We start from the raw sequence: 71,005 nt of genomic DNA on the forward strand, positions 1-71,005 counted from the left end.
GGCATGCTGATTTAATTGGGCAATTAAAACTATAATTGAGTATAATTGTTAATCATTATTATTTAGTTGTCAATTAAAAAAATTATCAATAACTATCAACAGTAATTAATAATTTAATATGGTAAATTGCCAACTCTAACAAATGACGTGGACTTCAAAATGATTATGTAATTTTATAATTTTTTATATTTAAATTATTTATGTTAGATCTGAGAACAATTGTTTCTTGAACAATGGGCATACGGTGAAAAGTCTTTTCTAGATTTTATTTCCAACGGATAATATCCTCCAGAGCCATTTTTGGCAAATCTCTTTTGCACTCCAGACCAGCTAAACACCATTGATATTCTTAATGATCTTCCTTGTCTACATCTTCCCCAGGTTACAATCCATCAGGCTGATAAGCTTCCTGTCCTTCCCTCTTTGGAGTTTGGATAAAATTAAAAAGGCAGTTTTCGATCTCCCAAAAAATAGTGCCCCTGATATTGAGGGTTTTCATGCAAATTTCTTTTAGAAATACTAGTCTCTTGTTTCTGAGGATCTCGTTGCTATGGTTCATCACTTTTGGAGTTCTGAGTTTCTTCTCAAGCAGCTAATTAACACTCATCATTCTCATTAAGGGTGTTCAAAACAGATCCAAACCGAAAGGACCGATCCAAACCAATCCAAACCGACAAAAACCGATCAAAACCGAACAACAATCAGGTCTGCTTCAATTTTTATGATATAAAAATCAATTGGTTCGGTTCAAGTTCGGTTTTGAGTACTAGAAACCGAACCAAACCGAACCAAACTTGATTAAAAAAATTCTATTTATTTATTTGTAAAATATATAACCATTTATCTACAAGAAGCATTTTGTTTTGAATTTTTTATAGTAACAAATAAACATTTTTAAAATACTTGAATGAAAATGCATAATATTAAGTAATTATAATAATCATGCTATGATCATCATTTAATTATTTACAACCTAAAAGCCTCAGCATTTAATTTATCTACAAGAAACATTTTGTTTTGAATTTTGTATAATAAGTTTTTCATTATTTATTAAAATATAGATACATAGATAAACATTTTCAAAGGATTTTAATGAAAATACATAATATTAAATAATTTTAATCTTAAAAACTTATATTAATTTTTATGATTAATTATTGTTATCACATTGAAATTTTATTATATTTTTATACCTCTATTTATGAAAAAAAGGAGTCAAAAAGAATTAAATTTAATTTTAGTACATAGCACTATTATGAAGATGGAGAAAAGGAAAAAAAATTAAACAAGTGCATTAAAACTTGATCAATACTTTAGCCAAATCGAACCAAAACGAAAATAAAACTGAACCAAATCGAACTTCATAAAAACCGATAAGGTCTCAATTATCAGTAAACGGAATGGTTCGGTTCGGTTTGGTTTTTGCCTAAAATCAAACCAAACCGAACCTATGAACATTCCTAATTCTCATCCTAGAAGGCCTCGCTGTTCAAACCATGAAGAATTTGAGACCCATAAGCCTTTGCAATGTGTCTCATAAAATCGTTTCCAAAATCAATTGCAATAGGTTTAAAGAGGTTCTTCAAGAGATTATTTCGCCAAACCGAAGTGCTTTTCTCCCTAACAGACTCGTGTCTGATGACATTCTTCTTGTTGCAGATTTAATGAATCATATTCATAGCTCTCGTGCCAAACGGCAAAAAAATTAGTTGCTCTCAAGTCTCAAGATTGAGTTTTCAAAGGCTTACGATCGTCTATCTTGGAATTTTATTGAGACTATTATGCTTAACATGCAATTCCCTAGGAATGAATTCAGCTTAAAATGCGATGAATTTCCACTGTTCAATATCAACTCAGATTCAATGGTAATCTCCTAGTGCCTATTTTTCCTTGCAAATGGATTATTATTTAATAGACAAGGAGGAGATCCTTTATCTCCCTATCTATACATTTTAGCGGCTATTGTTTTGTCTTGCCTCATCTACAAATCTGAGGCGAATGGTGTATAGAAGGGAATCAAAATTTGGCAAGCTGCATCACCCATATTACATCTCTAATTTAGGAGTTAGCCTAGCCGATAAGCTTGGCCGATATCTTGTACTTGGGTGGATGTTCGAAGAAACAAATCAATTATTTATTCCCAAGTTCTTAACTCTGTCAAAAGCAAGATCAATTCTTGGAGAGGTAAACTACTTTCTCAATCTTCTAGACTAACTTTGATCAAATCGGTTCTATCCACCTCAAACAAATATGTTATGTTTTGTGTGAAATTGCCAATTTCTACTTATAATGCCATCGATTCTTCTTGTACAATTTTTTTTGGGGTGACGATAAAAAGTGATGATTACATTTCGAACAAAAATGACTTTTTCTTCCTTACTAGTCAAGGAGGTTTGGGTTTAAGACCTATTGCCTTGGTTAATAAATCTTTTATTGCCAAGCAACTTTGGAGAATCATTAATGCTAAGCCCTATTCCTTGTTCGCTAGCACTCTTAAGTTCAAATATATTAATATGAATTTCTCTCCTTTACTAAAAAAAAAAAAGAAAAAGAAAAAAATACTCTTTATTTTGGAGAGGAATTTTTCTTCTGCTGACCTTATTATTTCCAAGTTAAAAAGGAAAGTTAGAAATGGTTCTAATATCCCTCTTAGTCATCCAGTCTAGCTTTCTATGAATCAGACCACTAATCACATTAATATTTCTTCCCGCTGTGTGAGTGATCTCCTTCAGCCACACCCTTCTAGTTTGTCTGCTTTGTAGTGGAATAGACAGTTGGTTCATTCCCTTTACAACACTCAAGCTACCAATATGATATTGAACATTCCTGTTCCTCTAACACCGCAAGAGGATAAAATTATTTGGAATGGAGCATGCAATGGGGAATATACAGCCAAAAAGGGCTTTGAATTGCTATCTACTCATAACAGTACTCACTTACCTCTGTCACAACAATCCTTATGGAGCTTTATTTGGGAATTAAGGTTTCCTTTGAAATTTATTCTATTTATTTGGAAGCTTGTTATTTGAGCCATACCTGTTAGTGACATTTTGAATGAGTATCGCCTTTCAAATATCGTTGTGTCCTTTTGGGTGTCTGAATGAAGAAACATTGGATTATCTCTTAGCCCAATGTTGCTTTACTAAATCTCTTTGGTTTGCTTGTCTATCAATTAGACCTTCTGTCGTTTCTGATTATGGAATCATTGACTGGATTTTGAATATTTCAAGCATATTTACTAAGATGCCATGGTTGATCAGATTAGGTATATCATCATCTTGTTAAATCTGATCCGTTTTTCCAAGAATTAATTGATACATCAGGGCAAATCTTCTGGTCAAATTAAATTTGATTAGAACCTTCAAGAGTGAATGCTTCTTGCTTGACAATGTCTGTTGCTGGGATGATTCCTCTCATCAAAATTCTAGTACTTCTTCCATTCCTTCTACTCCCATAATTGCTTCATTAGTCGGTTGGATCATTTGGATGAAAAATGTTAAAAATGATAGCAAATTCAAAGCTAGATCACTGTACAATAGAACTCACATTGCTTGAGTAGTTTTACTCTTCAAAATTAAAGCTCACTCAAGACAGTGAGTCTTTTGACCTCCTTTGTTTCAAATCAACCCTTTAGTGGATTTATAATGCTATAAGGAATTCTAAGCCAACCGCTACATCCTTGAGAGTCAACTGCTTTTAAAAGAACTTTTTCAGGATTGGCTCTATAATATAGTGTCACAGCGAAGCTGTTGTCATGGATGTTTTAACTCTTCTCTCTAATTTCCAGTACTATGATATTATTATCTCGCAGGATAACTACTTTTTTCTTTCTAGTTTTAGCTTTTCTCCTTGGTTCTTAAACCGTATAACTGTGCCTCAATCTTTTTATTCTGTGTGTGTATTAATTTTCTTTTTTCTTAAAAAAAAAAAATCCACGTTTCATAGTCCAAGCGGGATAGAAATGGTAATATTTGACCATTATAAGTGCAGCCACTTCAGCTTCTTCTCACTCTCATTCTATTTAAGCCCTGAAGCTGAAACAGAACTAATCGATTTGGAAGGGGCGAAGGGCGACCTCCTAGAAGGGCACAATGGAGAATCGCAGGCAGCGGACCAGAGATATTCTCTCCCTTATGTCTCTGCTGTGGTTTGCTTCTTGAAAAATTATAATCAGGTCCCATACAAAAAAATTAATTACTGTAAGTTTTATTAACAACTGAATTAAATTATATTTATAATTATTAATTTTTTTGTATGGAATTTCAATGTAATTTTCCCTTTTTTCTTTTATTGTGATTTAATTGTTGATGTTGTTCGAAATCAATTCTTTCGTTACTTTGTTCTTGGCGTCATCATATTATTGCTAGCCGGCATAAGTTCTAAGCGAAACTAGGTTAATCTCATTTTGCACTTTAAATGGTGAGCAATTATAAGTTTCAAGTGATATTTTTATGCAACGTCTGGACAAAACTAAACTTTGATATCACCTGTTGAGAGAGTACAAAACATATTGAAAAGTAAAGCCCAAAGTAATAATGCTTTTAGAAGTATCATTAACAAACTGGTGATAGTTTCTTTTTTATGGGGGGGGACTTTGGATAGAGCATCCAACACTCAGGCAAGATTTATTTGTTCCTTTTTATGATTTTTTACGTATTTAATGTGTGTTCCTCTTTTTCCCCCCGTTTCGTTGGGTCTATGCACTCATAAATACTACTTTAGAAGTACCATTAACAAAGTTGTTGATATGTATTTTTTTTTTTTTTTGGGGCGTGGAACATAATATGGAGCATGCAACACTCAGGCAAGGTTTATTTGGTTTTTTTTTTTTATGATTCTATTAATTTGTGTTCTTAATGTGCTCATATAAATAAAAAGGAACATATACATGAGATTGACACTTTTTCCGTAAAATTCAAAGAGCAAATATGCATGAGGATAACTATGATACTTGCCCATAAAATGACCTTTTTTTCGGCAAACAACAAGGAGCATACATTGAATAAATTTAAATGCAACACGCTGCCAAGATTAATTTTTTTTAATGATTTTTTGCATGTTTAATTTATGTTCTTAATGTACTCGTATAAATAAAGGGTAAAACTTATGTAATTAATATATTTATGTCTAATCAAATCATAACAAGTTAATCTTAATATGTTAATTAAATTAATAACAATAATTTATTATAAAATAAGTAATTTATAAAAGATCCATATGTCTTAATTTAATTAAAAATATGTACATTAAATATACAAGTTTTTACCTAAATAAGGAAAAATGAACATATACATGAGATTGACACTTTTTCTCATAAATGTCAGAAGCAGATATACATAAAATTTATGTTGGCTAATTAGAATACTTTGTTTTTTTTAAAATATTTTTCACATATTTAACGTGTGTATAAGTAAAAAAGAACATGTATATATGAGATCGACACTTTTTCCCATAAAATTCAAACACAAAAAAAAAAAAAAACAGAGAGCATGAATTTGATTGCGACATAAAATATACTTTGCTCCGAGTCACATCTACCTACAAATTGATGCTATTTTCTATCTTTAATATAATTTACACTTTAAAAGGTCTACATGGTTAAATTTTAACTAGATGGTAGTTTTAAAAAGCAGTGATAAGGGACTATTATTAAGGATGTAGTAAAAGTTGGCAAAATACATACATACATACATACACACATATATATATATATTAAGGATGTAGTGAAAATTCATTGATAGAGATCGAATTACTTAAAATTGTAAGATATCAATTTTTATAACTAAAACAATTAAATTAAAAACTAAAGAAAACTTCAAGAACCGAAGAATTAGTTAACCTTGACAACACATGGTCTGCAACATTTATTTCAGAGTAAATATAATTTCTTCTTCTTCTTCTTCTTTTGACCAGTAAATAGAATTCCAATCGCACAAGACAACAACAACGGCATATACTATAATACTACATCTCTATAACTTTTCTCACAAAGGATCTTACGGAAGCCACCATCTTTCACAGATATCATTTATTCTTCTTCTCCTTCTTCCCTATTCCTTGGGACAGCCCCAAAATGGTTGACCAATAAGTCAGCCACAAGGGCCACCAAGTCCTTACAAGGAACACCCTTCTTATACACTTCTCCTAAATGTGAGTCACTCCCAATTCTGCCTCCCAAGAAGACATCCACACCTTCACAAGCCTTACCATTCTCATCCCTTGTCATGCATCCCATGAACCCTATATCAGCCACCTGAACCTGGCCACACGTGTTAGGGCACCCTGTCCAATGCATTCTCACTGGTCTTGTCACAGCCACTTGTCTTTCTACTTCTTCAGTCACCTTCAAGGCCCTTGCTTTTGTCTCTATTATGGCTTGCCCACAGAACTGATTCCCAGTGCAAGCAACCAGTGATCTCATCAGAAGAGATGGTTCAGGTGAGAATCTGTCTTTCAGAAGTGGCTCGTTGAGTAAGGCTTCAAGTTTTGAGTTTTCTACATTGGGGAAGATGATGTTTTGTTCCACTGTTAACCTGAGTTCACCAGTGCCATACTGTTCTGCTAAACGAGCTAGCTCTTCCATTTCATCTGCCTGCACTCTACCTACTGGTATGTGAAGCCCCACATAGCTTAAGCCCTCTTGCTTCTGAGGATGAACACCTAGACAATCTCTTCTTTCCCATTTTTTCTGAATCAAGTCTTTCTGAGCTGCTCTTTCCAGATACTTTCCTGGCATTCTCTTCTCCACTTCTCCCCTGAATACTTCTATTCCCTACAGTTTCCAAGCATGCAATTCTGAGTGAGACTTGACAGTTGACACTTCAAAACACCCAAGGATATCTCAGATGTTTTACTGCAAGATTTTCTTGATGCACATACTTTTGAGTTCCAGGAGGATTTAGATCCTCTTAAATTAAAAGTTTGTGAACTTCTGAAGTAAGAAGGATAAATCCTCTCCAGCAAATGCATGCAGTCTAAGTTTTTATTCTGAACTTAGTAACTTGTCGGTCATACCAACTTGACATGGGAAGGTCATGAAATAGACACCTCCAAAAAAACACCAAGGTTGTGACTGACTGTATCGAATATAGTCGTCTAACAAAGCAAATAACTTTCTTCCTTTTTATTGGGTTGGTGTCCAGTGTACTAAGGTTAAGGTACAAGTACAAGATCGAAAAAGCATGAACACTGAGATGCCAAAGAGAAAAAGGAAGGAGGGGAAGAATCAACAAGAAAGAACATCAAATCGTAAGTTTATGAAAATTAAAAATAATGTGACATGACGAGAATTTTGAATTCAAGATGAATCAACTAGTTTCTTCTTTCATTTCTTGCATGGGTTTACAAAAAGGTTGTGACTAACTGTGGTGGACACCTATCAGCCTTTGTTTTGGACATTATGTGACTGTTTGAACAAAACATGAACATAACAAAAATGAACAGGAACGATTGAATTACCAGTTCATCAATCAACCACATCATTCTGGTCTTCTGTCTGTTCCCTCTAGTGCCGAGATCCCTGTAGGTCTCAAGAACAGCTTTGCACACAGGGATCACATCATCAGCTGAGACCCATGCATCAAGTGGAACAGCCTCTGCACATCGCTTGGGACTAAAGAAACCACCCACTAACAAGTTGAACCCAAATCGACCATCTTTTTCGGCAGGCATGTAAGCCAGATCATTAATGTGGGGATGCTCATAAAGATCATGGGACCCCACTACACAAACATTCCACTTCCTTGGCCTGTTCCAATTACAACATTAAAAAGTGGCCCTAGAACTTGCAAGTTTGCAATAGGTCATCACAAGTTTACACATAGGACAATCTAAAATTGGCGCTAGAACTTACAAGTTTGTAATGTTTGGGTTGCCAAGCGAGTTGGCAGTGATGAATTGGGACAACAAGTTGGTGTAAGGTCTGGTATCAACAATCTCATCTGGGTCAATGCCGGCAAGAGGGTTACCCACAGGGTTTCTTACGTTGTCCATGCCACTTTGGAGACTTGTCAAGCCAACATCTGCGAGGCCTTTGAAGATTTCTGGGACATCAGGAAGCACCACACCTCGTATCTGCCAATTCTGCCTTGTTGTCACATCAGCACACCCTTCTTTCCCATACTTCCTTATCACACTTGCCAAGTACCTTGTCTGGGCGCTTGTTGTTACCCCATTCGGAAGTTTCAGCCTCATCATGAATCTACCATCTGATTTTGAAATGGAAATATTTGACTCAGTCAGAAAGATAAACTATTACTTGTTTTAGAGGAAAATTTCTATTTTAATCCCTGACATATGGTACATACATTTTCAATTTTAATTCCCACTCATGAAAATGATTTCAACTTTGTTAGTATACCTAAAAAAATCTAGAATATAACAGAAGCTGACTCACATTTTTTGATTCATACCTGGCACATACTTGAATCCACAATAGATAAGGACTAATTTAAGAACCACTATCCTTATAAAATCCATACCACGCCCCCTAAAAGGCAAAAGGAAAACACAGGCCTAATCTCATAACCATAGATTGATATCATGCATGGACAGCGTGGAATGAGTTAACTGGTGCCACGTAATTCAACTCAGCAATCAATCTTGTTACGTTAACTTGTGAGCCTAAATGAGATTCAAGGATAACATTGAGAGAATTTTAAAGAATGACGCACTAACTTGAAAGAAAAGAGGTGGAAGAAATTAGATTTTTAAATACAGATGGGAAAAAAAGTTGTGTCCTTGCTACCCCATTTGGAAAATTTAGTCTCGTTAATCTAACATTGGTCATTGGCCATGTATGGATAAAAATTTACCTCGGGAACTTAAGCTCGAACACGTAACAATCAACTATAATATAGTATTTCCTCAAAGGTTGAGAATCAATTAGTGAAACTTACACTGATGCTTTCTCCTGTGGAAGAGGCCAAGCCATTTGAGCCTGACATCAATATCGTCCTTCGTGATCTTAGAGCTCTCAATCTCCTCAAGAGACAACTTGGCCAACTCTTCGATTCCACCTTCCATGAAGAGCTTCATGGGTTCTTTCTCGAGCTTGACCTTCTCTTGAGGATTGAGGCCCTGCCTGAACTTCTCCTTCAAAACCCAGTACCCATCTTGTTCCTGCACTCGAGGCTCCAACCTCGACGCGTCCACTTCCGGCGAAGAAGCAACCTGGGCCGTTGCCGGAGTTGCAGAGACCACCCATGTCGGCTTGGGGCGAGAAGAAAGGGAAGGAGAGAGAAAACGAACAGAGAGAGAAGAAGCCATCTGAAAGCAGAGTGTGTGTGGAACAGAAGCTGGTGAGAGAGAGAAGAGAGGCCATCTTTGTAGGGATGAGAGGTTGGAAGAGAGGAGGGACCTTAGGAGTGAGCAAGAGTTTCCTTGAGAGATCAAAGGACCTTTCGTTGAGGCTAAGGGTCGTCCTTGTTTTGTGGTTCGACCACAGATTTGCCGCCTTACTTCATCGTTATCTTGCCATTATTTTTCGCTTTTTAGAATCATTTCCGTCAATTCTTCGTGTTTTGAGTTTTGCACAATTGGACAAGTCATGGTAATAAATCACTTTGAAAATTATTTATTATAATTATATAATATCGTGTTAGGATACTGGTTTATATATATATATATATATATATATGTTGGCAGTTTAAAATAAAAGAGACATTGAATATAATTAGTTTTAATTTTATTGAATAATTAATTAATATTTTAACTAAATCACTTTATGCCGCCTAAAACTAGTTCAGCCGTAAAAACCTGGCATAGCAAGCGGCAAGCGAGGCTGGAATTCTATTTATTTATCATCAAAACAGATTCCTTGCCTTATGGCACTCTTTTTAATCCATTATGTCGTGGGATAAAATCCTGTATGTCAATGTAATGATTTTGTTGATAAATAATTTACAATTATTTTTATAAATATTTTTTGAATATAAAAGTATACTTTAATTCTGATAAATTCTCGAAATCAATCTCATCTAAATTTTGTGTTTATAAAAAAAGAAAAAAGAAAAATATTTAAATACTTGCTTTTATATAATTAATATACTCCTTTTAATTCAAAATATAAATATTTTTCTTTAGTTAATTTTAATTTAAAATATAAACAATTTAGTACATGCAATTTTTTTTTCATTTTACCCCTTTATTTATTAATTTAAATTTTTGTATAAATTTAACTCTTATTCATCATCAAGTGCATTGGTAATTAGAATTAAGATTAAAAAAATGATATATATTGTTATGAAAATAAAAAAATTATTAGTATGAGTATTTAAAAAAACTACTTATATTTTAGATCAAAAGGAGTATTTTGCCTTTCATTCAAATTAATATGAAAATTTTTCAAAATTTTTAAAAAATCACATTATTATTATTATTAAAAATAAAGTTAGCTAGTTGATAAATCATGGAATAAAAAAAAACTTGTGACATGTTGTGATTTGGTTGTAAATGAATATCTTGTACTCCCTCCGTCTGAATTATAAGACACTTTTAAAAAAAATTTAACGTCTCATAATATAAGACACTTTGATAAAAATAAGATTTCATTAATAATAATTTTTTAATATTACCCTTCCCATATATTCTCTCTCTTCAATATTATTTCATCAAATGAAGTATTAAATGAATGGCATTTTTAAACGTTTATATTTTTGTCTTAAAAAAGTAAATTATAAGATGTATTTAATGAGTTTTATTGATATGTAAAATTTTGTCTAAAAATGTTTTATAATTTAAGACGAAAAGAGTACTATATTTTTATCAAAAAATATATCTTATAATATAAACTTCAATATATAAGACTTTTCCAGATGAAAACTCTACCTCAACACCACTACACACGATGTAATTTCTATATAATAATTAGAGCAACTCCCATCTTATGTAACGTTTTAATTTGAAACCTCTGGAGTTTGGATAAATGAATAAAAAATAAAAAATATCAAATTTCAAGGTTCACAGTCAAGCAATAGAACCAAAAATTTGACTTTTAATTACTATGTGTGTGTACAAATAAGGGTTAGGTATAATTGAAGGAGTTAGTTTTTTTTGATATATTGAAGTTTAAATTCTTATTAAAAAAGATTCTCATATTTATTATACGATTATACTTTAAATAAAATTGTTTCTGAGTATATCTGTAAGCAATAAAAAAATATATTTTATAATATTTAAAAAGTGTAAGTACTTTGTATTACAGCATATAAGCATGCTTAAATTACACAACTTTATAATGTGAATTCTTCACATAGTTGTAATCAAATATACAAAACGTTACTTGCGTATCTATTTATTTACTTATCCTAGTTAGATGACAATATTATGCCAAGAGTACAGTGAAAAAAATAAAAATTGTATATTATATATCTTACCAAAACAAAACATTACATCTAGTTTACTTTCTATGAGCCAAAAAGAAATTGTATAATTTTAACAAAATTTATTAGACACTATCTGTTTGGTTGATAAGCTAAAGAGAGAGAGTGGAGGGCAAAGCCTTTTGAGATGAAATTGGATCTAGCGGCTGGCACGCATGATTTGGTTCAGATTCCTTTAATTCTGAACATAAAAAGTACTTTGTAATCAGTAACATCAAAAATAGAAGTCAGATACAATAAAATACGAAGCAAAGAGGATCACATTTACTTATGTGACATCTTCAGTTCTTCACCAAATACGGACGCGGCAAAAGTTTTATTTCATTTCTTTATTCTTTATTTGTCTTTGACTTTTTGTGGTTACTTGTTGCCCCTTAGCCTCTAAGGGCACTGGCAAGGACGTGAACAACTTGACTTCTCTGATCTGTAAATTATAAATAATAACAACAACAACAACAATGAGAACAATTATTATATTTGACCTTTTTTTGGGTGTAGACAAAAACGCTGCTTTCTTTGTCATATTACATTTTGGGCGTCCCTCCTGTAAAGGGCATTCGATTCATGTGCCACTTGACACCTATTAATAAACTCTCAAGCCTTGTCTTCATTTGTCCTTTATTATCATCATTATTATTTTAATTTTTAAATAAATATTAGCATAATCATATGGTTCAGTTCAGGTTGTCTGATTTATAAATCTCCTCAAGTAGTCATATATCTAATTATTCGAGTCTTAACCTCAAATCTCAAATATTATTGTATAACAATATAAGCACTTTCTATGTTCCACACCTCTTGTAGTATTTCAGCCTGTTTGGATTGCAAAATAACTTGATTTTTTTTGGGGGGAAATCTTGATTTGGGTGAAAAATACCAAACACTACCATTGATTCTTAATTGATTATTCTAGCTTGAACCACGTTTTGGGATAAGCTCTGTGAGACCGCTTTTTTGATTCAATTATTCTCCCTCCCTTGACAGGTACAGTGGGAGAAAATGATAGAACAAAATGCAGAGAAAGAAAAAGAGAGAGAATGAGGGCGGCCAATGGAGATTATATAGCATGAAGTTCTAAAAAATTAAAACAGGAAACAATTTATTGGGACTAAAATAAGAAATTAATTGTTAGTATTAATATAATTTAAATTTTTATAATTAATCAAATATATTGGTTTAAATAATATACTTTACTTCTTTAATAAAGTTTAACAAATTTAATAATATTATATACAACTTTATTAATAATTTAATTTTGAAAATTAATATCTTTTATGATAATACATACAGTTAAATTGATTCTCATTAAATCATTCAAACTTTAATTGTCTTCAAATCAATTTAAAAAAACAACATCCAAACAGACTGTGCCATAACATTTATTAATTATTTTTATAATTAATTATATCCAATTAAAATTTAAACGAGCTCTTTACCTCATTTCTGTAAACTGATTATTTGTTGCAGTAGTTAATGATAACTTAATCAGTGACAAAATATATTAAAAAATCGAACACAAACCATAAGAAAAAGAGCACTGTAATAACAAACTTCTCTTCCGAAGTCGTTGAAAATAACTCGGGGACAAAAGAAAGAAATACGAGCAGAAAATGTGTACTGAAACAAAATAGAATCACTTTATTAATGTTTCGGGGAAAAACATACATAATAATATTAAAAGGTGTATGAAACAAGCGACTCTCAAATACAATATACAGGACCTGTCTGTCATATCCAGATTATAGTTATAATTCAGAAAAATCAAACAGAGTCTTCCCTATATAGCTTCTCATCATGCACGACTTGAGTTTAAAAAACGTAGCCTGGTGCTCTCCAAGTGTAAGAATCCCTCTTATCACCTACCTACCTAAGAGATTAAAGCCATACCTCTTGATTCATTCCTAAATCTACTTTAGCATAGAGATAAGTGGGAGAAGTGAGAGAAGAAAAATATGTCTGATTCAAATCAAACAAATCTTTTTTCCTTCCATTTTCTTCTGTGCGCTATAACTAAGCCCCTTCATCAGTGATTCTAAGATATCAAAGCCTGCGACGAGAAGCTGAAGTTCAAGGTGAAGGTGAAGGTGGCGCTAGGGTATTCATAGAAAAGGAAGAGAGAAAATGAGAATATGCTACACAAATATGACTTCAAACTTGGAACAAGGATTGCTTTCCAAGTGATTTCTAAAATCAGCATTCCCTTTGAAACTGAAGGTATAGAGAGCCTGCCTCTGCGTCAACCCTACAGGATATATTCTGTAAATTTTTAACTCATTGCCCCCTCTTATGCTTTCTGGCCTTTCTGTCTTCCATATGGGTACATGATTCTGGGATGTGAACTTCTGTAACACAGCAGACTTCAAAGCTTCTAGAGTCAAATTGTTTGACCTGCATAGTCCGTGTCAGAATAATGAATTCTCTGCAAGCTAACATTATGATATTCCAGAAAATTCGGTAACATCTAAAATGGTAGAGCTCTATGTCCGTAGCACCGAAAAAGTTCTGAGTCTAGCATAGCTGATGATAACTTGTATAAATTATGGCTTAGAGAGAGAAGAATACTGGTTAAAGTAAGAAGCATACCTCAAGAAAACGGACTCCATCTCAAACCTTCCCCTTTCTCTCACATATGTGTGATATACTGTTTCTGAACCTCGAGTGCACTTGCAGGGGCGCTTCTTGAAGCCTGGGCTCTTTTCTTCCTTCTCTCTAATCACTGTCGCCAAGTGAATGCAAAGGCGGCAAGATGAATGTACTGCTGCCATATCCACAAGAGCCTTGAAAGACTCAGATGGGCCCTCATACTTCCACCTAATCAACAGATGACCTAGGTGTTTATATTAATTAGAGAAAGAGCACAATGCCAACACCCAGTTAAACTTTTAAAGCCTGATGAAATCAAGATGGTTCATTCAGAACCAGATAATATTCAACCGCTCTGACATTATAAAGCTCAATTTTAGTGGTTAAGTCTTTGGGAGACAACGTAAAACATCAAACTTCCTGATTTTTTTATAAGATTATACAGTCCAGTTTTGGTGTAAGGTTGGTGAGAAGCAGTTTTGTTGTGGGGTTTCTCAGGGTAAGGAGGAGACCCAAGTTTCACTGTTTTTACCTCAATGAATGGTTATATGCCTCAGGGTTCTCTGCCAGGTGTTTCATGGCCTTGGCAACTGATTCAGCATCTTCAAGCTCTCTAATATGTAAAAGCGAACCAGGGGCTGGAGCAAAATCCTGAATATTTGGAGCACCAACAACAACAGGAACAGAGCCTGCAATGAAAGAGAGCTTAATTTCCAGATAAGAAGCATGAGTGTGTTGTGCGGATATTTCAAGATGCTCAAAAATTTTCAAGGATCTTGAACCAATTAACTAGTGTTCCTTGCATTTTCTTTTTCTTGATAAAAAGTTCTTGAATTTTATGTTCATCTAGATGTTCAGCATGTCCCTTGTTTTCTGTAAACTTAATATAATTTCTAATGATTTAGGTACTATAGCTCTTTCAAAGCCCCTTCACCCACAGAGGGTCTTCATACTGCTAGTTTAAACTAATTTCTTAGAATTGAACAATGAGGTCATTATGAGATTGGATTGAAGAGAGATGAACTACAAAAGCAGCATTATGCATGTTTATTACCTACAATTAACTAAGAATTTTTTATATATATAAAACGAAACTAATTATATTATCCAATAAATTTATGAGGCAACTATTTATCATAAATAATTATCAAGTTATATCTAAGAGGGCATGCTCAATCCCAAATATATAATTTGTCAATAATATAGCAGAAACAGAAAATCCTGGCAGCCGAGGGAAATACAGAAATAGTTGGGCCCAAGAACAGCAAAATGAACAGATTAAATGCAAGGGCCTCATTTCCGTATTTCTAAGGCCCACAAAAAGAAAGTTGTGTTACATTAGTCAAGTCGCATGTCTATTAAATGCAAATGAGAGTATAAAGGTAGATGCTATTTCCAATACCAGCAACAAGAGATTGGAAAAATTTTTCAGTTACATAATCCTCCTCATTTGAATTCTCAAATGCCAAGCTAAATTTGTAGCGCTTCAGAGTTTCCACTTTGTCCACTGCAGTAATTAAAAATAATATCAACAAAGCAACAAAGCCACAGAAATAAAATGAAGGGCGTTGTTATCAACAATAAAATAATATTAAAACTAAAAGTTTTCCATATGAGCCAATCCCTTATCCCTTACTGTATTTAAACTCAATAATCAAGATTCAAGAATAATCACTGTGATTTACATTGGTATCTACAAGGAGGGAATCAACTATCAAATCTTTTAAAAAGTACGCTGTCAAAATGCTTCGGAGAGACATGAGATTCTTCTTCTTCTGGTTCGCCTTAATAATGTTTCCTTTTAAAAAAAAATTGCACTGTTTAATGTGCGATATATTTGCAATGAATCTATTTTGCTTCTGCCGCAATAGTCCTAACCACAGCCTTCATGCCAGAGCAAGTGTTCAATAAGATCAATTTATGATGAGCAGAATATTGAATGAAAAACTGAAATTAAATGGATGCAGAATTTAGACAGGGAATGCAATTTTAAGAGCCTCAGAGCCTAGTCATGGTGCCAACCTGACAGCTTAAACATCAAATTGGACATTCTCTCTCTCTCTCTGTTTTTTTTTTTAGTTACCATAAGAAAATGTATATTTTTATGCAGTACTTCAGTAAAGATAAGCAAACAGAGTACATTTTATAGATTTAAAATCTTTTGTTGGAATCATGATATCTGTGAGCACATCAGAGCTGATTTAGTTTTACAGTGTAAAATTTGAGACCTGACCACCTTGACTTGCCCAAGATATTCAGAAATAATATATTGATAAGAACATCAATTACAAAAGTGGAATTGATGTTCAAACCTAAAATAATATTTGAGTCATCCTATGATAGAGGAGACAGTGACTTCAATTTGAGAAAGACTTGATGGGGTCATCACTCATCAGCAAAAAGCAATTGCAACTCTGACAATATAACTCCATTAAAAGAAGCACAAAAGATTTGAACAGGCATTGAATTATCAGAACATTACAACACACCTCTTCCATCACGGTTTCTATGGCAACCACCATAAGAATCAATCTTGATGTTTGCTTTTTCAAGAGCTTCAAGAGCTTGCAACCGGAAATTTCGAGCACCACAATTCGAAATAAAAGCAGCTGCAAGAGCACTTTCAGTTTTGGGTTGCACAGGTCCCATAATGTCATACTCAGCCCAAGAGAAGTATCCAACAGGAACATCAGATGATAGACTGGTTGTCATTACAATGTTATATCCCCTCCTAGTACACAAGACATTAAACTATTAGTTAGATACTTACACATTTTCTTTTTGGAAGTAAAATGTCCTCTCCACTTGTATAGGGAACAAAAAAGAAATGAGATTCAATTGAATGAAAGTAAAAACTACAATAATCTTTATTCTACATTACTCATTACTTGGTACTTGTATAATTTGCAAATTATCAGACTGTCAACACCTTAGTCTTGTCCTCTAGGTTATGTTCACACTCACTGAATCCACAATCCCATGGCATTCAACTAGGTAAATTCTCTACTACAATACTCTTCATGGAACTATAGAAACACAAAAACCGAAAGATCAGGTTGCCCAGCATAAAAGCTACAAATGGTTCAACCTAAGGACTTAAATGCTTCATGATAGTGCTTACCCACCGTCTTGCCATTGCAATATTGTTCTCTGCATAGTATTGCGAAGATTCCATAGATCGCAAAACACTAGCTGTCCCTGCTTGTTGAGATGAACCAAACGCTGCATCAGGTTTGTTACCTGAATTATACCCAAACTGGCATCCAACGGCACATGACTTCCACTCCTGTGCATAGATTTTATAAGAATAAAAAAAAAATCGAAAAATAAAAATTGTTAGATAACTAAGAGAAATAAATAAGAGCCAGACTGTATCAACAGAAAAACTCTAACCCAACAATAGACAAATATCATAAACTGTAGTGAAGAGCACCTTATATGATTACATATATCAACATTATTTCATATGTGAATACAAAAAGAGGTCCAGTAATGAAAAATGATTTAATAATACCACCCTTGACAACATAATTCATATGATTTCAAAACAAATGAAAGAAAAGCTCATGTCTCAGTAAAACTTTACTAATGTTACGTGGAAGAAATCATCAGTAGAGCAATGATTTGCCGACAAGCACATGGTTCAAGTCCCCGAAATTATTCCAGAGTGATTTTCACCAAACAAGTGAACAGGAAAGTTATGTGAACAATTATAGGGAGGTTCATTCTAATTTTCAATTACTTCTTTAGCTATCAACACTAGACAGTATATGCATCCTCAGAATGATAAAAGATTGTTACAGTGCATTAACTCTCTAGCATTACCAACTTAAACAAAGTGAAGAGGTCTGTATCTATAAGCATGCTGAAAAAATATATCTAACAGGCTATAACAAGTTAAGTCAGATACCAAATTTGTTTGAACTCAAAACTAGTTCCCCAGTAATTCAAGTTCAACACTTCAAGAAGAGAAGAAGAAGTCACTATCGAGCTTATAAATCGGGGATCAGAGTAGTCATAATTAAACTAATTCGTCAACAACTAGCTGATCTTCCAAATTAGGAACGCCTATAAGGAAAGTATAATCAAGAGTTAAAATTCAACAAACCTGTTCACCTCCACTGACCAAAACAGGGTCCTTTGTAAAGTTCCTTGAATACGCCACAGCATCCTCCCTCTCTAACCACTCCTCACAGCTCTCAGATTCTGAAGTCCGAACCCCACCAAGCATATCTATCCCCAAACCATCGTTTGCGACGACTTCACGAGCTATCCCCAAATCATCTTTTGCGACGACTTCACGAGACCAGTAAATTAAGTCGGCCCAAGTATCGAGCATAGCAGTGTTCTTCGCCATATCCAACTTACCCAAGAAGGCGATCTCAGCAATGACCACAAGGGCCACAACCAGAGGCATTAGATTGGACCATCTCTTCTTGGGCGGCACCGATAAACCAGCTGCAGAAACTGGTAAAGTTTCCTGGTTTGTCTCCGTTCTTGAGCCTCTATGATTTGACAATAGACCCATTAAATCAAATCAAATCAAATCAAATACTCCAGACAACCAAAAATTCCTAGACTTGAAGAAGGAGAAGCTTTGAAGGAATAACTGCGATCTGCAACTGAAACAAGAGCTGTTATAGCTTCGGCTAGTTTACATCCGAAAGGGGAGAGTTGGGAGAAAGCAAGGATCAATGCTGAGACTGGGTCTCCTTCTTTGGTTCAGAGAGAAGAAAAGGGAGACTTAGAATCTCAGGAAGGAAGAAACACCGGATTTCCACGTTCAATCCAAAGTCTAAGAGTGTGTTTGGATAGGGGAAAAAATCGATTTTCCCCCTCCAAAATCGATTATTTCAGTAAGTTAGCCAAACGGTCAGAAAAGGTGAAAATCGATTTTGACCCCATACGCGCGTTTTACCGTAAGCTACTTCGATCAGCTTCCTGATAAACGTTTGTAAAAAATGTTGGGGAAAATTACAAAAACAAGCCCAGGAAAAAATTACAAAAAAAGCACATAATTTAATAAAAATAAATTAAACTCTCTTCTTTTTCCTTTTTTTCCTTAATAAAATTTAAAATTTGTATATTTAAAAAATTAATATTTGATATTTAAAAATTAAATTATATAGTAATTTATATAGGTAAAAATTAATTTTGATTAAATTATTCAAATATATTCAATTCTGTTAAAATCAATTTTAGAAAAACAGTATCCAAACAAATTGCGTTATAACATAATCAATTATGATTAAAATCTACCACTTAATCAATTATTTTCATAATCTATTATACCCAACTGAAATCCAAACGGACCCTAAGAGTGTGTTTGGATAGGGGAAAAAATCGATTTTCCCCCTCCAAAATCGATTATTTCAGTAAGTTAGCCAAACGGTCAGAAAAGGTGAAAATCGATTTTGACCCCATACGCGCGTTTTACCGTAAGCTACTTCGATCAGCTTCCTGATAAACGTTTGTAAAAAATGTTGGGGAAAATTACAAAAACAAGCCCAGGAAAAAATTACAAAAAAAGCACATAATTTAATAAAAATAAATTAAACTCTCTTCTTTTTCCTTTTTTTTCCTTAATAAAATTTAAAATTTGTATATTTAAAAAATTAATATTTGATATTTAAAAATTAAATTATATAGTAATTTATATAGGTAAAAATTAATTTTGATTAAATTATTCAAATATATTCAATTCTGTTAAAATCAATTTTAGAAAAACAGTATCCAAACAAATTGCGTTATAACATAATCAATTATGATTAAAATCTACCACTTAATCAATTATTTTCATAATCTATTATACCCAACTGAAATCCAAACGGACCCTAAGGTGTGCGGCTGTGCGCTTTTGATGTGTGTTGCTTTCCTTCGGACGAACTAAAGATTCATTTATTATTTTAGTTCATGCGTCGATATGAAATTTGTGATCTTATGCTTAAAAATCTATATAATAAATAATATTCTCTCCTAATTACAATATATAAATATTAATAATTGATTGATTTATAATTCTTAAAAACTATTGGTTAAAACTTGAATTTAAATATATATATATATATTTTAATTATATTCTCATTAAATATTATATCTATAAGTATCTTGACTTTTGACAATGATAATTAAAATTTTAATATATCATTTTAAAAAAACTACTAAATGAAGTATGAGTATGGTCAAAAAATTAATTATAAAAGTTATTCTATACTCCTTTCATTTAAAAATATAAAATATTTTTTGAAGAGTTAAATGTTAAAAAATGTAAAGTATTTTTAATCTTTTAAAATGTAATAATTTTTTTTTTCAAATATGTCCCTATTGATAGTGACTTTATATTTATTGTAAGGTATTTAATAAAAATAAATATTAAAAACTAGGGTTAGTTTAAAAATAGATAACTATTTTATTAGGAGATAAAATTTAATTAAAAATGCCTTACATTTTTTAACGGAGAGAGTATTTTATATTTTAGGCTAAGCTAACATTTTAAAAAATGTCCCATATAGTTTGGAGGGAATAATAATTTTGGTCAAAATAAATATAATTATAACTTAAGTTTTTACTAAAAAAACATCAATGTGGCAAGTGTCTTAATTTCATCAAAATATAATGTTTTTTCAACAGAAAATCATGTAATTTAAATATCTCTAATAAAATATTAAAGATAGTTTTTTTGAAATTTTAAAAATTTTTGTATAGATTGGTGCACCACATCATTCATATTTCATTCAATAAAATTATATCAATTCAATCAAATAAAATTTTCTGTATCATTATTTGTAATGACTTTATTTTTATAATAAAATACCTATTTAATTTCTTGTATTTTCCTTCAATGTTTTCATTTAATGATAGAATTAATTTATATTTAATATAATTTAAATATCATATTTTCATATGATAGAGCATGAATAATGTGATACATTGCCTTCATACAAGAATTTTTCTGTTGTGTTTTGTATTAAAATTTTGTTACAGTTATATAAATGTTTTCTATTTTTAAAACACACACATACTTCTAAATAAAATAAAAACGGTGTACTTTGATATAATTTTTTTATTAACTACATTATTATCTCTCAATAATTTTAAAAATGAAAAAATTCAAGGTAAAAAAAACCTGACATATATGTGTGTGCGTGTGTATGTCCATTTATTTAGATGCTCAGACTTTTTTTTTTATAATTTTATTCATGTTCGATTTGTTTTTTAACTGTGTGTTGAATGTCACTTTTTTTTATTTGTCTTTAATTTTTTTATGAGAGAATGATAAATAAATCTCTCTAAAATAAAAAAATAATAATTTAATTTCATAAAATGTGACAATGCCTTTTAAGTTTTAAAGAACCTAATCATCATTAAAGTTTTTAATGAAATAATAAAAATAACTCTTAATTTAAAAAAGTGAAGGAAAATGGTGAGAAAAAATTGTAAATACATAAACCATTTTAGTCATTTGCTAAATTAAAATTGTAAAGGCTTGAGTATACATTTAATCCTTTAACTTTATACAATATTTCATTTTAGTTTTTTAATTTTATAAAGTATCTTTTTAATTTTTTAATTCTAATACTATTAGTTTTATCACAATAAATTTTTACATTAAATTTTTAAATATTGACAAAGCATTTTTGAATATTAACATATTAAATTTACTTTTTTTAAAATAACAATGATTAATATAAAAATAATTATTTAAAACTAACAATATTACGGTTAAGGGACTAAAAAAATAATTTACAAAATTAAAAAATTAAATTAAAATTTTATATAAAATTAGAGAATTAAAAGCATACTTTAGTAAATTTCAAAACTAAAGTTATGAATAAAAAAATTTTGTTGCACTTTTTTAAATTAAAGGATATTTTTGTTATTTTATTAAAAAATTTAATGACAATCAGGCCTCTTAATACTTAGAAAATATTATCACATTTTGCGAGATTAAATTATTATTTTTATTTTAAAAGAATTTATTTGTCATTTTTCCTCTTTTACAACTATTTGTCTTTAATTTTAAATAAAATTAAGGTCAAATGAAGTTAGGAGATAGTATATATTATCGGGGCCAATTCATTGATTTTTCCTTAAAATAAATTTAAAAGAGGTAGAAAATAGAAGTATGTTCTTATCCATGGAAAAATATAAACCATGATAATTAGAATGAATAGGAACTGTAATTGAAGACTTTGACAGCGTGTGGCATAATGTGCACCCAAGAAGTCAGTCGTTATGTGATTACTAAATGAATGATTTAATAAGAAATATAAAAGGAGAATTTTAGCTAATGATCATTGGAAAGACTTAATTTCTTATGAATTTAAAAAATTTTAAAATATCAGTTTAGTTCAGAAAAAAAAGATCAAAAAAATTTTGATAGTAAAAAGATTAAAATAAGATTTACTTGCTATACAAAATTACTAGCTATTAGATTTGTTTATTTCATTTGTTAATTTATAAATATAAGTTGTAAATTAGTTGACATATCAATAATTATATAGAATTTAACATCATTTTTTTAATTATAAGGAGCAATAGCAATTGTTAAATTATTAATTTTATTTGTTAATTATTAAGATCAATTATAAATCACTAACAGATCTTGTAATTTGCTAACATCAATTATAAACTACTGATAGGTCTTGTAATTTATAATTGATATTAATAAGTTAACAAGTAAAGTTAACAAATTAACAATTAATATTATTAATTGTCTAATAAATGAATGTAATTTGTAAGTGATATTAATAAATTAATAACTGTAGTAAAAAAATTAAGTTTTTATAGTAGTCTTCGACTGAAATTCTCCCAAATTAGAAAACGATTTTACCAAAAAATAAAGAAATACAAAAAAGCTTGGTATTATTAGCAATTAAAAAACTTCCAGTTCCAACATACGAAAGTAGCCTGGACTGTCCAGGGAGGCTCTCGTCTTCGCTTAGGTTTCAAGTTTAACACAAGAAAGGGCATAAATGGCAATCATCCGCTGCTTTTGTGCAACTGAAAACTCCTTTTTATTCATTTCTATTATATGAAATAATATCTTCTTCTCCTTTTTGGGACATAAATGGTATTAGTTCAATATCAACTATTTTTGTATATTTTCAAAATTATTCTTTGATTGGGAGGGGAGAGGGGAAATAGACAGTGGTATTTTTTAAAAAAATAAGTTACAAATGTTGTTTTTTTAATTTTGTAAGAAGTCTTGTATCGAAACTCATGGGTATATCTTGTAAATATGATCAAAAAAGAGTGATAGGAAATCATTATTGAAATGGATAAAGTGAAAATACTTCACCGCAAACCTAGGAAGATGACAACGGCAAACTATGTTGTAGTAGGTTGAGTGGTTTGATATCGACTGGCGTTAGCACTTCACATGAGAAATAGAGTGAGGCCGTCTTCAAAAGTATACTTCATCTACTTTGGCTGAGATTAGCTATCTTTAGGTGAACTAACGCACTTCAATACTCAATAATCATCAAACATCAACAATGATGATAATAATAAAATAGATTTGCTTTTGATTTGTCATTTGATAATGCCTCATAAATTAAAGAGTGCCTTGGTAACCAAACTTGAGTGCTTCCTATTCTTGATCTTAAAATTCTAGATGTCTTTTTTTTTTTTTTTTGTTGCTGCTCACAACACCTCTCCCAACAAGATTGGAATTTTAATTCGTCACACTGTAAAAAATTAACCTCTCTTCCTAAATGCAACTTCTATTAATTCCAAATCGGTCATTTTAATTATAGACTTTTATTTAATTTTCCAGTACAAAGAACAAGGGACTTAGCTCATACATACTATTCTCTTCTCTGCAACGCTGCTGGAAATAATAAATAAACGAACAAATTGGCCATTCAAAAGAAAGAACGCAAAACAGTGCCACATCTTGCAATTTCCAAAATCAAGATAAATCTCAAATCAAATTCGTAAATAAATTTGATTTCTTAAAGATACGTGGACTAAATTAACGGTAAATAAGACTACATTTGTTAATAAAATAAAGTACACTAAATATTCATAAGGCTAGTCGTAATTGATTCAATTTATATATAATATACAGAGAGACTATTTTAAAGCTTCTTAACCTGAGACGGGGCCAACAACAGAAATGGTGCACCATAGTTCTGCACAGTATGTAATACAAAGACGCCACAACCACAACCTACACAAAAGAACCTCACAGCTAAACAAAGGACCTGAAATGGCCCAAATTTCAAAATCCCAGAGTTGTAGAACTACTTAGAAGGATGGGCAGTCAAAGATAACAGCATGTAGCTTGAACTCCGCTTATCCATACAATTGTTCTATGTTGATCAATTAGAAGCACAATTAGGTGATAAAAAGTTCAAGGGAAAACAATGAAAGAATTTCTCAAATTAGAGCACCAAGTGAAGTGGAATTGTCACTCTGGTTCTATCAGCATCTGCTGTGATATGCATCAAGCCTTCAATTTTGAGTTGCAACTACTCAGCTACTTTTGAGAAAGTAATGCAGATAAGATTTTGGTAGATGGAAGCTGTCTAGGAGTTCTGATAGCAATTCAAGGGGATGAATTATTACTACTTGATTAAAATTCTTCAACAGGCACAACCTGAAATGAAAAGGAATTTGAACATGTAAGTAGCTGATTGGACAGTTATTTGATATGGCTGCAAACAAACAAACAAATACTAGACATTACATGATCGTGTCTTGAAGTATCATCAGCTGGAACTGTATTGGGTCTTTTATCTCGAACGAGCCCCTTGAGCTTCATCCTTGAAGTTTTGATCGGTGAACTCTACCAAAACTAAAGCATATAGATATAACACCCTTATTGACATTCAAATGGCGTTCTTAATCAAAAAACATTATACTCTTTTGTTGGTTGATGGTATAAGAACATACCAGAAGAGAAAAGAAAACTCTATTTCGCTTTTAACCACTCACTTCGAGGACTCCTAATTTTTTTAAACCTTCATAAGTTTCATAAGACTGTTTGTCTTATGAACAACCAATTTACAGGAATAACTAAACACTGTTCATTTCACCAAAGCATGATCTAATGGCCACCTGTTTTAGTTGAGATAATAAATCCCTTCTCGCGAAGAAAGTTAAACAACTGGTAAATCATAGTGTGAAAACAGTAGTCCATCAGTGCACCATTTTCAATTAGACTTTCGCCAACCCAGGAACAACAAAAAACAAAATAATGTGATTTTAGTGGTCCATGAAATTTACTTCAGCATGGCAATGGCAAAAGCTTCATTGCTACGTAAGAATTAACCTACCAAGGTACTTTAATTTTGTAAAAGTAGAAGTCATTTATCTGTAGGGACAGAGAACTTGGAAGAGAGACATAATGGGATCAAACATAAATCTTCGGAACCTTACAATTCTTTGCACTAAGCAACAGCAATCACCAAAAACTAGTCTTAAAACCTCAGTGACAAAGCATAAAAAGAAACATATAGCAAGTTTATGAAACCGCATTGATATATATGATATGAAAAGGATAATCCAGGACATATACTCTAAAAATTTACGCTTGATTCCCCTATTTGGAAAGATTAAATGCTACGGACCAACGCGTTTATTTTCACACAGTTTCACTATAAGCTCAGCTCAATTAATCACCATGCCACTTGATAAATTTCGGTCTGGAATTTTTTATTTTACTGCAAACACAATGCTTGCAATTTATAGGTTAATGTAGGTGACAAAAGGATCGGCCACTCATCATAAGAAAATGAATATAAAGACTCATAACGTAAGAAACTACTTGAGGAAAAAAGCAGCATTTGACTTCAACCTCTTACGTAGCACGTCAAATGTGATTTCCAACCTCACTTCTAATTGAGTGAAAATTTCATGCTGAAACTGAACTACCATAAACTGTTTCAACTTTTGACCAATCACAGAGCATGAAACTATCATCAAGAAGTTGACAAACGCCAAACTAAATAAGGATGCAAAAAATAATTTTCAAAAAACTATTTAGGTGAAGATTTGATCCAGTGTGAAGAACAAGACTAAGTGGTGCATATATATCATCAATACATAAAGGTGAGAGAAATAGGTTTACTATATTAAATCATAGCGATCTCCATCTAGAAAGCATATTTCCTGCTCTAGCCTCCTTAGGGACAACAAATATACAAGGATAGGCAATAAATAATCCATTTGCCAAAAAAAAAGAAGGGTTGTTTGTATGGTCATTTGTTGCTAAAGTTCTAAACAGTGTCAACTGACAAAAGAAAAAAAGTATATTTTTCCTGTGATTAAAGTTATACATTATGACAGAACACAAATAAATTGATAGCAAAATAAAACATCAGAAAAATTATGTCTATTGTAGACCTGCGATTTAAATGAGACCCCTATCAATAAGCATTCACTGCTAGTAAGCAGCCTCCTCTCTGCCATGGTTCAAGGCCAAATATCATTTCAGCCTCAGAAACTGAGCCAACCCATTAATTGAACGCCACCCCTTTTTGGGAACTCTAACAGCCGTCCAATGATCTGGCTGCACCAGTTAGATGCATGCCAAATAAATCCTCCTATAATCTGACCACGAGTTGATAATCTATTTGCATCCTTTGATAAAATACATTTTGACAATGCAAGACCAAGTGAAACTATATGAGTGTATTTCAGCTAAAAAGAACAACTGCATGTGTGTGTGCGCACGCGAGGGGTGAAAAGCCATGTACAGAAACAAGGTTCAAGAAAAAACAGACCACGATGTACCAGTAACAAGGCAACAGAGCATCTTGCCACTGTAGCTTGGAGTTACCTGCAGCAGTGGCAACTGATTCAGGATAGCATGGATCATGTTGCTTTGCTGAACTTGTTGATGATCTGCCAGAGAATATAGATTTCCCTCTTCTGTAACCCTCATCACAAAGCAAGCCATCGTGATGGACAGCAAAGTCTTTCATAGCACAGCCTCTTTCTACAGATGTGAATCTCGTTGGAATTCCCGCTAGAACATGAGAATCACCTGTGCTCCCTAACATAGGTTCGTTTCTTTCATGGATAACTTTCTTGCAGAAGCCATCTTGCAGGTCCATAAACTGAAAGCAGTGAAAAATAATAAGGCATGATTTCACGGGGAAAAACATAAAATTTCAAGACATCCTCATCATAGAGATGCTATTCGGAGCTGATCTCTGACCTGTCCAGACATAGTACATGACTTTTGTGAAGTTCTAGATTTATCTACTTCATTCAAGTTATTTTGGAGACTCTGACAGCCATGTAAATGCGTCGACATTTCATTCACAAATGAGGCCTCTAAAGAATTGAGATATAAATTGTGTTGCCTATCTGTCCATCTTGTCAACTCATCCATCTACAAAATTGCCAAATTGAAGTTTATTAATTCCTTGATCGTCAAAAAGAGAAAGGGTTCATCATCATTTGATAATCACAGATAATCATCCCTCCCAACATGGAACTGAAACTCTATTACTTCCATTGGCAGTTAAAAAAAAAAATGAAACATTCACTACCAAGCAAATAGAAAATAAGTTATACAAAAGAATATGACCCGACAAGAAAAATTATGCAAAAGTGAAAATGGCATCATTGATTTAGATGAAAATGGATACCAGAACTAAAGTGTCAATGCATTTAAGTAAATCATCTCTCTCGATCTTTCTTATCCTTCCCATTATCCTCAAGCCTCTGCCGACTCCTCAAGTCTTTTACATGCTCAGATGAAATATGCTGGTGCTTTTTCAAACAAAAAATCAAAAAGCAGCAAGAAAAGTCTAAATTGAACTTTACACATTTCAATTTAGATGCGTGATTTGTCATATGTAAATTAAAGGTACTTAAAAAAAATTAAAAATAAACTTAAGAAAAGGTATATCTTTATTTCGCCTATACCACCAAGATGATTCTCCAACGAACGGACACATGACAAGTAATCCAAGAAGAGAAAGAGGGAGATGAGAATTTGGAAGATCCACCCCCAAGCTACAGGCGATAGCCTGCTAAGATAAGATATACATAATTAAGAACATATTTAGGAAGTCAAACATGTAAACCAGGTCCAAGTTTAATACAAAACGTCCAGCTTCAAACCTTGAAGACGTGAACGCATCAGTTAACGGATTCGCTCTATGAACAGGAGGAAGGACAAAAAGAAAATGAGTATTACTAAGGCCATAAACAGCCATTTCATGAACCGCATCACATTCAATTTATCCCCTTTTCTGTTTATACACATTAGATATTGTTTAACAAAATCAGCGGACAAGTGTCAAAAACTAGATTGATTCATGCTCAAAATAACGCCACTGAGTGGCATGCAAATCAAAGCAAAATTACACTGGAACAAAATTGATAGCCATAAAACAAAATGGAAAAGCGATCGAACAATCTTTAATCTAAAAACACGCTTATATACACAGAGTTAGACAGCATAACCAAATTAACTCCGAGATCAACCCTCCGAACTTGTAACACTCCTTCGAAAGCATGAAACTGAGAAAACTATACAAGGAGCGAAGAATAAATTAAAAAAGAGAAACCAGTATAAGCAGAGTTACGGGAAACGGAGCCGCGCATTGACGTGAGATATCTCTGTAAGTATCCAGAGAGATGGCGGAGGAGGCCGAGTTTGTTGTTCGAGTCAACTCGGTACTGAAACGATCGAGTGCCTCAGGATCGGAAGAGTGTGGGTGATAACTAAGCCGGCGGTTGCGTTCCATGAGAAGTGATACAATGAATGTAGAGAGTAAAACCAATTTTTTTTTGGGGGGGGGGGGTGGGGTGAAGAAACCCTCCCTGATCTGTTGCGAGGGTGCAGAAGGAGGGAATAAGAATGGGAAGGAGCAAGGCCTCAGGAACTGGAGAAGAAAAGGCTCCACATGGCGTGCTTTTACACGTGGCAGCATATAATCAGGTGCCACGTCATCACGGGATAATATCTTGGGGGAATGGGAGCCAGATATTTTTGAGTTCCTGGGGATACCGGAATCTGGGCGTGGAGAGAGTGGAGACCCAGCGTTGAATTAGGCGCGTGAAAGCTGTGGTGGTGACAGCGCATGGACTTCGAGATTCTTTTTGGATTCACTAGGATTGGCGGATTGGCAGTCTCTATCCTGTCGCGGAATGTGTCGTGAAAGTCAATCGCGCAGTGGGTTTTGTGACATGGTTACATCTCTGATTCTCGCGCCCTCTTGGAAAACGCCGGTAGGTCCGTCCTATCCATTTCTGGCTATACGACTGGCTATACGACTGTCAAAAAAACAGCTAATGAATCATCATCAACACAGCACACTTTGTACATTTGTTTCAGTGGAATTAGCTAATAGATTCAAGGGTACGCGCGCGCGCGTGTATATGCAGAAGACACTGAAAGTAAAAGAACTACTCGCTGAATGGGGTCTGGCCTAATTCACCTCAGCCAAATGTACATATTTAGGAAGTGATCTATTTAGAATAAGATTGTTTTTAATAAAAAAAAATATTTATAAATAATAAAAAAACAAAAAGCCCATATTACCTATTATTTTTGTATTTCTATAAGAGAAATTGTCGTATTTTCATTATTTTTTTAATAGGTGAAATTATAAAATTAAAGAAGCATTTATCGTATTTTCTCTAAATTGTCACTGTAAAAGCAAAATTTATTTTCATATGATAAATTTATTTCAGTGATGACAGGGATAATTTAATTTAATTTTTTTTATTTTAGACATAATTATTATATTTAGCCAGCCTTTGTAAACTAAGTGAGTTAATTATTTTTTGAAAGAATTTCATTTAAGGATAAGGATATGACTCATTTGCAAATCAAACTCAACAGAATATGAAATCGCATTGTTGGATTAAAAGACAAAATTGGAATTATTTTTTATAACAAATAATCAAAACATTCTTCATTTATTTTTTTCAAAAAAGAAAAGAAAAAATATCATTGGCCACTACCAATGGCAATTGAAGCCTCGCTTGCAACGGCTGTTGCCCTGGCCACCAGTCGGACCACCGCTAACAATGGCTAGACAATTATAAAGAATTAAATTCTTTAAAAGTAGCCAAACAGTTTGAACTCATAACCCTTAGCTTGCTAGAAAATTAAATCCCACAAGACCATTAAACCTCTTTAATCATATAATGCATGCACGCACACTTATATATTAAACTTTATTTCCAAATACATCATAATTATTATATTACTTATTAATTACGTAACTTTATTTATTAATTTCCTAGCAAGACTTATTAATTACTTAACTTTATTTGTTAAATCCATAATTCCCTCAATTGAATTACATTGCTTGTTAATAGTGTATTTTATTTATTAATTTTTTAATAGAATTTGTTAACTATTTAACTTTACTTGTTAAATCTGTGATTCTCTCAATTAAACTGTATTACTTATTAAAATATAATTTTACTTGTTAATTTCTTAACATAATTTATCAATTGCTTAACAAATAATGTAATAATCAAGAGATATTGGGAAACAAGTTTTAATATATATATATGTATATATATGTATATATATTATATGCATTATATGATTAAAGAAGTTTAATGACTTGGTGGTCCTTCATTTTTTGGTAAGTTAAGGGGTCATATTTTCAAATTCCCCCGGGCCACCTTTAGAGAATTTATTTCTCCATAATCCTGCAATTACCATTGGCGATGGTTCAATCAAAGCTCTAATATGGTGGTTAGTGTGTTTTATTTTTCTTCTTTTTAAATAGATGAAGGGCATTTTGGTCATTTTTTATAAAAATTAACTTCAATTTAGTCTTTTGGTTTTGTAGTATAATTTCATATTTTATTGGATCTGATTTGTGAATAAGTCATATCCCTAGTCCTTTTTTAAAAAAAGAATCCACCCCCAACTTATCCCTTTTCTTCACTACCTTTCCATTACAAATATGAATCGTTTATATTAAATCCATACTTTTAAAAATTATTGAATCTAACTTTTTCAAATTTAATTTAACAATCCACATGTATAGTAGTTTCTCCTTTACTCCCCTTTGGAGAGGAGAAAATTCAACTCCAACCTACCCTTCCCTATAAAGAAAAGAAATACATGCACTCATGCATGCACGTTAACTATGTCAATGCTAGATTCAAGCCTAAGACCTTTTCTAAGAAAGGAAAGTGATGTTGTCATTGAGATAATTGATAGTTGACTACCCTTGATCTTTAAATGAAATTTTCCCTTATCTTTTGTTTACATTTAAAAATGGATGGAGTACTCCTTCCATCCTAAATTATAGGGTACTTTTGAAAGAGTTTTTTCATCCCAAAATATAAAATATTTTAGGTAGATTAATGTTTAATTAAATGCATGAATTTTAATATTACCCTTTTTCTCTTTATAACTAATTTCCGTCTCTTCTATTTTTAATATATTCAATGATGGGTATTTTTAAAAATTTATAGTTTTTGTTTTGAAAAGATAAAATTGTTAAGTGTATTTAATGAAATTTATTAGTACATGAGATTTTGTTTAAAAGTATCTTATAATTTAAGACAGAAAGAGTATTTTATAAATTATCCTAGACTTGTTTCCTTACTAATATATTCTTAGAACCGGATAATGCTCCCTCCTTAATGCAGAAGGGGCAAATTAATGAAGCCGCACATGATGACTAGCTTTTATGTTAAAATTAACACTTAATAAATGATGAAGTGCCACGTTTAGTTGAAATATTAAAGCGTGAACAAGTAAAATCCGCGGGTTAGCAACAAGGCACGGTGTTTGATACTCTTTAAAATCTTAAGGCAAACTTAATATAATAAACTTCACACTCATTAATAAACATAATACATTTACTCTCTATGAAATATGAATTCAAACCATGATAAATAAATAAATAAAAGGATAACAATGGAAAAGAAAATTAATTACTTCAACTTTATCTTATATTAAGAGATAAAAAACTTTCACAATGTATCTTATATTAAGGATAAAAGAAAGTTCATGTCACTAGGGGCACCCTACTCCTGTTCAATATACAATCTTTCAGAAAATGTCTGGTTGCACGGTACTGTCCCTCTCAACCATTTTTTTCATTTTTTGTTGTTGACCAACAGGAAAACTGAGAATATCATTGAAGACAGGGAGAAACCTGAGTTCACAGACACAAGATAAAAAGCATGAGTCATACGCCAAAAGGCAAAGACTTGAAAACAAACAAGGCATACAAAGACAATAACCAATGCCTTCCCAGTCCCTGTTGGTCACTGGCTGCTGAAAGTTCATACTCTCTATGCCCAAGTCAGAAGACAAAATGGATGAAAAGAGAAGTGGAGGTTGAAGAATCCAACCATCTCGACACACATCCTTTAAAAGTTCATGCTCTCTATGCCCAAGTCAGAAGAGGCTGCCAGTCAATCCGCATAAAAATTCCATCTCGCTTAGTGAACGAGAATGAGGTCCCTCTCAACCATGCTTGAATCACTTTCCACACGAATCTGTCCAAATTCTGCAGATTCAGACTCCACATAAGTCCAGATTGGAGCTAAATCCCCTACCCCAAACACAACCCCTTCAAGTCTCATCCTCTCAACTCCCTCCATTACCAACCACATTATAAATTTTTACATCTGAAGGTTTCATATTTAATTTACATGTATATTTGCAAGTGGCCTATTGATCCAGTGAGACAAAGTCGCACATCGAGGAAAGTGAAGTTATCTGCTTTTAATAAGGGTAAGTTCCTACAAAATGTACCCTTTATGTGCCTCGCCCTCTACGCCGTCATCATCCATGACAATTTTTCTATCGGTAATTCGGTCTATCACCAACCCACACTCTTGTCGAATATACATAATCAGTACAAAATCTCGCAATCTCCACAGAAAAAAATAGAAAAAACTTTTCCAACACGATCCATTAAATTAGATATTTTACTCAATAGACAGCTCCCAATCAGTATTAAACCAAAACCAATAGATACGCATCGAATTCATCATAGCTAATACTTATATACATAAGTCAACTCAGTCATATAAAGAAACAAATATAAAGGTATTGAAATTCCTCATTGACTTTCTCGAATTACTGTGCATATATTACGTATATATACAACCTAGATACCAAACAAACTATACATGAAACCTTTGGTATTTTGTTAGGAGTATTCTTTCGAGATACATGCATTAATACACCTTAATTGATCATTAGGGTCAACGCGGTCCCTAATTGTGACAGCTTGATGATGATTGCCGCACCGCACAAGCAACCACCTGGGCCCATTGCCTCAATTTTGTCTTCCTCGCACTCAAATCATCGCCTTCATTGAGTTCAATTCAACCGTCACATGTGCAGAAATTAACTACAGCAGATAAAAACTCAAAAAGAATAACAATTACCTGGATCAATCAGGGTGCCGGAACTTCCAGCGTCACCGTCGACAGCCAGCGACGATGAAGACGACGACCTCGATAGGCTGTGATTGTACTGTTTGTTAACAGCATGGTAGAACTCCAAAGCTGGGATCGTACTGGACAGCTTCGGGTCGAGTTCGGGCGAATCGAACCCGAATCCGAGCTCGATGCAGGCTTTCAGTTCTTGTAAATCATCCTCGGAAAGGCTCTTGGAGGGACGGTGACGGCCGCCGGTAACCTTGTTGACCTTTCGCCTTTCCCACGCCTCCTCCCGGAGAACGTCAGGAGACCAAGACTGCTGCTTGTAGAGTTGATGCGGCGGCGCGTGGGGAGGCTTGGACATGTCTTAACGGCGGCGCCTTCCAAAACCGTTGGAGATCTATGCGGGAGAGAGATTGTATGAAGAATTGTTAATTCTACAATAGCGGGCTTGTCTTCCTCGCACTTTATTGGTTCTTGCGTTTTGATGGTGATGAGGTGGTGTTGTCGTGTTGATGGCTAGTGGTGTGACGGTGCCTTTGTTGTCTTTGAAAATTTACCTTTTATTAATTAATCCTCATAACCTGATTTCTTAATTAAAAAGTAAGTAAGAAACTGCGTCTAGTCAAATAATCTGTCGCATAAAGGAAGGGAAGAATCTTGAGGGTGATTTTATCTTCCATCTTACATGAAGAGATTGCGGACAAGTCAATGTTAAAATTGCATTGCATTTTTTTGTTTAGACTGATTGAAAAATTTTATATATATATATATATATATTGCCAGCCGATATTCGATATTTAGTTATATGATAGTAATAAGGTAGCATTTGAATAAAATTAATTAATACTATAATAGCACGAAAACCTTGTTATATCATACATTGCCAGATTCGTAAAGGAATAAAATATATATAAAGAGAGATGCACAGTTTAAAATAATTAATAACATAATTCATCTCAAATTATATGAAAATGCACGAGATCAATCATTTTCTTAAAAACTCACAAGCATGTCAGGTTGTCAAAATATATGATCTAAATCATCAAGTTTGATATTATTTTTATATGAGCGAACAAATTACTCACGGAATGTCTAAATATAATCATTTAAAACTCAATAAGATACGTTTAGTGTACAGGGCATTGTTAAGGACTAAAATGCAAGTAGTTGACCCGATAGTGCATATTTGTTAATCAAAAGGATGGTTCAATGAACATTAATAAAATATTGGCCGACTGAATCCTCATCTTTATTTAGTTGATCCGTGCAAGCCTGCACCATCAATCTCTTGTCAACAGCTCCATTAAGTTTACAGCCATATGATGAGATTAAAAAAAAAAAAATCATTACGCCCTTTTATTTAAAAAATGCAAAGGATAAATTCTACATTAGATATTCAACTTTTTTTATAAAAAAATTTAACTGAATTGAGTTCCACACCTTACCAAATCATAACATGCATTTAGGTTTAAAGAGAGTTTATATATTACTCACCAATATATCTTTACATTGATAGCAAGCCCACAATCTTGTGGCTTATATGCTAAATATTCATTAACAGGATTGACGCGGATAATGGATCTTTTCGTGGAGTGAGTTCCGTGATTTTGATCAATGTCATAGGTATATATTACTTTAAATGCAAACGGGTCTCATCGGCGCTCGTGGCCTAATGGATAAGGCGCCTGACTTCTAATCAGGCGATTGTGGGTTCGAGTCCCACCGGGCGTGCAAACGTGTTTGCCATTTAACTTTTTGTTTTGAAAAATTCTGACATTTTACTTTCCATGTCCTTGTTATAGTTTATCATTTCGTGCATTTTTTAAAAAAATTAATTTTTTTGTATTATAAAAAAATAAGATGTATTTTATTTTACTCTTAATTTTAAATAATAATAAAATTATATTAAATACCTTTATACTAACTAAAAATGGATAAAATTAAAAATATAATTTAATTATTACAAGGTGTCATATATTTTAAAATAAAAATTACTTATAAAAAGTGCTTATAAATAAAATTAGAGAAAGTTCTTTCAATAATTTCACAATAAATAAAAAATAAACATAATGACGTACTCCCTTTGTCCACAATATAAGTAGTTTTTTTTTTTTAAATGCATACTAATAAAATTCTCATCATCATAAAAATAATACTTTCTTTAGTCTTAAATACAAGTATTTTCAATTAATTAATCTTGATTAAAAATATAAGCAATTTAGTATATGTAAATTTTTTTCCCATTTTACCCCTTTAATCTAGATCTTTTACTTATCATGTAGTGAATTGGTAATTGAGATTAGAAGTAAACCAAAAAAAAATGATATACTCCCTTCATGTCTATATGTAGGATATTTTTTATAAACTTATTTTGTTCTTAAATAAAAGACTCATGATATTTTTAAATAATTAAATAATTGTGTCCTTGTCTTAAATAAAGAGAAGATATATTAATAATATGTTTTACCTACCACCACCATGATATTAATTGACATTATTATAAGTAAAATTAAACAATTACTATGATTTAATGATATTTCAATTAGACAACAAACTTTTATTTATATGTACAATTCAATTAAAAATACCTCATATATAAAGAAAAACAGAGTATATTTTTATGAGAATGAGAACTTTATTGATATGTGAATTTTTTCCAAAAATTACTTATATTGTGGACTAGAAGAGTATATTATTTTTTTCTTTTTTTCTTTAATCTTAATTATCAATACACTTCAAGATGAATGAGAAATAACTTTATATAAAAATCTAAGTTAATAAATATAATGAGTAAAATGGAAAAAAATTTATATGTAATAGATTGTTTATATTTTGGACTAAAAGTAAATGCTTATTGTTCAATTTTATTTGGGAGAATTTCATTAAAGTTCCACATAAAGAAATTAATATTATAAAATATATTAACAACTGAACTAAACTGTATTAACAATACATTCAATTTTTGCCTAATGAAATATATGTACTTTGATGTCATGGAAATGAAAATAAAATGGTAGATTACAAGTAGATCCCACAAAAAAAAATTAATTACTATTAAGTTCATTAATAATTAAATTAAATTGCACTGACATAAAGTTCATTAACAATTAAATTAAACTGCATTGACAATTCGACAGTTTCAGTTGTCAGTGCAGTTGAGTTCAATTATTAATGAACCTTGTAAGAATTAATTTTTTTTTGTGTAAGATCTGATTGTAATTTAAATTATTAATGCAGTTTAGTTTATTTATTAATAAATTTTATAGTAATTAATTTTTTTATGTAAGGCTTGATTATAATTCTTCCATTTTATTTTTATTTCCACTACGTCAAAGACCCAAAGTACATGTATTTCAGTAGGCAAAAATCGAATGGGATAAATACAGGTGAAGTGATGAAATCCACCTGTTATAGACCTTGCATGTATGAGACTGATATTTCAACATGCCCACTAGTTCATTTTTCTCCCCGCGTTACAAGTCTATATGATTCCAGTGGACCCATTTTTCTCTTCGTCGTATTCATTCCCTCGTTGCGAACGAAACGCTATTTGGTGCTCCTACCTGAAGGCAGAAACATCTTCATTTCGCATTCAATTTCACTCTTCTTCCCCTCATGGCGCCTTATACTTTCTATTCTACTGCGCCTATCCCTTTTTCTTTGACGGGTTATCGAACCCTTCACAATCCCATTTTCCCTGTTTATGCCTCTCTTCGCTTGTTTAACCCTATTCTAGCCGCCTCATTTCCTTCTTCTTTGCGGATCCACAAGGCTCTTAAATGTCAAAATCCATATCTTCTCCCCAGGATTCAATGCGTACGAGAAACTAAAGGTAATTTCTTCATCGTGTCTGATTTTTTTAATCTATTTCGGAATTTTAGCTGCAATGATGTTTCAGCTTTAGTCAACTGTTTTTGCTTAGGAGGGACTAAAATACTGAATCGTTAATAATTTGGGAAAAAATAGATTTAAAATAGTAGATACGACGTAATTAATAGGATCGGCTCCATACCTCTTTCTTCCTTTCTCCTCGTTGAAAATTATCTGTTGCTGCGTTTGAAATATCTCGATTAAGATGAAAAAGGGGATACATGTAACAATGCTTTGGAAACTTCAGAATGGAGTTATTAATTTTTGGACACACTAGCTGAGATGCGGCCAGGATCACTGCAAATTTATTTAACACTTTGGAAGGGGAGATTCATACTTTTATATTTGGTTAGACGTTATAGGGGCAACTGACTGCATTAGCATTTGGCCTATAGAGCACATTCAATAAATATTGCTTTCATGATGTGAAATTCCAAAATTGGTGGCGTTTGACGGTAACAATTGTTCATAAAGAATTGAATTTGTCTGCGCTGATCTTGGATCTTGGTTCTGGTGTTCTGTCGGATGATGCTACTTGTGAACTTATTCAAGTTTCTGAGGACTGTGGAGAGATTACAAATCGGAACATAACGTAACTTCAAAAGTTTGTCTCAAAGTTGGAAAAGAGCTCAAATCTCTTATTTTAAAAAATCTGGAGTATTTTTTTTGGGTTAAAAAAAAAAAACGTTTTGTTTTATGCTTCTTTAAACTTTTCATTCTCAAGTCATGAGAAAACAAGCTTTTAAAAACTTCATGTGTTCACATATATTGTGGATGCAGCAGTTGGAGAAAAGTTGATCTTTTGAGGGTGAGGGAAAGGAGAGTTGGTCCCTTTTTATTCATTGTTGTGCAGAACAACATACACGGAGATGGAAGGAGTAGCATATAATGTGTAGATTGTTATCTTAGTTATATTTTCCAAAACCATTACGATACCCATCATCATGAATTTAGGATGATTTTTTAAAAAATTATAAAATCAGGTTCTTTATAGACCCAAATATCGTTCTGATCTATCTGTGCTTTTCTTATTTGGTTATTAGGAAGTTGAATGATTTATACATGTTTACTGTAACAGTTCTTGTTTTGAGTTGTTGACTTGCTGATTTAATTTCTCTTGCTAAAGATGATTATTTTGCTTTTTTTTTAAATAAAAAGGTCAATTATATGTTAAAAAGATAAAAAGTCTGTCACACCTCAGCAGATGGATGATGAGGTATCTTCACATGTGAGTGGCAACGTGGAACCAAATGTATCGTGCAGAAGCAATCGCACACGGAAAGTCATGTGGAAGTTGATGAAAGGGTAGGAAGGTTTTGCGTGAAGGGTTAGTTATGAAAAGGAATAAAGGGTCTGTGAGAATACTCATTGTGTAATTTGTCTTGAGCGTTTTCCTTCTGGCAGTTATCTTTTCCCTCTGGACCTCATTTCTGATATTATCCTCCTTCTGCACTGCTTCTGTCGTGCTTTTTCTTATTTCAGATAATAAGATTGCCCTTCACATTTTACACTGCAATTCTGTTATTTGATCTTTCCCATTGTGACAAAGTCATACAATTATAAGGTGCATAGTAAATAACCAAAGCCAACATAAAGATATCGGGATACAGCAAGAAAAGGAACACAAAGGATGATTGTTTTGCTTTATGTTCCCAGTGCTTGAACAAGTTGTCTGTCAACCATTTTCTCATATGTTGTCTTCTATTCATTTGGATCTACTTGAATTTTCATTTCTCATTCTGCTTCCCATGTGAAACTTCTCTGATTTATCTCCAGTAGTTTTCTTGCCAATCTCCCTTGCCCTTTGCTTTAGGAGTTTAAAACCCCTTCGACGAATTATAATTAAGCTTCGTCATATGAAGAGATCAATATATTGAGAGACACAACCACACGTCAATTGTCCCCCCCAAACCCACCCCATCTTTATTGATATCAAGTGGCTGAACTATTTTCAATGGGTTCGTTTTGGGTCATGTAGCAGCTTTACCCGTACATTAGTTCTAATTCAAAATTCTTGTGCTCAGGGTAGTCAAAGTTGAAGGATGCCTCGTGATATCATTGTATGTGTGACTTGAATTGTTGGATGGTCTTCTAACCGCATGATGTTGTGTTTGTGGCAGCAAAACCAATTACCAAAGAATTGTGGGAGACTTTGATTTTGAACAGTGAAACCCCTGTCCTTGTTGAATTCTATGCAAGTTGGTGCGGCCCGTGCAGGATGGTTCACCGGCTAATTGATGAGATTGCGACGGAATATACTGGGAGATTGAAATGTTATGTCCTCAACACAGACAGTGATTTGGAACTTGCTGAGAACTATGAAATTAAGGCTGTACCAGTGGTTCTGTTGTTTAAGAATGGCCAGAAATGTGACACTGTAATTGGCACCATGCCCAAGGAGTTTTATGTGGCTGCCATTGAGAGATTGCTCAAGCCCTAAACATGGTTCTGTGCTGCTGACGGGTTCCCTGTAAACTGTAATAATGCGTGTTCTTGCACCACGTAGAAATTTTTGGTTCGGTTTATTGAATTACAAAACTTCACTGTGGCCCTTGTACATATAGTGCAAACTTGCTTCCCGAGGGGCTTGTGAAACACCTATTCCCATAATCTCCTTCGTAGTATTGCATTCAACTTCAGTAGTGTTTGCTTTTGAACTTGATTGTTGTTCTTCAGTTTGCTCCCCTGAATTTGAATACTTGTTCTTACTTTTCTTTTTTTTAAGAAGGAAAAAAAAAAAAAAGCCCTTGTTCTTACAGAAAGCCAGTGCTGATCTCCCATGTCGTTACGCTCAACTTCATTGAAAACGGTCCTCTTTTATATCAGTTGCTGTCGTCCTTGCTGGGTTTGGTAAAAATTGAAAACGATCCATTTTATGTCATTCATTTATTTTATGTATATGTGTGTGACTTTTTTTTTTTTTTTTGTGGTTATGGAAGAGGGCTAAGCCCAGTTACAGTGCAAGGTTAAACATAAGGAGGGGATTGAAATCCCAAGGTTTCTTTCAGCACTAGATCCCTCAAGAATTTTGTTGGGCGGGGGGGGGGGGGGGGGGGCGGAATCAAAAAAGGATGATGTAAAGGTCCCTTTTTTTGCCATCAAATTTGCCACCATATTTTGCTCCCCAGGAAGAAAAGTCACTAGCGCTTCCCTGTTGTAATGAAGAAATTTTTGGGCTTCCAAGAAAACCAAACTACCTTTGTATTGATTCTTGTGAGGACCATTCATGAGATCCGCCAAGTTCTTCAAATCAGATTCAATGATTACCTTTCTGAGCCCCATATCCCATGCCATCTAAAAACTTTTAAAGACTGCCCATTCCTCTGCTTCAAGAGGGCTACAATTGTCGATGGAAATGGAAAAACACACTATCCAATTTCCTTTGTCATCTTTTAGAACCCCCCACAGCCAGCTTTGCTTGTGTTCATTTCACCAGCTCTATTAGTATTAAATTTTACCCACCCTTGTGGAGGAGGTTTCCAGAGCAGTTTTGTATCAGTAACATCATTCTCAGTCAAAAAAACTTCCTCATGCATGACAAAAAGATTTTCAAGTATGGAGAATTACTGCACAAGGGTCATTCGGTTTGTGGAAATCTGGTTGGAAAATAGAGCAATTCCTCCATTTCTAAAGCTTCGATATCGTGACACCCCATATCAGGTTCCAATTAGCAGTTACATTGGAGAAAGAGTTAGGCTTCAAGTTTTGCTCCACCTACTCTTTTAATTCTAAAGAAAAGAAAATCTGGTAATGTCTTAGCGGCAATAATCTACACCAAATTTGTCAAGCATACACATAGTCTCTAATGATATGTAACACATCCTACTCTTCTTCACACCAAAAGCACAAAGCAGGGGAACCAGCCTAGGAACTTCTCCAGCTGTTAGTAGGGAGCTTATTATGATATGTAAGCCAAATAAGAAGCGAATGCGCTCTATTCCTTTCCATTTCCATATTAACTTAAATAAAGGATCAAACAAATCAGCTGGTGGTTTTTCAATCATGATGTAAGCACTCTTAACAGTAAAGAAGCCATTGGGCGTTCCTTTCCATAACATAATATCACAACCATTTCTAAGCTTCCATCTAGTTTCTTCTTCCACAAAATCTTTATGCTAGCAGATGAATTTCCATAACTGTGAATCCCCCCTCCCCCCTTTTTTAATATTCGACAGATCTTCATTAGATCTATACATGTTTTTTTTTTTCTTGGTAACAAATCAGCCTATGAATCGCTCGGTCCATAGATTAGGCTCCAAGCAAGTTTAGTACCACAAGCTTTACTGACTGAAGAAAGTCATTTAAAACCAAGCCCACTACAGTTTTTTTGGCAATGGAACCTTACTCTAGCTAAGAGGATGGAAACCTTGTGAGCTGGAACTTCCCCAAATGAAATTTCTCTGGATTTTTTCAATTTCATTACAAATTGAGACTGGAATTTTAGCAACATGCATGGAATAAAGAGGGATCATGCTCAAAACGAACTTGGCAAGTACTACTCTCCCAGTAGCAGAAAGATGGTTAGACTTCCACCCTTCTAATTTGTCTCTGACCTTATCAACGATATAACAAAATTTATATGTTAATCTTCAGTCAAGAGGGAACCCAAGATATCTGCCTATCCCAATAGAAACTTTCATACAAGCAATCCTCTTAATTTTTCCTTTCACCTTTAGGCTCACATTTTTTGAGAAGAAAAGTGAAGAATTTGATTTGTTCACTTTCTCGCCCGAAGCAGAACAAAAGTCATTAAGACAATTCATCATAACCATAGCTTGCTTCTCAGTCTCTTCTCTATAAAGGAGAAGATTGTCTACAAACATTAAATGTGAAATTGAGGGCCCTTGCTTAGTAACATGAATAGGTAGCCATAGTCCTAAATTCACTGCATCACAAATAAGATGGGAGAGCCTATCCATACACACAACAAAAAGAAAGGGTGAAATTGGGTCTTCTTGTTGAAGACCTCTTTAGGGAGAAAAAAATTCAATCTACGACCCATTCCAGATTACATTATAAGAAATAGTTGTAATGCATCTCATAATTAGTGAAACAAATTTAAAATTCATACTAGCCTTTGTTAAGACTTGTTGAAGTAAATCCGACCTTATATGATTATAAGCTTTTTCTAGGTCAATCTTCATAGCAAAGAAACCTGTTTGCTGCTTTGCCTTCTTCATGATAAGCATGATTTCTTGCCCAATTATGATGTTGTCTTGGATTTGATGATTAGGAACAAAGTGGGCTTGAAAAGGAGATATAATGGTATCTAGACAACTTTTCAACCTTTGAGAATTTTCGTGATGCATTTATAGTGTACTTAGTAGAGAGATATTAGTCAAAAGTGGTCAACTAGATCCAATTTGTCTCTTTTCAGAATCAGAGAGATAAAGGTCTTGTTAGCTTTATCCACATAAACATTTCCTTTAAAGAAATTCGTAATGAAATGGCAAAAGAAATCCTTATGATATCCCAATTGGCACAAAAGAAGATAGGGGAAAATCCATCACAACCTGGGGCTTTATAAGGGTCTACTAAGAAAATTGCTTTCCTAATATGTTATTTAGAAGGAACTATAGCCAAACTATCATAATAATTCTGGTTAACAGAGGAAAATGACATTGAGGTAGATAATCAAACTTTACCAATGTCCTTATTACTATGGATTTTTTTTTAAAAAAATTGAGTAACAAGATTTTGAAGTTCCTTCTCATCATCAATAATAATCCTAGAGTCACCTTTAAGAGATAACACTTTATTTCTCCTTCTTCTTATTGTTGTTTTTAAGTGAAAATATCTAGTGTTTCTATCACCACTATTGAACCATTTAGTACGAGCTTTTTGAAACCACTTAGTCTCTTTAAGCTTAAAAATTTCCTCTAATTTTAGAGACAAAGATCTTTTTAAATTGTAAAGGAATCTAGAATAGGGGGTATGCAAGGGACTTTTGAATACAACTAAGTCTAGCTAAAATATTCTTTTTCCTTTTTTCTACCATGCCAAAAACCTCCTTATTCCAAACTTGAACCGAATTGCGAAAATGAGCTAAATTATTTTCCGATCCATTAACAGAACACTAATGGTCTTTAAGAAAATCCTTAAAATTTTCATAAGAAAGCCACATAGCCTCAAAGCGAAAAGGCTTGGGACTAAATCTAATATTAAATGTAGTGATAATAAAGATAGAAAGAGGATTATGATTAGACAAGTTTGTTCTGGGGAGTACCTTAACTGTACAACCAGGAAATCAAACAAACGAGTGCATCCATGTAACCTTGGGCCCTTCCTGGTGAATTTTGACCTAGAGAAACCCAAATCTAGTAAACTGCATTCATTCACTCTATCCTAGAACCATCTGACGTGAGACAGGTTGTTAGATCTCCCATCAATGTGTTTGGATAGGGAAATAATGTCATTAAAATCTCCCTAAACAATCCATGGCTCTGAAATTGAAAGACAAAAGGCAATCAACTTTTCTTATAATATCTCCCGAAAACCAGAGTAAAGGAAGGCATATACCACTGTTGCAGTGAAGGGGGGATCAATCAACTTACATTTAAAATGGAAAAATTGCCTGCCCCTATCTATGAATCGAATTTGGGTAGATATAGCATTCTAAGCAAGAACTAAATTGCCTGATCTTCCCTCACTAGGGATAATTTTAATGGAGTCAAAGCTTAGAGAGTGAAGACAACGCATGCGAGATTCCTTATTGCAACGTGTGTCAAATGAAGGCAAAATAATGGGTCTTGGTGCTAGTAAGACAGCTTTTAGAATTCTAAGGAGTCCAGAACCATAAGAACCCCTAGAGTTCTACTAAAAAAATTATTAATCATCATAAAACTAGATCAAAGGAGGATGAAAGGCACGCTTAAAGCCCAGTAGTCAATTGGGTTTCAGGCACCATCGAGTCCAAAGATAAGTTGCTCGGTAATGGGCTGAGACGAGAAGGCCGATTACGTTCCCCTGTATCCAAGTTCTCTTTAAAAGTATTCTCTAGATTAATAAGGGCAGATAACCATATCATCTGAATTTTACTTAGAGTGGTCCCCATCAGCAGCAGTTGCTTTGGAGAAAGCACCATTGATATCCTCCTATATAAGCATTAAAACTTCATTATTACTTATATATTGCCCAACCATTTCTCTTGTTTGCTATTTTGCCCTCCTTTTACCCTATCGTGCGCTATCGATTTGCTCTTTTTATTTGCACAACGCCTACCATACCAAGTCCTTTAACTACTGCCTTTTCTCATTTTGATCAACTCGGGATGCCATTTGCTGTACAGCAGCAGTATGCCCAATGATAATCTCTAAATTGATATCCTCCTTAATACTCTTGCTTTTATTTGCTTTTTTGTCCTTCTTTTATTTGTATCTACGTGATGGGCCCTCATTGTCAGAACGTGTTTCCTCCTGCATGAAACATACCGTGTCAACATCCTCCTCTTCATGCAAACCACCTTCATCGACTAGAACCCTAAAGCGAGAACTAGAAGGACCTCGACATCGTGAATCAACCATTTTCTCTTTACTTTTTCTCTATGTCAAGGTTTTTGCACTACTGACCATCGCTTTGCAGTTGAGCCTCGTTGATTCATCTCTTCGGTTGCTTGCCTAGTCGCAGCCCCATCATGCTCTATTTTTTCTACATGGGGATTTTGGACTTGCTTTGAAGGACAAACATCATGTTTGTGATCATAAACCCCACAGATAGTGCACAACATATGTAACCCTTCATAGTCTAAATAATAATCTTCATTATCTAATCTAAAACCAGACATAAGTTGCTTGGTTAGATCAACTAACATAAATTCTGGCAAAGTGACCCCCTAAGTTGGCAAGAAGTATGAATATCCACTTTGATTGTCTTATTGATTCTGTTTCCCATATGAGTCAGGGCTTCATTGTCATAATATTCTAAGAACACCTTTGGTACTTGCACCCAACACGCCACCTTATTAATGATAGCACTTTAAGGTTTAAATTTAGGCTCCCATAGTCTTACTGTTAGATAATGGTTGTATATCATCGAAGGACCTCCAGTTAGAGCCATGAAATAATCCTCCTTGTTGGACAGCTTAACAACAAAGGAACCATGGCCGACATTTATTAGTCTGATTACCCCTTTCTTTGCCCACATAGCTTGCAGTCTTGTTTCCAGCGTCTTAAAACCAATTATTCTATCCAACAATTTAACTATTACAGCTCTTATTTTTCCAAGCTCTGTATAGCCTCTTCTTAACTAATGAAGAGAATACAAAGGTTGGAAATTTCTTTTTGGATCTTCAATGGTATCAAACAGTGGCTCGTTATCTTCCGCCTTAGATATAGCCATCTATTCATCATCAGAGCATTCTATGTCAGCCTTCTCCGACTCTTCATCAGATGAGTAATCCTCTCTGTTGCTACCTTTTAGTTTTTCTATAAAGGTTGCCTTCCTAATAGTTCCTTTCATTTTCTTCTCTCCTTTTGCATTTAGCTTAAGCCAATGCCCTTGGAGGATGTCCATGCCTATTGCATTCTTTATCTTCTTAAAGCTTTGATCCAGTAACTCATCTTCTTTTACAAACTGAGGATGCTTAGATTGGAGAGTGAGTTTCGTAGTTGCGAGTGAAAGAGCCATTCCGTAAACAAAGAGCTGCTACGCATTCAAGCTGTGTTGTGATCGGATGTTTACATGCTTGTAACTTGAATAGGATCCAAATCAAAGTATTAAAAATTGGACATGAATAAGTCGAAACAATAATCAAGAGTTGGTTTCAACTAAGGGTCAACTAAGAATAAATTAATCATGATTAAAATAATATAATTTAATTAAAATATACAACATATTCACATTTGATTATAAAAAAATACTCCATTCAAACTACAGTATATATCATCATTAATTAATTCACATTTAATTTTTTAAAAATATCCATACTTTTTCATTTATACCCTTTTAAGAGTTCCTAATAACATGTGCAAAATCTTCAAATAAAGAGTATTTAAGGACAAGGAATTACAAAAGCAAGGGTATAAATGAAAAAAGAAACATAAAATTTACTCAATGTCCTATAATTTAAATTAAGAGGTGCTTCTAGAAAGTAATTTATATTGAGGCATGAAGGAAGTAATATTTAAATAAAAGAAGTCGTTATTTCTCAAGCAAATCCCACTATGTGGGGCCATTATCACTAATAACAGTTTAATAGGTATTTCGAAGATAGACCTTAACATTTTTATTTAATATGATTTTATGTTGTAGGACTCAAACTTGAGACTTTAGGATTTCTTAAGCAATTGAATCAAGAATCCCTCAATAATTCAAGGGTGGATGTGAAGCTAGACCAATGTATGTTTATTCTCTTGATTGATTTTTATATTTTGGTTTGAATTATTTTTTGTAATTATTATTTTCATTATAATCAAAATCCCAATTCCTCCCCACTATGGATTGGCACAAAAAAAAAAAAAATCTTCTTCACGATGCACAGAAGTTAAATTAGGTACTTCCCATATATGTTATCCTTAGTCCTTACAGCTCCATTTATTTTTAGAAGTATAAAGGCTTTCCATTTTTGGATGTTGGCAGGAGAAGCAAAAGTAAAATAATTTCTAGTCGGATAAATTTTAAGAAAAATTTCAATAAAAACTATAGATGTTACTTATCTTTAAATCATAACTAATAGACTCTAAAATTTTACCATGGGGCTAGGGGATTAAATGGAAATTATGTTTTGATAACAAATTATTGAAATACCCTTTATTAATTTTTAAAAATATTTTAATCACCGTCACTAGCTAGACTGCCACTGGGACTCCGATGACCACAAAGCCACCTAAGCTTCATAGAAATATGATGCAACACACACACACACACACACACACACACACACACACACACACACACACACACACACACACACATGATGCAACACACACACACACACACACAAACAAAACCCCAAACCACTCTCCTCTTATAATATAAATATAACTTGTTAAAATACTAACTCAACTTATTATTTTTAAGAAAACCAAGTTTTTAAAAAAAAAATTCAAGTGAATAAATAAAGTTAAGTAATTAAACAAATTCTATTAAAAAATAAATAAATAAAGTTATGTGATTAATAAGTAATGCAATTCAATTGAAAAGGTCATGGTTTTAATAAGTAAAGTTAAATAAGCAGTAAGTCTTGTTAAAGAATTAATAAATAAAGTTAAGTAATCAATATAATAACTTGTTAATTCTTCAACAGGACTTGTTAATTACTTAAATTACTTGTTAAATTCGTGATTCTCTTAATTGAATTGCATTACTTGTTAATTACATAATTTTTATTTGTTAATTACTTAACTTTAATTGTTAAATTCATGATTTCCTCAATCGAATTGCATTACTTGTTAATTACATAACTTTATTTGTAAATTCCTCAATAGGATATGTTAATTACCTAACTTTACTAATTAAATTCATGACTTCTCAACCGAATTACATTACTTGTTAATCGTATAACATTACTTGTCAATTTTTCAACAGGACTTGTTAATTACTTAACTTTTTTTATTCACTTAGTCTTCTATTTGAAAACTTAGTTTACATTAGAACAAAGTTGACTTAGTTTTCTCACAAAATGAATTTAAGATTCTAACAAGTTGTATTTATATTATGAGAAGAGAGTGGTTTGGGGTTTTGTGTGTGTGTATCATCGGCAACAATAACTAAAATAATTTTAAAAATAAATAAAGAGTATTTCAATAATTTGTTATGAAAAATATAATTTTCATATAACTTCATGGTCTTGTAGTAAAATTTCAAAATTTATTGAATACAATTTGAAGATAAGTTGCATTCATAATCGTTTATTGAAATTCTTTCAATATTTTACTTGTTCTCCGAATATTGTCTTACCATGCAACTTTTATATTGTCCATCCATAGTATTTTCATTAAATCTATTTTCGACCTTAATTTTCATTAAATCTTTTCTCAATTTGTTTTATGTAAAGAAATTCACATGAAGTTTACAAATAAGGAGCACTCATCACTCATATATTCAAGTAAGTAAAAGCACGTAAATTATTGCAAAAAAAAAAATCATGTAAATTTTAAAAATATAAAATCATAAATTAAATCATTTAAAGTATAAACTAGATTAATTTCTTTAAAATTAGTAAATGAGCTTATAGAGAAGAGATTTTAATAATGTATTGTTAATTAAATATTAAGAACTTGATGAGGATTTTAAATAAAGACATGAGAATTATAATTTAATTACATTAATATATAATTTAACTCTAATGAAATACACACTCTAATTTGAATGAATTTTGAGGCTGCATGCCCGCAAACTATCTAATCTAGCCAACAGAATTTTCATTTCCTGTCAAAAGAAGAAATCACTCGCCGTTAATCTTGGTCCTCCTGTTTCCTGTCCCACTCCCCCCCCCCCCCCCGCCTCTCCCTCTCTCTCTCTCTCTCTCTCTCTCTCTCTCTCTCTCGCTAATTTAGCAGTTTTCTTCTTTTTTTTTCCTTTTTTTTTTAATTATTCGACTTTATGCATTCCTCATAGAAAGATTTTTAGGGGATGGTCAGTAGGCCCTCTTCCGCTTCAGGATCTTCAGCTTCGTCTGAAGGATTTATGTGGAACTTGGCATAATCTCCACAGGTGCCCTTCCTTTTGCTTGTTCACTCAAATTTTAACAATCAATCTGTTCACTTGTCGGGGAAACCAATTTTGTCGAGGCTTGTTCAATTTCTCAGGAGATACCCCAATCAGCATGACTAATTGTTTTACTTGACTTTGTTGTTAATAATCTCTCCTACCCTTCTTTTAGATTATGACACTCGTATGAGCTTCTGTGTATTGAGTTCCTTGCTTTTTCTTCGCAAGACTCGCTGTTATCTAACCCCAAGATAACAAAGAATGCAATAAAAATTTGCCAAAGCGGATGACTCTACTCCCTATCCTGTAAATATGAAAATTTTGAGTGAAGCGTGCTATTTTTTTAAAATTATATATATATATATATTTATATATATTCCCTGTTACAATTTCGCTTAATTTAGCTTTATCATGCCAAAATGGATCAAAGCATATGCGTTAATTTGAAAAATGTTTGGTTGAAATTCGTTGTTGTTAGAACTTTCACATGAAAATGATTTTTTTTTGGGGGGGGGGGGTTATTTGGTCAATATAAAATTTTGATAGCCCGTGTTGGCTGTGGTGCAAGGTGAGTTGAGGTGATTCATTATGAAATGTTATGATGGACTGGACTGATGATCGTTATAGGGAAGGATGAAGTTTAGAGTTATTTTATGTCTGGACTTTACCCTTTTTAGCATCATTCTGGATCTTTAATCTCATTCTTACAGTTCCCCTACAAATTTTTGGGATCATTTAATCTATAATGTAGATCAATGTTGCTTCAGCTTTCTAGGCCCCTGATGTAGTAATTTACAAATTTTAATTACTATTTGTTAGTCCTGTTTCTGCAGCACTTTGACTCTTGACCAGTTTCCGATGGAGCATCAAAAATATTTTCTTTTTAGTTTCATCTTCCTCATTCTCTGGGTCTCGCTTCCTTTTTCCTTGCTTGTACAATGAGTAGGCTTATGGCCAGAGCATCCATGGTTGTAACCTTGCCATATTCACAAATCACAACAAAAGGATGTGTGTGTGTGTGTGTGTGTGTAAAGATATTTATGGTGAAATTTTGTGTTTGATGATTCCTTTGAAACATTCTGTGCAGGAACTTTTGAGAGGTGAAATGATGGGGACCTCAAATAGATCTACATCAATAGGGTCTTCAGAATTGTCAGAGCAGAAGGACAAAGATACAACTGTTTCAAATGCAAACTTGCCTCAATGTCCTTTGAACCAGCAACCTAGTTCCTTGGTTGGTCCGGTCGCTATACTTTGGGATATTGAAAATTGTCCTGTTCCAAGTGGTGTGCGCCCTGAAGATGTTGCTGGGAATGTAACAATGGCTTTGCGGGTGCATCCAATAATTAAAGGGGCTATTGTGATGTTTTCTGCTTATGGGGATTTCAATACTTTCCCCAGGCGACTCAGAGAGGGTTGCCAAAGAACTGGTGTTAAACTCACTGATGTTCCCAGTGGAAGAAAAAACGCTGCTGACAAAGCTATCTTGGTTGACATGTTCTTGTTTGCCCTTGACAACCAACCACCTTCTTCTATAATGCTGATATCTGGAGACATTGATTTTGCTCCTGCACTTCATGTTCTTGGTCAACGGGGATATACTATCATTCTTGCCGTCCCTGCTGAGGTTGGTATGCCAACTACCTTTAGCAGTGCTGGTAAATTTGTTTGGGATTGGCCTAGCATTGCTTGTGGAGAAGGTTTTGTGCCCTCCTTAAAGGCTCTGGTTCCACCTCATGCTGTTCCAACTGAGGTTGCTGGAGATCTTATAGGGTGCCACATAAATGGCAACTTTGATGGACTAAATGAAGAAGCTATTTTTTATGGAGGGATCTCACAGAACTACCATAACTCTAAGTGCTCCTCATTTGTGTCACAATCTCTGTCTGAATACAAAAGTGATGCATTGAACGCGTCATTCTTTCCAGCAGCTTTGAGGTCACATAGCCTACCATCCACTCTGAACGTTTCAGGAGGATCTATGCCATTTCCTACTGACCAAAATGAATGCCCATCATGGGTACAACCTGGGGATTTGAATGGTGTCAAGTGTCAGCTGGTAAAGTTGCTTGAACTTTCTGGAGGTTGTTTGCTTATGGCACAAGTTCTTCCGGAGTATCATAAATATTTCGGGAGGCCTCTCTCTGTGTCTAAATACGGTACACGCAAATTATTGAATCTTTTCAAGAAAATGGGCGATCCATTTTCTGTGGAAGGGAAAGGACACCAGAGATTTGTGTATCTTCAAAGCTGGAAGGCATGCCCAAATGTACCACCTCCTTTGTCTCAGGCAAACAATGATGAGAAAGGAAGAGGGATTCAGGAAGAGAATGCGGATAGTGCCTGTGCTGGTTGCTCTATAGGTGAAGAAAGAGTAGTCACAGAGGAGCATGATAAGAGAAGCAGCATAGAAAAGGATCACCGAGGGAAAGGAGCCAGAAGTGAAATTCATGACCGAATTCTTGAGCAATTCAAGCATGAGTTGCAAGAGATTCTCGTAATTTATTCTGGTCCAGTATTCATAGATTGTTTTGATGACATTTACCAGCTACGTTACAAGAAGCCCCTGGAATACCAGAGATTGGGCGTGGGCAAGTTAGAGGAATTGTTTGAGAAAGTGAGTGATGTGGTAGCGCTGCATGAGGAACCAGTAAGCAAGAGGAAGTTTCTGGTTGCTGTGGATGGTTAGATTGTTATGCTTAGCTTCATTTTTTCTCTTTGTTTTCAAGTATTGTGAAGATGACTAGCAGGATTCGTGCTTGTTTTCTGTTGCCTGGCCCTGCATGGATCTGAATCTGGTTTTAAATTCTCCTCGTGTTGCTTATTCTTAGTCTTTGTCACGGATCAACCATTTATACGTGTCAGGGTATATGCCTATAAAGTAGCCTTTTGTCATTTGTACATCTATACATACGTATCATCTTAATATCAAGCGAGGTTCTGTTTACTTTACGTATGAATACAATCATTGATGTTTCTGCACTTTCCTTTCCATTTCTTCTGATCCTCACTATCTGTGTGCAAATGCTCTATAAACAGTAATGCGAATTGTATTTGTATATGATCTCGCTCTACCGGTCTTCACAACTAGGTCGGGCAACATTTAAATTACATCCACTGAATTTAAAGTCAGTATGTGAGAGCTTCCCACCAAATTCTGTTGTAGTCAAAGATGGTCAATTTTTTGACCTAGATATGAGATACAACATGATTCAGGTGATAAGATACTATCAAAATTATGTAGTGTTCAATTGAAATTCAAAGCATCATACCGTGTCTAACATTGACACAAAATAATGTGATATCAATGAACGCTACAACAAAACTATGTAGAGTCGAAAAGCAATTTGAAGAGTTGAACAGTGTTTCATTCGAGCGTGCGACACAGTAAAGCTCCATTTTGAAGTTACCAGTGCTTCCTATGTTAGCCTGATGAAGATTGAAGCCAATGATGATTCAAACTGAAAAAATATTTTGAGGGGACTCTGGAGATCCTGTCTCAAGTAAGAAACTTCTACTGCAATATGACCTGGATGTGCTTGAAGAAGAAGCTAGATATCTTCCATCCCCACTGTGAAATTTTGGTTCATTTCTGTGCAATTTTCCCTTGCTTCTTCTGCCTGCTTGGTGATTTGTCCTATATTCTTCATCTTCAACAGCTTGTAAGAATTCATTGTGTATTGGCTCTGAAGTCTCATACAGAAGCCTAAGGACCTGTTTTATTGAAGGCCTAGCCTTGCCTTCTCTCTGGGTGCACCATCCTACTATGGAGACCACTGTTTGGAGCTGATCCAAATCAAAAGATTCCCTCACATTGGGATCCACTAACTCCATCAATCTTGATTCAGATTCCATGAATGGTTGTGCCCATTCTACCAAATTCTTATTATCTTGAATAGCTCGTCTTCCAGTTATAATCTCTAATAATAGCACACCAAAACTGTAAATATCGCTTTTCTCGGTGAGTTCTTGAGTAACAATATATTCCGGATCCATGTAACCTGGAATGCATTTTACATCTAGAGTTCAGCAAAATCCATGAAGATTCGTGTACAATTATTAGCCTGCTCCAAGAAAGAAATTGGAAAATTAGAAGAAGAAAAATTAATATGGAAAGAATTTTACACCTGGAGTTCCCCGGATATCAGTATTTACTGGTTCAAAGCATATAGAACCATCTTCGGAAGCATGTGCCAGGCCAAAATCAGCTAACTGTGGGGCAAAGTAATGATGCAGTTCAGATTTTGCATTTATAAACACTTTATTTTTAGAGCTGTATGAAACATTCATATTCATGTGATATACATTTAACTAGAAATTTTCAGGCATTCAGGCAATTTGATTCTGACAGTTACCGAACCTTTGCAACAAATTTCTCATCCAGTAAGATGTTGCTAGACTTAATGTCCCTGTGGCAGAGAGGAGGATCGCAATAGAAATGAAGGTACTCCTGTACATGCAACCAAAAAATAAATAAATAAATAAAATAAAACAATTGAATTTTTTTTTTTTTAAAAGTAAACAAACACAAAGTATCATACTCCACAAATTACCAGGGCATTAGCCACGTCAATGGCAATTTGGATTCTAGTTCGCCAACTTAGAGGTGTTTTCCCAGGGGCTGCACAAAAATGAGAGGATTCAATACAATATAGATGAAATACGCTTTAGGTTTTCAGAGGAAACTACCTATTTCATTTATCTCTGTTCAGTGATACTAACCAAGTTAGAAACTCATGCTTCATAGAAATATCAAAAAATAAACAAATGCACGCACGCACGCACGCAGCCTCACAAAAAATGCACATGAACATGCACATGAGAAGTAAATAATATCCTCACAACAGTACTTGAAAATGTGTACAGCTATCAAGACTCATAAGACGTACAATGAAGATGATCTTTCAGGCTTCCATTTTCCATGTACTCGTACATCAGAAGCCTGTCATGAGTCAAGCAGAAGTTTTGGTTCACAGATACAGATGGTCAGACGGAACAATGCAAGCAAACACAAACAAGTACCTCTCATGTTTTTTTATGCAAAATCCTCTTAATGCAACTAGATGGCGGTGATGAAGCCGAGCAAGAAGCTCTATTTCTCTGCAGAACTCATCCCCCCTTTGCTCTGATGCTTTATCCATACGCTTTACTGCCATCACTAAGCCATCACCAAAATTAGCTTTATACACTGTTCCAAATCCTCCTTGCCCAATCACAGTGGTAAAGTTATCTGTGGCCTTCTTTATCTCACTATAGTTGAATTTCCGAAATGTAGATGAAGGACCTAAGCAAGTCATACAAATACAAAGGAAAGAAAGAAGTGAAGACAAATGAAAATTAATGATCTGTTATGCTTATGCTATCTCCAAGAATGGAATTAAGAATAAGAGCCAAAACCATACCATCCTGAAATATCCATGTTGCACAAGGGGGTAAGGCTTTTGACGAAGTTTTACTTAAATGATCAGGCCCCCCTAGCTCTCTGCTTTTTTGACGAATTAAAACAATCAAGACTATGAGCATCATAACCGCAACAGCTGTGACGGCAATACCAATACCTGGAATTAATGTCAAGTGGTATCTATGGTGATTTCTTTTAAGTGGTCCACCTAACAGCAATGGACTTGGACTCTCAGCAGCCGGAGGACTTGGAGAAGCCTCAGGAGTTGGCAAAGTAGATGGCTCTGAAGCTAGCACCAAAGATGCAATAATATGATTAGTCAAGTTTTACTATATTGATCACAATACAAAGAGTGCAATATGCATGGCAAAAGACTACTCACTTGGAAAAATCAAAAAAATTAGAGAGCAGTCATTTCATACATTATTGAATGAAAGTGTAAAACTAGCTTTGCCAGTATGTTCCAAGCATAGTTTAAGTCTGGAACAACACAAGAATATCTTTCCCATTGCACAACTTGTACAACCATTCCAGTTTTCCAAAGAGGCAATGGCACAGAGAACAATCTATAACAAATGAAGTAGACAAATCATCAACTTTTATTGGCTTCACATCTCACGTCAGTGAGAATGTAACAAACAAGTCTCATGCGCAAGCTTGTTCATGCCTTTGCATAAACACACGGACACAGTCAAAGACTTAGAAAGCCAAAGAGAAAAGGCATCATAACAATTCACAAATTATTACTAGTCTCACCAGTCGGCCCGAGAAGTCCTTGAACCCCAAAGAAACAGCTTGCAATTTCAATAGTAGACGCATCATCAACTTGGCTCGCCAATGCAGTAAATGTGGCATCACGGCATGTACTTAAGGTGATATTATCTTGTATACCTATTATATTATGTAGGTAACCAATGGCAGCATTCAAACATTTCTTGCAATCACTTTCCTTTACAGAGGCAATTTGCAATTTTCTGTGACCTCTCCAAATCTGGGAGATTGCAGCATCTGTGTGACAGTAGTTCGACCTTTACACTCATAATTAACCGGGACTTTCGTCCCAAAACCACAGAAAACAGCTGCATTTGGTGGAACTCCATAAAGTTGCAAGGTCTCAGTTATGGTCTGGAGGCAGAAGTCAGAAGCATCTGGAGGAACTCCAAGGTTGGCTGTTCCATTGGCATATCGAGCAACAGAAACAGCAATATTAGCATTAATATAGCGACAACATTTATTTCTGTCACCTTGGTCAGAGCAGACAGAGGATGCCATTGTAAAGTTTGAGGTGCTTAAATCCAAGGGGCAATCTGCAAAAGCAGCAGCCATATGAGATTACTAGTCTCAGTTTTAAATTAATTGCCTTCACTGCAATATAAGCTAACAAGTCTTTCTGTGATTTTATGAATTAATTTCCTCTTCAGAACATGGTTATAATCATAGTACATCAAGTTATAGGATTTACAGAGCACTGAAGTTTCAGTCATTGCAATTCTATTTTATGCAACCGTGTTAGAGGCAAAAACTCTAATAATAGTCACGAGTTCATTAAGACACATCTCTTCCTGCTTCTTCAAAGCAAACCTTTGCAAAAATGACTGAAAGTTCTGATTCCAGGAATTTATTAGGTTATAAGCACTAATAGGTAAACAATCAACAATTATTTCGAAGAAGCAAATGTGGTACTAACACCAGATTAAGAAGGCTCACATAAACAATGCCACACGTTCCCAGCTTCCCCATCTATAACCTGAGATGGGTCAGCCAAAAGCAGCAAATTTTGTGTTTTTTTTCCCCATAAAAACAAAACAAAAAGAAAGCAACAAACCAAAGCATTTCTTTGTCTTCTCAAGTCGCTCACAGAAAAGGCGCAAGCCAATAGGATAGTGATGATAAAGCACAACTAAGAAAGGAAAGAACCATTAAATGAACCAACCAGCCATTATTGCACGAAGCTGCACTCCCAAAATGGCCAAAAGCCCAAAGAACAAAAAGGCAACCCCACGAACATGGTTGAGTTGAATTTGAACAAGAAGAAATTACTTGAAGGCAAAGCGCAAGAAAGCTTATATTAGCCCATACACGGAAACCCGATGAATCAACAACTCTCAAAGAAACATAAGACGGTGCTGCAACGGAACTGCAACAACAAGGGTTGAGAGAGACGAGAGGGCAGCAGCGACATCAGAGTCAGCAGGTGACCCATGAGCGCGTGAAAGAGTGCGTGGGCGTGACCGTGAAATAACCCACCACTACAGTTTCGAGTTGAGAGATTGGTCCTAAATAAATGCAGAAAGGATGGGACCCAGAACCTCGTAGGTAGCTGAACAGGAGAACGAAAGAATTATTGTAAATCAAAAAAATTTAGTAATTTAGATTTAATAATTTTTAAAAATATAGATTTAATTTTAACAATTTAAATTTACAATTTAAAAATAATAAAAAAAAAGTTAGTGAGACGTCGGCTGCATATTCCCAAAAAGCATAGGCCTAGAGGCATGGCTGAGAAAAAGTCACTCAATTTGGGGTTTGAAGCAGCCGCTTTCCCAGAAATTCTAGCCACAGTAAGTAACCATTAGTGCAATGCAAATATCTTCTTTAAAGCAGCTTCTTCCTTTCGTACCCATTAGTTTAAGGAGGAGGTATTTCGGATAGAGAAGACTTACATGAAAGGTGACTTGTGCAACAAAAAGTCAAACAGATTAAACGTAAATGTGAAGCTTTATCTTTGTCAAAAATAATTAATAAACCTTCACATAATCAACTGGAAAGAAAATGCTGGTGTTAGTTCCAGATCTAGACAGATAGATAAGTTTTCTTAATTCTCGTAAATTGAAGTTTAATGATTGAAGACAGGGTGACAATAATAGGATTGTATGAGGTGGCTAGCTAATAGATAATCAATTTTGGGTTTTAATATCCCACTGGCCAAAAGAAATTAGTGTGAATATTAAATGTGGAATTAGTTGTCAGAGAATAGTAGTATTAAGAGATTGATTAGAGGTAGGAGGAGGAAGCAAATAGGATAACGAACGAGGGACATGAACATGTTCGCATTTCCAAGTCATTTGCTTCTAATCTTATCTAATTACTTGATAAAATTGATCCCCTTTTAAACATTCAGAAAAATGAATGAATGGTCCCTCCCCGTCATGGAAGAGTCTGTAAATACTTGTGTTCACAAGTTTACCAAAATAAATAAATAAATAAATAAATACTTGTGTTCAGAAAAAATGTGTGAAATGGGGCATGGTCCCTCCCTTCTCGAATGCAGCAACTTTCTTGTCCTTTCTACATATATATATATATATATATATATAGATATGTATATGTATATGTATATGTATGTATGCACAGGCCCTCCAGGGGGAATGGGGAGTTCCGTGAGAAAACTAATTAAAAGGAGTAAGATGTTTTCACTCAAAACCTAAAAACAATTTTTTAGTCTTTTCTTCGTTTTTATATTAGTAGTTAAAATCGGGAGTAACTGTCCCAAATGGGAGAGATGACAAATAAGGTAGAGTAGTAGGAAAACATCATATATTAATTTAAAATTTTAAAGCTCAAATTTATAATTATAAATATTGGTTTCCTTTAATCTTGTTCGTAGTGAACAACAAATACCAGGTATGCTAAAAATGCTGAGTCTTAATTGATAACAAAAGGGTTTCAAACTCCCTTACCACAATTTACTCGGATGTGAAAAGATACAAGGCTTTAGTAGAACAAGTGTTTGATTGTTATTGAAATGTAAAAATATTATAGACCTAAAATTGAAAACTAAAAAGGACTCACGGATGTAAAATTTGCAAGTCTTTAATTGATTATTGACTAATTTCTTCTGTATTTTCTTCTTTTATTCATAGTGTCAAAGTAACAGTAGCCTCCTCCTTGAAACCTAGCACTTTTCGCCGAAGAATCAGGCATCTCGCGAAACTCATGGCACGGTTTTTATTTCATACTCTCTATTTTGGTAACTAACCCATTTCATTGAGATACTTAGGCATAGATTTCAGCATTACTTAAGATCGTGTCTTCGTGCCAGCAATCTAATATTTGCAGCTGGCGAGATTTTAGCATGTTTACTTATTGTGGCCTTTTATTGAGCCTCGAGGCCGGCCCCTTTCATTTATATTAGGCCTGACACTTCAATTACTTAGCCCAACTAGCCCTATGACCTATTTAAATGATGTATATATTTAGCCTAAACAATGCCTTCCGCATGCCAATGACTGGTAACATAAGTTATGTGGCACGTTTGAAAAAAAAACTAAAATGTCACTTTGCTTCTGAGTGCCCTTTGCTGATATAAACTCATTTCTTTTTTCTAGTCACTTTCTGCCATTTCTTGGACTTCAAGTATTCAATCTTCTGCAATCCTCTTACTTTAACTCTCAAATGGCTTCCTCCGCTTTTGTAGCTTCTTCTATCGCTGATTCATCTTCCACCTCCACTAGGAGTCTACCTGATTCTCTAATGACTATCCAGAATCCCGTTCAATGGTCTGAAAACCCTTTTTCTCTTTTAGATTGGTTCCCCATTCTAATAATTGCTCATTTCTTTACAAGAGGATTCGTCATTCCACGAATCGGTGGCTTTTCGGTAAGTTTCTCACTTCTCATGTTTAGCCCTTCTGTTTTATTAGAAAAGTACGTTAACTGTATTTTATTTTTCTCCAACACTTTGCCTTGGAGCTCTCAAATCTCCAGCAAGAGCGACGTCAAGTACCTGATAATCTCTCCCATCCTGTCTGAAGTCACAGCCCTTACTCAACTAAATTCATGGCTACTGACCTCCATTTGCAACTTCATCTTGGCCCAAACGACTTTGCCCTTCCTCAAGTCGTCCTATAGAAAACTCAAGAATTGGCCCCGATCTCCTTGTGCTTGGGTCAACTAGATGAGGTGTCTGAAGTCGGAGTATGCACCTCAATGGAAGGAGATGGGTCTGTGTGACCTAATCTAGCTATCCTTGGCTGACGTCAATGTCCCTGTTGAGCTTCTAACGGCCCTCTTAAGCTTTTGAGCTCCAGGCTGTAACGCCTTCATCTTCGAGCTCAACCCAATGTCCCTCACGCTATGAGACGTCTCCATGTTTCTAGGGCTACCCATCACTAAGGAGGAGAACTTCTACGCGATCCCTGAAAAGTATGACTCCTATACCACCCTCCCAACTGACTTGGAGAGCAAGATCAGGAGTGTAGGCTCCTAAATAAAGATCATGGAATTATTCTTCAAGAAGCCAGGTATTGAGCCCGTTACTACTATGGAGCATTTGGTCGTTATATGGATCCTATTGAGTTAATGGATCTTGGCCCCGAGGGGAGGAAAGCTCGTGCAGCTACACTTAAGGATCGCTCAGTCCCTGCTCTGCGACAATCAAATAGCCTTGGGGACGATGTTTTTGTGTCATCTCTATGACAACATGAGGGAGTTGTTGATAAAGAAACCTTTCAGCAACTTCCATAGACACTTCTAGTTTCTAAAGCTTTAGATAACGGCTTACTTCCCACTTTTGCGGTGGGAGCCTTTCCTAGATGATTCCCGTACCAACCACCCCTTCACCTGTTTCTTGAGTGGTCATCCACTGACCGACTCAAAGAACTTCTTTGAGTTCTTTAGCCAACAAAGCTGGTCTTTGGGGAAGACCTTGAAGGCCTTTAATATTTCAAACCACTGCCTCTCCACCTAGTACAAGCACATAGTGGAATGGAAGAACAAGCTTGCCGAACAACTTAGGGATGAGGTTTTTCTCTCAGCCACTACTCTTAAGAAGATATGGCTGTCATACACTGGCTCTTCCTCTAAGTCTTGAGGGTCTACTTGGAGTCTTATCATCCTCAACTGGTAGCGAGCAAGTTTGGACTGAGCCATTGCATCCCTTGGGGCTTGTCCCCCCAAATCAGCGTGGAGCTGTTGGATAGGGAGGCTATCGACCAAATAGTGTAACAGCCCTCTGGGTTACTACTGCCTCTCCAGGGTCTTTTCCCAATGCTGGACAACACACATGTCACCACATGATTGTCGGCTTTCCCACTGGTGGTATAGTGGTTATTCCTCACCCTACTCTCACGGGGGTCTTTTGGAACCTCCCCAAACTCGAACCTCCAACCTTAGTTGACTCAGTGGTACCAGACTTTGCCTCAACTTTGTTAAGGTGATAGAGGTTGGAGGTTCGAGTTTGGGGAGGTTCTAAAAGACCCCCGTGAGGGTGGGGTGAGGAATAACCACTGTACCACCAGTGGGAAAGTCGGCAATCATGTGGTGACATGTGTGTTATCCAGCGCTGGGAAAAGACCCTGGAGAGGCAGTGGTGACCCAGAGGGCTGTTACATAAAAGGCACCTTTTATGTAACAGCACGGACTCACCCCACCCCACCAGGGGTCTTTTGTCGGTGTTGGGCGTGCCTCCCCTCACGGGACGGTCGCCAACTTTCCCACCAGTGGTATGATGGTTATTCCTCACCCCACCCTCACGAGGGTCTTTTGGAACCTCCCCAGACTCGAACCTCCAATCTCTACCACCTTAACAAAGTTGAGGCGAAGTTTAGTACCACTGAGTTAAGTGACTCAATGGTACCAGACTTCACCTTAACTTCGTTAAGGTAGTAGAGGTTGGAGGTTCGAGTCTGGGAAGGTTTCAAAAGACTCCCGTGAGGGTGGGGTGAGGAATAACCATCATACCACTGGTGGAAAAGCTGGCGACCGTCCCGTGAGGGGAGGCACGCCCAGCACCGACAAAAGACCCCCGGTGGGGTGGGGTGAGTCCGTGCTGTTACAAATAGCCATTCTACACACCGCTCAAAGGTAATGTAAGATGAAACTTGTAGATAGAGATGCTTGTCTCCGCTTCAATAAATGGTGGCCCCAGTGCTTTAGGCGCATAATAAAAAGTCACACCAGTAAGTATCACCTCTCGGGTTTGCCTTAGTTTTCTTTCTTTTGTCTCATACCCAAATCTAATGTCGTTTTTATTTTTTGTAGGCCGTGACTGGACGCAATCTCACGTGTCGATGATGTTCCTAAGGGGAAATATTGACGCCCCTGCTACTTTTGAGACCCAAATGGCCCTCTCATTGAGGACCGTGGTCCAAAAGATGAAGCAACACAACGCCTCATCCCAAGTCTCTACCCCCTCGATCTCCAGGAAACCCATGGCTAAGAGAATCTCCTCAAGTTATCTTAACAAAAGAGATGGTCCTGACAAGAGGAATCAGGCTCTATTTCCTTCACCTGATGTTAAGAGGAGGAAGAAGACAACACCTCCTCTACTCGACCAACCTTCCTCTGCTCCTCTCTTGACCAGGCCTACTCCTTAAAAAGGAAAGCACATACACAAGTGCCAACAGATGATGATCTTATTAGTAGATTCTGACGACAGCAAGGTGAGTCCTCTTCAACATGGGGAGAAGGAGACCCAGCTCCCAGATCCTCGAGTGATCACTTCCCCCATCTCTGCCAATCCTGAGCCAACACCCATGGATTCGACTGAAGTCACTTAAGAGGTAGCTTAAGTGGTGACAGAGTATACTGAAGCTCTGGGGGTTGCTATGTCTATTGCAGCCTCAGTTGGTGTTGTCAGTCCTGAAGACATCGGGGTTGAAATCAACTAGGGAAGGGCTTTTGTCATAGCCCTAAGTGGTGAGTTAGAGCTTGAAGTCCAAGGTCCCGCCTCCACCAAAGGCCCCAGAATACTCTCCCCCATCAGCTCAATATCACCCCAACTTATCAAGTGTTCAAGAAGTCCAGGGTTTTGAGAAGTCCCTGGAGGGATCTCAAGCAATGACTATAAATAATGTCTTAGTTTTCTTGGTCTCTTTTTGAGGAGTCTAGGTGCGGGGACAGACTAATTCCTCCACTCTTATAGCTGTGTAGAGAAGGCCTTATGCTCAGCAGCACGGTCTGAGCATACTCCTCCCCCTTTCACGAGTAAAGACAAAGCACTCATAGACCCAATTCAGGTATTGACTTATTTTGCTCTTGTCCCTCTAGTTCCTTTTTTGTCTTTTTACTGACCTTACTTTCTTTTCTTCAACTAGCTTTATTGGAGGCAGTTCCTATTGATACCCTTCTAGCTTGCATTCATGTCCCTAAAACGGACATGGTACTGGATGCTTGAAAGGTTGTATAATTCTAACTCAGCCATAATCCACTCGTCATTCTTGAATAAAATTTTGAGGAGATGATTTAGGCTCTCGAGGCTGTGGAGAAGGCAGTCTTCATGTCTAAGTTAGCGCTCTTACGAGCTTAAGTCCCAGCATGTTATGGCATCATCAACCGATGCCGTAAAGAACTCTCCCTCCTATCAGAATATTTGAAGAACAATTAGTCTGTGAGGGACGAGTAACTTACCGGTAAGTCCCAGATAACCGCTACTATTGATTGAGTCCAAGAGATTGCCCCTCGCGTTGATCACCTCTAGGCGCTATAGGCTAAGGTAGCGGAATTGAGGTGCCGGCTAGCAACAACTGAAGAGGAGTTGGCGTGAGCTGAAGTTGAAGATGGTCTAGCTGAATCTGAACTGGAGATCGCTACTAAGGTTCTAGATAAGGCACGGGCCATATCGGATGCTAAGCTTTATTCTATGCTTGAGTTCAAGATGACCCTTACTCACCATCAAACCCTTTTTGAGAAGCTGGACTGGGCTTTAGCAACGTAGGAGACCATATATAGTCTTTTTGTAAATAATAGAAAATGTATTTTATTATTTCATTGTTTATTCTTTATTCTTTATTCCTGTACTCTACACCTTTTGTAACACGATTCGAATGTAATAAAGAGTAAAAAATTCTTTATTATTGTATGTCTTTTCGTATACCTTAAGGCCATTCTAAGCTTTGGGTCTTTTATTACTTTTTTACTATAATAACAGCTAATACTTCTTCAAATATTTTTCGTTTATGGCCCTTCTATGCAGAATTTCATTGATGTTAGCTAACATATACGTGCTACCTTTAAGTACTTCATTTACCTTAAACAGCCTTTCCCAGTTAGGCGAAAACTTGCCAAGCATTCGGTCTTTAGAACCAGGTGGTAACACAAGTTTCCACACGAGCTCGCCCGCCCAAAAATGTTTCCTTCTTATTCGTTTATTATATATTCTTAAAACTTCCTTCTTTTGGGCGATCATATGATTGAGTGCTTGTAAGTGAATTTCATCTAACTGAATTAACTTATTCATCATAGCTCGTTATAGTCATCAGACGGTCTTCCTAGACTGCTCATAATGCGTAGTGAAGGGACTGCTATTTTCATAGGCAAAACGGCCTCGTGACCATATGTTACAAGCTCGTGCCCATAACTTCTCTCTAAGATATCCGGTACGCCCATAGTGTCTCAAGCAATCATACGTGCCATTCTTTAAGATTCTCTTCGATTGTCTTCTTTAGAATTTTGAGGATGATCTTGTTGGAAGCTTCAGCTTGTTTATTTATTTGAGGGTAGTATGACGAAGATGTCAATAACTTAATCCCACTTTCATTCGTGAAGGCTTTGAAGTCACTTTCAGTGAACATTGGCCCCTGGTTTATTGTAATCATTTGATAAATCCCAAATCGAAACATGATTTGTTCATATACGAAGTTAATAACGTCGTCCTGCTCTACTCTCTTCATAGGGACGGCCTCTACCTACTTAATGAAATAATTTGTAGCTACTAAGATAAATGAGTGGCCTTTAGATGAGGCTGGATAGATCTTCCCTATTATGTCTATAATTTATCCTCGAAAAGGCCATGGTTTGATGATTGGATGTATGTTTAATGCTGGCACTTGTTGTGTTGGCCTGTGAGTTTTGCATTTCTTACACCTTCTAACATATACAATGCAATCTCTCATCATTGATTGCCAATAATATCCATGCCTATACACTAATCATTGTATCTTTGGCCTTGACTGATGGGCCCTACATACTCCCTTATGTGCTTGTCTTAAGACCTTTATATAATCAGTGAAGGCCAATCATCTAAGTAATAAGCCGTCAGGGCCTTTCCTGTATAATTCATCTACAATTAAAATAAAGTGTTGAGTGTGTATCCTTATTTTGTAAGGGTGTCATTGATTGAGATCTTGTAGATAACTCTTAAAATCATCTTGCCAATCCCAGGCCAACCCTTGCAAGACCGCGTTGTATTGTACTGTCAAACCATGGGGAGCGACCGAGGAATGTTCTTTTCGTTTTACCATAATTATCTTTCTGGTGAGTCTAGGTGACAGCCTTAGTCGTGACACTATTTGAGCCAATTCATTGGCCTCCCAATTCTAAGCTTGAGGAACGTGAGTCAACGTTACTATCTCGAACTCTCTTAAAATCTAAGAAGTCCCAACATAATACATTACTAGAGTCGAGCTCTATACTTATACTCGCCAGTTAATTATTTGATAACTAGCTAAAAATCCCCTTCTATGAAGAATCTTAAGCCATGTGAGTAGTGCTTCGTATTCCACTTGATTATTATTACACTCAAAATCTAATTGAAGAGATAGTATTATTTTTATCCCCGTAGGAGAGGTTATCACTATCCCAATCCCATATGCCTGTTCAATACTAAATTTGTCGAACTTAAACACTTAAGGTCCCGGATCTATTAAGGACACAAGTAGTTCTTGCTCCTCTTCAGGGAGTCCAACTGAAGTGTGATCAGCTAGAAAGTTTACTAATGCTTGGCCCTTTACTAATTTTTAAGGCAAAAATATTAATTAAAATTCTACTAAGGCCAAGCTTCACTTCCCTATATAGCCTGTTATGATTGGCTGATTAAGCATGTATTTAATTAAATCAGAATAGAAAACCACATACACAACTACATTTATTATATAATGCCTACAGCTCTGGTTGCTGGTTGGGTCGGTTCGATAGCTCTATATGAATTAGCCATTTTTGATCCCTCTGACCCTGTTCTTGACCCAATGTAGAGACAAGGTATGTTTGTCATAACCTTTATGACTCGTTTAGGAATAACCAATTCATGGGGTAGTTGGAGTATCATAGGAGGGACTATAACAAATCTAGGTATTACAAGTATAACATAATGCTAAATACATTATTTCCACAGCTGAGTATCTGATCTCTGTATGAGTTAAACACCTACTTAAATAATAGACCGCCTACTCATGTCCCCCATCAACATTTTGGGCTATCATACAACCTATGAACATGGCGATAGAAGCTAAATATAATAAAAATGGGGTGTTCTCCCTTGGGGCTGCTAAGACCAGAGGCTTTATCAAGTGTTCTTTAATCTTATCAAAGGCTGCCTCATGATGTCTGGTCTAGGTGAATTCCTCAACACCTTTAAGTTTCAGGAGCTCAAAAAACTCTTTCATCTTCCCTGCAAGGTTAGGGATGAAATGCCTGAGATAATTGACTTGTCCCAGAAACCTTTAAAGTTCTTTCTTGTTGCTTGGTGCCTTTGCCTCTAAGATAACCCATGCTTTATTTCGATCTACTTTAAACCCCCTTCTATAGACCAAGAATCCAAGGAAATTACCTGTAGTTATATCGAAAGCACACTTAAATGGGTTTAACTTAAGGCCGACCTCCCTCATTCAGAGGAAACTCATCCTCAAATGCTCAATATGATCATGTGCCTTCTTAGATTTAATCATTATATCATTTATGTACACTTCTAGATGTTTTCCTATCATATCATGGAAGATAGCATTCATAGCCTGCTAATAGATGGCTTTGGCATTTTTTAGATTGAATGGCATAACTACCCATTCGAATGCTCCAATAAAGCCTGGGCACCTGAAAGCGATTTTGTGCATGTCTTCTTTTGCGATAAATATTTGATTGTATCTAGAACAGTAATTCATAAATGATAATAAAACATTTTCGACCCCAGCATCTATTAACCTATCTAGAATAGGCATTGCATATACGTCCTTAAGTGTGGCCGTGTTTATGTTTCAGAAATCTATGCAAACTCACAGCTTCCCATTCTTTTTAATTACTAGGACTATATTTGAAAGCCACTAAGTATACCTACAAGGCCGCCCGTAGGAGGTGTTTGATCTCCTCCTTTACTCGCAACTCTACTTTAACTGACAATCTCCTGGCGAGCTATTGGTGCGATCTATAGTTTAGCTTTATAAGAAGCCTGTATTCGACCAGCTATCTTGCTAGTCCTGGAATTTCATCACAGTCCCATGCAAAGCAATCCTTGAATTCCTACAATACTTGTTTGATAGCACTCTTTTGTTGTTCATCCAGTAGTGAGCTAATAAAGGTGATCCTCAGCTCTTTTGGGGATTCGAGGTTTACTTCTTCTAATGGATCCTGGACTTCCAGAGTTATGCCTTTAAATTTCAAAGGTGCAGGGTCTAACTCATGTAGTTGTGTTACCTTTTAGGTTTTGTCTTCATACACAACTTTAGCCCTAAAGGTTTCGGGTTCGTAGTCTTCTAGTTTCTCTTGTATATTATGCAACCATAGCTTTTGAATGGCCATGACTGCTATGGCCTTTCTTTTATCTATCTCAATCATCAACCAATTATATGATGGGCTTACGCCTTTACGATGTTAGAGGTACTATAGTATCCATTATGGTTTTGCATGAAAGGATTCCTTGAGCCGTTTGGAATGCAAATAGGCCCAAATCAATGTCATAATACCTCATATCCATGAAGTTAGTGACTATTATGAATGGCTTGTCTTCAACCCAGACCATTTCTACTTCTTCTCCCTTCCACATAAGGAGAATCTGATGTAGTAAAGAACACACGCACTTATTGGAGTGGATCCAATCTCGTCCTAGGAGGGCCTAGTACTATGTTGTGTTGTTGATCATGAAAAAAGCCGTTAGTAATGACTTGGTCCTAACATCAACCTGCAATAGTAGTACGTTGAGAACCTTAAATTAGGTCCTAATAAACCCTATAACATATACTTCAGTTGGCATCAAGTCACGCTCATCTTGCCCCATCTTGAGCATCATGCGGGCTGGCAATATGTTTACCGCCGAGCCATTATCCACGAAGACCCTAGTTATTGGCCTCCCATCAAAATATGCCTTGATGTATAAAATCTTCAGGTGTTAGGTCATCTTAACATTAGGCTTTTCCAGGATGGCCTGCTTTGGCTTCCCTTCTATTGCTTGCAAGATGATTTGACAGACAAGCTCTACAGCCTTCTCTTTCTGTACCTGCATTCGTATAGGTTCATACCCCTCTTCTTCCCTTAGATCTATTAAGCAATATTGATACGGGCCTGCTTGTGTCAGCCCTGAGGAGTCTTATTTCTGTTGGTCCTGGGTACTACTAGTGGTGGATTGAAATTGAGAAGGTAGTGTTAACAAGACCACACGGCAGAGGTTAAATGGTATCTCTTCAACGTGAATGGTCCCATCTTGCTGATTTTTGTTCTCACTTCTTTCGTCCTGATCCTTAATGGACTTCTTTCTAAATTTGTTAGCCTCCTGTTGAACGTTGGGGTTATCCTATACCTCAGTTTTTTGCTGTTCAAAGTATCTCTATGCAACCCATTTTCATTAAAGATGTCATTTTTAGGTCCTCATCAAGGTAGTTGGGAACTACCTCTTGTGTCTCACAACTCTCCATTTTAGAGGCGGCACATTGTCAGGCGGCGTAACGAACCTACCTGAGCTCTTAGCGACTTTTGGCTTTGAAGGAAGTTCTATGTTACTTTCTGATGTCATTAATGGTGGTAAATGTAGGCCGTCAAGGCCTACATCCCAATCCATTGGTGTCCCCCTAAATGGTTCACCTGCTCCTAGGGGCGCTGAGTACTTTACAAAGAAGTTGAATTTGCCAGATGGCTCCCCTAGGCTATCTCAAACAACCTTAAATCTATCTGACTTTGTCATTATCACTCCCCCTAGGCCAATATCTCATCCCAAGGGTCTTTTGTTATTTTTCTTCATATTTTACTAGTTGTCTTTATTCTAGGTTTCTCCTAAGTAGTCCCAAACTACTTTAGAGCCATCCGAGCTTTTGATGTTATGCCCTTTCGGACCCACATCCCACCTAGAAGACTTGTTCCTGCTGGATCGGCTCGTAAGTTTCCTAAGGCGATCTTATACTGTCTTAGAGTTTTCCTAAGTCACTTTATCCTTGTTCCAGATGTTCTAGGGTCTCCCATCTTTCTGCCTACTATTACTTGTCCTGGGTCGTCGTTTGCTAGAGTTTATCTCCACTATGTTGACTATGGCAAATGGTGGGAACGGGTCCTCATCTATAACTATGGATTCTTCCTTAAGAAATTTCAGAATTCCCTTATTGATCCAATCCTGGATGACGTTCTTAAACCCCTAACACGCCTTGGTGTTGTGACTCCACGAATGATGGTACTTATAATATTCCTTCCTTGTCTGTTCTTCTTTTGAAGAGATTTTATAATCAACGGGCAAGGAGATAAAGTTCTCTTTGAGGAGGAAATTGAAAATTTCCTCTATTTTAGTAGTATCAAAGGTGTACTGGATTGCGTTTGGCCTTTTAGGAAGCTCTCTAGTCTTCCTTATCAGAGCTAGGCATATGTAGTTGTCAGCATTCTTTAGTTTTGCCACCGCCACGTCTAGGTCTCTAAAATAGGTTTCTGTCATCGTTCGTTGGTGATAGTCTTCTTCTTTGAGTAGTTCCTCACAACCTTATACTTTGGCCGCAAGTTAGTAGAAATCTCAAAATTCCATCCCCTGAAATTTCTTTCAGAGTTATATATCCAGTCTTGCTTGTGCCAGCTTGACAAATTCAGTTTTTGGAAATGGCACATAACACCTGCTCCTCATACATTTGAATCTCACCAAGTATTAGTCCGCCGTCTCTCCAACCCATTATGTGAGTTTACAAAGTTCCGCTATGCTAACTTCCAAGTTGGCCTTATAGAACTGGATATGAAACTTTTACTCCATTTCCATCCAGCTAATGATTGAGTCATGGGGTAGTGACATATACCAATAAACGTCGAGCTTGTGAGAGTAGTTGGGAACAATATCAGGTTTAAGTTAGCGAAGTTCTCATAGTTAGCAATCTCGCCATATTGGATTGTGAACCTCCTAATGTGCTCCAGTGTCAACTGCATTCTGTCCCCTAAGAACAATGTGAAGTTAGGGATCCTATATCCTCGAGGGTATGAGTTATCCCTGTCTATGTACTCCAGATATGGTTTTGAGAAGGTGGGGTGGCCGATTGGCCTCAACCTTGGTCCATATATATATATATATGTATCTTGGATGGTGCCCTTTAGGGCCTCCATGTTCCCTAGTTGTGCCCCCAGGCCACTAGTGTCAGGTTCCTGTAAATAATACAAAAGATTACTTAAAGGATAAGCATGAGCAAATAATTGGGGGTTAGGGATGTCTCTTACAAGTATGCAGCCCCGATGGCCAATACTTACATTGATTCCTACTTATTGCCCTACAGGTGGCCCTAAACTTGAGCATACTTCCAGAAAAGTGCCTCTCAATAACGCGGCTATGTTCTTCATGCCATCATGCAAAACCTGCATCATGATCTATTGTCATTCTTTCTCCCTACATTTTCACATTTCCAGGGATAGTGCAAAGAACCTTTGGTTCTCTTCCAATTGCTTATCTATCCAGTCTTGAATTTCCTACAGCACTTCTGCCACAGGTCCGTTAGATATGATCAGTGGGTTAGGTTGTCCACTTCTTGACTTTGAGATAGGGTTCGTGTTATTGCTACCTGTCGTCATCGACACTATGTGCTCATGATGTTCAGCTACTTCAGCATCAGGCGATAAGTGTTTTGACCCTGCGCGCGCAGAGGTTCCTTCTAGTTTATGAGAACCAGCACCTATTTCTTCAGTCCTTTTGTCTTTTCACGTCCTTGCCATCTTTGTTACATAGGTCCCACCAGGCGTGCCAAAAATTATTTGTGGTGAACAACAAATACCAAGCGTACCAAAGATGATGAGTCTTAATTGATAACAAAAGGTTCTCGAGCTCCCTTACCACAGTTTACTCAGATGTAAAAAGATATAAAGCTTTGGTAGAACAAGTGTTTGATTGTTATTGAAATGCGAAAAGATTACAGACCTAAAACTAAAAACTAAAAAGGGCTAACAAATGTAAAATTTGTGAGTTTTTGATTGAGTGTTGACTAATTTTTTCTGTATTTTCTTCTTTTATTTATAGTGTCAGAGTAACAGTAGCCTCTTCCTTGAAACCTAGCACGTTTTATCAAAGAATTAGGGATCTCGTGAAATTTATGGCAGGGTCTTTATTTCATACTCTCCATTTTGGTAATTAACCCATTTCATCGAGATACTTGGGCATAGATTTTGACATTACTTAAGATTGTGTGTTCATGCCAACGATCTAATATTTGTAGTTGACGAGATTTCGACATATTTAATTATTATGGCCTTTATTAAGCCTCGGAATCGGCCTCTTTCATTTATATTAGGCCCGACGCTTCAATTATTTAGCCTAACTACTCTTGTAATCTATTTGAGCAACGTTTCATATTTAATCCAAACAAATCTTAAACACTTTTTTTCAAGCTTAGTAAGTGAGAACTTATCTTTATAATTACAAATAAATAAATATACGTGCTTGTCGTATCTCTTGTGTTTTTGTCCTATCCACTTGCTTTCACGTGACACACTTTTTGTTCCCCTTTTTAGGGTTAAATTGTATTATTTTTCTTGCTGTACTTCCTTTAAAAAATATAAGGTGTCATACATTAATAAATTGAATTTTTTTCCACAATATTTTGTAGATAAGCAAAAAAAAAATCTATTAATGTAAGATTTTTGCTTTTCTAAAAAATAATTTAAAAAAATCCATTTATTAGTATAGAGCA

At 35.1% G+C, this 71,005-nt stretch overlaps 7 protein-coding genes and 1 non-coding gene across 12 annotated transcripts; 3 read left to right on the top strand and 5 right to left on the bottom strand.

Annotated features, from left to right (window-relative positions):
• Positions 1-5,814: 5,814 nt before the first annotated feature.
• LOC129293672 (ferredoxin--nitrite reductase, chloroplastic-like) lies at positions 5,815-9,379 on the bottom strand. The gene is made up of 4 exons (XM_054931753.1): positions 8,898-9,379; positions 7,853-8,207; positions 7,459-7,747; positions 5,815-6,772 (listed from the first exon to the last, which is right to left on the bottom strand). Exons 1-4 carry the CDS (start codon positions 9,265-9,267, stop codon positions 6,029-6,031), a joined length of 1,758 nt encoding a protein of 585 aa, XP_054787728.1. The 5' UTR covers positions 9,268-9,379; the 3' UTR covers positions 5,815-6,028.
• A 3,620-nt stretch (positions 9,380-12,999) lies between these two features.
• LOC129293892 (glycoprotein 3-alpha-L-fucosyltransferase A-like) lies at positions 13,000-18,758 on the bottom strand. Its single transcript, XM_054932014.1, has 7 exons — positions 18,073-18,758; positions 17,090-17,250; positions 16,454-16,695; positions 15,367-15,471; positions 14,497-14,653; positions 13,965-14,192; positions 13,000-13,769 (listed from the first exon to the last, which is right to left on the bottom strand). Exons 1-7 carry the CDS (start codon positions 18,490-18,492, stop codon positions 13,514-13,516), a joined length of 1,569 nt encoding a protein of 522 aa, XP_054787989.1. The 5' UTR covers positions 18,493-18,758; the 3' UTR covers positions 13,000-13,513.
• A 5,182-nt stretch (positions 18,759-23,940) lies between these two features.
• LOC129292177 (cold-regulated protein 27-like) lies at positions 23,941-28,736 on the bottom strand. 3 transcript variants are annotated; one of them, XM_054929729.1, is made up of 5 exons: positions 28,496-28,736; positions 27,133-27,309; positions 26,752-27,031; positions 24,658-24,756; positions 23,941-24,567 (listed from the first exon to the last, which is right to left on the bottom strand). In XM_054929729.1, the coding sequence occupies exons 1-4, from the start codon at positions 28,673-28,675 to the stop codon at positions 24,704-24,706; spliced, it is 690 nt and encodes a 229-aa protein (XP_054785704.1). In that variant the 5' UTR covers positions 28,676-28,736; the 3' UTR covers positions 23,941-24,567; positions 24,658-24,703. The 3 variants fall into 3 exon arrangements, with proteins under 3 accessions (XP_054785704.1, XP_054785703.1, XP_054785705.1); XM_054929728.1 differs by having other exon boundaries at positions 24,658-24,765; positions 28,496-28,735; XM_054929730.1 differs by having other exon boundaries at positions 24,658-24,765; positions 28,514-28,734.
• Positions 28,737-31,841: 3,105 nt separating this feature from the next.
• Positions 31,842-33,829, bottom strand: LOC129293641 (uncharacterized). Of its 3 annotated transcripts, none has more exons than XM_054931709.1 (3): positions 33,312-33,829; positions 33,108-33,232; positions 31,842-32,411 (listed from the first exon to the last, which is right to left on the bottom strand). In XM_054931709.1, the coding sequence occupies exons 1-2, from the start codon at positions 33,667-33,669 to the stop codon at positions 33,138-33,140; spliced, it is 453 nt and encodes a 150-aa protein (XP_054787684.1). In that variant the 5' UTR covers positions 33,670-33,829; the 3' UTR covers positions 31,842-32,411; positions 33,108-33,137. The 3 variants fall into 3 exon arrangements, with proteins under 3 accessions (XP_054787684.1, XP_054787683.1, XP_054787682.1); XM_054931708.1 differs by having other exon boundaries at positions 31,842-32,422; positions 33,312-33,828; XM_054931707.1 differs by lacking the exon at positions 31,842-32,411 and having other exon boundaries at positions 32,949-33,232; positions 33,312-33,828.
• Positions 33,830-34,966: 1,137 nt separating this feature from the next.
• TRNAR-UCU (transfer RNA arginine (anticodon UCU)) lies at positions 34,967-35,039 on the top strand. The gene has a single exon. It is a non-coding gene; the product is annotated as a tRNA-Arg (tRNA).
• A 1,757-nt stretch (positions 35,040-36,796) lies between these two features.
• Positions 36,797-39,886, top strand: LOC129292583 (thioredoxin M3, chloroplastic). Its single transcript, XM_054930155.1, has 2 exons — positions 36,797-37,140; positions 39,299-39,886. The coding sequence occupies exons 1-2, from the start codon at positions 36,924-36,926 to the stop codon at positions 39,616-39,618; spliced, it is 537 nt and encodes a 178-aa protein (XP_054786130.1). The 5' UTR covers positions 36,797-36,923; the 3' UTR covers positions 39,619-39,886.
• An 8,786-nt stretch (positions 39,887-48,672) lies between these two features.
• On the top strand, positions 48,673-51,779 carry LOC129292864 (uncharacterized). Its single transcript, XM_054930531.1, has 2 exons — positions 48,673-48,830; positions 49,915-51,779. Exon 2 carries the CDS (start codon positions 49,933-49,935, stop codon positions 51,514-51,516), a length of 1,584 nt encoding a protein of 527 aa, XP_054786506.1. The 5' UTR covers positions 48,673-48,830; positions 49,915-49,932; the 3' UTR covers positions 51,517-51,779.
• Positions 51,780-52,038: 259 nt separating this feature from the next.
• On the bottom strand, positions 52,039-56,502 carry LOC129292863 (probable receptor-like protein kinase At1g49730). Its single transcript, XM_054930529.1, is given in 10 exon segments — positions 52,039-52,828; positions 52,955-53,039; positions 53,188-53,277; positions 53,381-53,448; positions 53,717-53,769; positions 53,850-54,111; positions 54,230-54,517; positions 54,985-55,182; positions 55,185-55,535; positions 56,162-56,502. Coding segments are annotated over 10 exon segments (1,947 nt in total). The 5' UTR covers positions 56,169-56,502; the 3' UTR covers positions 52,039-52,283.
• Between the last annotated feature and the right edge of the window lie 14,503 nt (positions 56,503-71,005).

Source organism: Prosopis cineraria, unplaced genomic scaffold, assembly GCF_029017545.1.
Source record: "Prosopis cineraria cultivar Desert tree isolate PC_DT_omini unplaced genomic scaffold, ASM2901754v1 PC14, whole genome shotgun sequence".
In the NCBI taxonomy this organism is placed as follows: domain Eukaryota; kingdom Viridiplantae; phylum Streptophyta; class Magnoliopsida; order Fabales; family Fabaceae; genus Prosopis; species Prosopis cineraria.

What these genes read in the sequence shown, in the direction of transcription:
- LOC129293672 (XM_054931753.1), bottom strand. Translation starts at nt 9,267, where the DNA reads ATGGCTTCTTCTCTCTCTGTTCGTTTTCTCTCTCCTTCCCTTTCTTCT. An exon ending in CCACAGGAGAAAGCATCAGT is followed by an intron (nt 8,208 to 8,897) that starts GTAAGTTTCACT and finishes TTTCAAAATCAG; the next exon opens with ATGGTAGATTCATGATGAGG. An exon ending in TGTGGTTGATTGATGAACTG is followed by an intron (nt 6,773 to 7,458) that starts GTAATTCAATCG and finishes TGGAAACTGTAG; the next exon opens with GGAATAGAAGTATTCAGGGG.
- LOC129293892 (XM_054932014.1), bottom strand. Translation starts at nt 18,492, where the DNA reads ATGGGTCTATTGTCAAATCATAGAGGCTCAAGAACGGAGACAAACCAG. An exon ending in AATATTGCAATGGCAAGACG is followed by an intron (nt 16,696 to 17,089) that starts GTGGGTAAGCAC and finishes CTTGTGTACTAG; the next exon opens with GAGGGGATATAACATTGTAA. An exon ending in TTTCCAATCTCTTGTTGCTG is followed by an intron (nt 14,654 to 15,366) that starts GTATTGGAAATA and finishes CTTTCATTGCAG; the next exon opens with GCTCTGTTCCTGTTGTTGTT.
- LOC129292177 (XM_054929728.1), bottom strand. Translation starts at nt 28,675, where the DNA reads ATGGAACGCAACCGCCGGCTTAGTTATCACCCACACTCTTCCGATCCT. An exon ending in CATGTACTATGTCTGGACAG is followed by an intron (nt 27,032 to 27,132) that starts GTCAGAGATCAG and finishes CACTGCTTTCAG; the next exon opens with TTTATGGACCTGCAAGATGG. An exon ending in ATCAGTTGCCACTGCTGCAG is followed by an intron (nt 24,766 to 26,751) that starts GTAACTCCAAGC and finishes TATATGCTTTAG; the next exon opens with TTTTGGTAGAGTTCACCGAT.
- LOC129293641 (XM_054931709.1), bottom strand. Translation starts at nt 33,669, where the DNA reads ATGTCCAAGCCTCCCCACGCGCCGCCGCATCAACTCTACAAGCAGCAG. An exon ending in CGGCACCCTGATTGATCCAG is followed by an intron (nt 33,233 to 33,311) that starts GTAATTGTTATT and finishes AACTCAATGAAG; the next exon opens with GCGATGATTTGAGTGCGAGG.
- LOC129292583 (XM_054930155.1), top strand. Translation starts at nt 36,924, where the DNA reads ATGGCGCCTTATACTTTCTATTCTACTGCGCCTATCCCTTTTTCTTTG. An exon ending in ATGCGTACGAGAAACTAAAG is followed by an intron (nt 37,141 to 39,298) that starts GTAATTTCTTCA and finishes TGTTTGTGGCAG; the next exon opens with CAAAACCAATTACCAAAGAA.
- LOC129292864 (XM_054930531.1), top strand. Translation starts at nt 49,933, where the DNA reads ATGATGGGGACCTCAAATAGATCTACATCAATAGGGTCTTCAGAATTG.